At 45.0% G+C, this 56895-nt stretch overlaps 3 protein-coding genes and 1 long non-coding RNA gene across 9 annotated transcripts; 3 read left to right on the top strand and 1 right to left on the bottom strand.

The window, feature by feature from the left end:
- Positions 1-13045: 13045 nt before the first annotated feature.
- Positions 13046-24887, bottom strand: BRD2 (bromodomain containing 2). Of its 4 annotated transcripts, XM_035697938.2 has the most exons (14): positions 23206-23574; positions 23001-23073; positions 20775-22084; positions 18866-19169; positions 18123-18260; positions 17486-17624; positions 17170-17384; positions 16703-17077; positions 16078-16206; positions 15630-15881; positions 15248-15513; positions 14341-14645; positions 13904-14026; positions 13046-13792 (listed from the first exon to the last, which is right to left on the bottom strand). In XM_035697938.2, exons 3-14 carry the CDS (start codon positions 20801-20803, stop codon positions 13656-13658), a joined length of 2412 nt encoding a protein of 803 aa, XP_035553831.1. In that variant the 5' UTR covers positions 20804-22084; positions 23001-23073; positions 23206-23574; the 3' UTR covers positions 13046-13655. The 4 variants fall into 4 exon arrangements, with proteins under 4 accessions (XP_035553831.1, XP_025274173.1, XP_025274172.1 ...); XM_025418388.3 differs by lacking the exons at positions 23001-23073; positions 23206-23574 and adding an exon at positions 24630-24887; XM_025418387.3 differs by lacking the exons at positions 23001-23073; positions 23206-23574 and adding an exon at positions 22469-22718.
- Positions 24888-24969: 82 nt separating this feature from the next.
- LOC112641400 (HLA class II histocompatibility antigen, DM alpha chain) lies at positions 24970-42259 on the top strand. 3 transcript variants are annotated; one of them, XM_025418414.3, is made up of 6 exons: positions 24970-25109; positions 38240-38816; positions 40102-40386; positions 41003-41281; positions 41513-41639; positions 41994-42259. In XM_025418414.3, coding segments are annotated over exons 2-6 (798 nt in total). In that variant the 5' UTR covers positions 24970-25109; positions 38240-38710; the 3' UTR covers positions 41995-42259. The 3 variants fall into 3 exon arrangements, with proteins under 3 accessions (XP_025274199.1, XP_025274200.1, XP_035553860.1); XM_025418415.3 differs by lacking the exon at positions 38240-38816 and having other exon boundaries at positions 24975-25109; XM_035697967.2 differs by lacking the exons at positions 24970-25109; positions 38240-38816 and adding an exon at positions 39462-39564.
- Positions 25128-29887, top strand: LOC125752195 (uncharacterized). The gene is made up of 2 exons (XR_007401078.1): positions 25128-25344; positions 28593-29887. It is a non-coding gene; the product is annotated as an uncharacterized LOC125752195 (long non-coding RNA).
- An 8317-nt stretch (positions 42260-50576) lies between the features above and the next one.
- Positions 50577-56207, top strand: LOC112641401 (HLA class II histocompatibility antigen, DM beta chain). Its single transcript, XM_025418416.3, has 6 exons — positions 50577-51067; positions 51712-51993; positions 53464-53748; positions 55191-55307; positions 55463-55498; positions 55849-56207. The coding sequence occupies exons 1-6, from the start codon at positions 51013-51015 to the stop codon at positions 55863-55865; spliced, it is 792 nt and encodes a 263-aa protein (XP_025274201.3). The 5' UTR covers positions 50577-51012; the 3' UTR covers positions 55866-56207.
- The last annotated feature ends 688 nt before the right edge of the window (positions 56208-56895 follow it).

Here is a 56895-nt window from a genome sequence, read left to right as displayed (position 1 = left end):
GCAGCCTTCGGAACTCCTTATTCCAGGGCAGCATTTGGTGGTTCTACCTTTAATTTTTCTGGGACCCTCATTTGCTAACTAATATGTTCGCTGTATTCCATTTTAGACTGAATTACACCAATTTCTGCCATGTCGGCACCAGTGGGAGAAGGAAATGCTGCCCACTCACTAAACGTGGACCGGCTACTGCTTGCTATCTGACACTTATTCTGCATCTGTGCTTCACATGAAGTGCTTTAGCTTTCTTCGATGTGCCTGTGCTGGACTTAGAGCCACTTTTGTTCCTCCAGGCCTGCTGGATAGTCCCTGGGGAGGGCCACTGGCCACCTGCTCCCTGGGAGTGTGGCTGCACTGAGGTGCCTGGGCCATCATCACACATATAGCTTAAAGAGTCAAATAGTTCTACAAGATTTCCCCAAAACATCTAGTCTCCAGCCCCTGCTCCTACCATGTCCTCCCTGCCAAGAAGTGATAACTTTCAACTTTTTTTTCAAAAAAATATTTATTTATTTACTTGAGAGAGAGAGAGAGAGAGAGAGAGAGATAATGAGTGGGGTGGGGAGGAGCAAAGGGAGAAGCAGAGGGGAGCCTGACATGGGGCTCGACCCCAAGGCCCTGGGATCATGACCTGAGCCAAAAGCAGAGGCTTAACCGACTGAGCCACCCAGGCACCCCAACTTTCAACTGTTTTCGATTGATTCTGTTGGTATTACCTCCTGTCTCTAAATCATGTGTTTGTGTTGCTACATCTTGATTTTTCAGCCTTAGGCTTTCTCTCTTTGCCTCACACTGTGGAAGATGAGGATTTTCATCCTCATACCACACACATGCCCTCTTCTGGTGCTGTCATCCCTTAGTACAATTAGTTAGATGGTCGCTCTGGCTAGGTCAGTGTTCAGTGTTTATATTACTGTGACCACGTAAAAGTTATTTGCAGTCAAACCACAGAGTAAGCCAGGCTCTTCCTTCCCTAAACAGCTTTTGTCTTCCCTGGAGTGAATAATTATCCTGTTTTCTCTTTGCTTGGCTTTGTTTGTACTTATTATTAATGAATGACAAATTTCCTTACAACACAATCAGCCCATTTTATTGCCAGATAAAACTGTCCCACCACCTTCCGTCTGCTCCATTCTTAACCAGCTGCCTTCAGTGACATGGCTGTCATCCTGGGATCACCCTTCACCAACCTTGGCAGGATTTACCTGTCCTGTGTGCGGCAGCTTCTGTTTCTTAAATCCAGTAATTACCCTTTTGTGGTCTATGCTTTATTTTGCAGAAGTACATCCTCTTTTAGCTCTCTGAGAAAGAGTGCATAAAAGGCACATTTTTATGTTTTACGTTTCAGAAAATTGATTTATTCTACTCTGACACTTGAATGAGACAAGTTGGGCATACAATTCAAGATTTAAAATCATTTCTATCAGAATTTTTTTTTTAAGATTTTATTTATTTATTCATGAGAGACACAGAGAGAGGGGGGTGGGCAGAGACACAGGCAGCAGGAGAAGCAGGCTCCATGCAGGGAGCCTGAAGTGGGACTCCATCCCGGGTCTCCAGGATCACGCCCTGGGCTGAAGGTGGCGCTAAACTGCTTCCCTATAAGTCTTTTAGCTTCCAGTATTATTACTGAGAAGCCAAAAGATATTTGGAGTCCTGAAACTTGTATGTGATCTGTTGTTTTTTCTTTCTGGAAGCTTTTAGGCTATTTTCTTTTTCTCTTCTTCCAGCTTTAAATTCTTATGGGGTGAAGAAGATCCTTCTCAAATTGTCCTCAATCTACTTTTTAACATTATTCCTAGTAGCTCCCCTGAAAACAGCCACTGCTAAGTCACACCAAACTCTCAAGATATGTTTATACCTCCTGCTTTTGCGCATACTGTTCTCTGCTTGGACCTGCCTGCCTCTGCCAACCAAACATTTTACCTGTCCTCCCCGGAGTCCAAATTCAATGCCACCTCTGTGAAACCTTCCTAATCCCAGGCCACAATATTTTGCCCATTTTCTCACTAGGATCTATGACATTCTGCCATATGTCAGAGTTAGCTGCGTGTGTGCGTGTGTGTGTCTTCCTTTGCTGCTCTTCTATCACAAGGCAAGGCTGTGTTTCATCTTTCCAACACTTAACCTCTTATCTGGAACATACTGGGCATTAACACATTGGTAGAATTCTACTGAATTCCATTTTATTTTTTGCAGATTTGGCCTATTCCCACTGTTCTGCAGCTTTTTTTTTTTTTAAGATTGTTTATTTATTCATGAGAGATGCAGAGAGAGAGGCAGAGACACAGGCAGAGGGAGAAGCAGGCTCCCTGCGGGGAGCGCGATGCAGGACTGGCTGGGACCCTGGGATCATGGCCTGAGCCAAAGGGCAGGCGCTCAACCACTAAGCCAGCCAGGCGCCCCCTCTTTCATGGTTTTTCAAAGGCACTGACACAGCGCTGCGGCATTAGACCAGCTCCCTGTCTTCCTACATCTGTTCAGACTGGCGCTCTCTAGGATGCCTGGGCCTTCGCTTGCATAGATAGTCCTTTTGGAGTGGCAGCTTGCTGTTCTGCATCAGGCAGGGGGCAGGGGAGGTTTTGGTGAGGAGTGAGCCCCAGTGCTTTGGAGCATGACTGCACAAATGCACCAGATGGACACCCTTTCTTTTCCCTAGAGTCCTCCCTATCTGCTTTGGGTGCCGCAGGGTAACGGGGCTCTCGCGGGACCCACCCACCACTGTGCCTTCCACAGTTTAGGAGAATCTACCCTCTCTGCCTTGCCTCCCTGCCTCTCAAAGTCATTCCTCTCTCTATCTTCCTAGTATAATGTCTGAGACGCCTGGCGTGATGTCCAGTGTGCTCCAGGCTTTGGGAAATTCAATGCCAGAAGAGGAGAGGTCTTGGAGGTGACATCTGCCATCGCCCTATATCACAGACTTCAGTACAGAGAAAGAAAAAAGAAAAGAAAAGCAATATTCCTCCACCATGTATTATTTCTTTCTTACAATCAACTTGCAAAGTTAGAATAATTATACCCATTTTTTACAGGGAGGAAGGAAACTGGGGTTGAAAATTATACAACTTGCCCCAAGGTCAGACATCTAAAAGGTGGCCTGGAAGGTCTGTGTGATGCAGGAGCCCAAATTCCTTCTGCTGAACCATCACTACTCACGAGCTAGTGGAAGGTAGCCTGTAATTAAAATGTGGCTGCTGTTATTAACACTATTGCTTTTATTATCATGATTGTCCTTCATTTATTAGGCACTGTTAGTGTGCCAAGCACTAGTCTGAAGACCTGACATTTGTCCGATCCATTAGTCTGTATGCTCACCGTGAAATATACCTGGTGTTTCTTAAATTGTTCCATGAAATTCAAGTATTCCAAAGAATGCTAAAAACTGAACTAAAAATAAATAGACACAAGTAATATTTTTCTTCTAAATTATACTTTAGGGGCACCCGGGTGTCTGAGTCAGGCAGCTGACTCTTGGGTTTGGCTCTGGTCATGATCTCAGAGTCATGGGATCGGGCCCCAAATCAGTCTCCAAATTCAGTGGGGAGTCTGCTTGTGGATTCTCTCTCTCTCTCTCTCCCTCTCCTTCCGCCCCTCCCCTCTCTCATGTGTGCACCTTTTTCTCTCAAATAAATAAATCCTTAAAAAATAAAAATATACTTTAATATGTATAAGGAAATGTCAAACATGTAGACTTTATCTGCCTTTTAAGACTGATATGTCATTTTTTGTAAGTGAAAGATTGGTAACAATATCTAGTAAGAGTGGAATAGTTGAAAAAGCTATGGTATTTCCACACAGTGGAAGTACTTCCATACCATTACTCTAAAGATGTTGGCAGAACAAGGAAGATCTCTTTGCTCCTGTGGAGGAATCTCTAGGATGTCATGGAGAATGCAACATACAAAGGAATTATATATAGTATGTGCTACCTTTGGGGTAAGAAAGAACAGAGATATATATTTGCAAAAAGCCATACTAGAAGGATAAAACCAGAAATTGGTAAAAATGAAGTTGGGAGAATAAGAATTGAAGGAATGGGTTTGAGAAAACAGGGATAAAAATGAATATTGACTTTTGAAACATATAAAGGCTTTACAATTTTTAAAAAGATTTTATTTATTTATTCATGAGAGACAGAGAGAGTGTGTGTGAGAGAGAGAGAGACAGAGACACAGGCAGAGGGAGAAGCAGGCTCCATGCAGGGAGTCCAATGTGGGACTTGATCCCGGGACTCCAGGATCACGCCCTGGGCCAAAGGTGGCACTAAACCACTGAGCCACCCCAGCTGCCCTGCTTTACAATTTTTTTTTTTTTTAAGATTTTATTTGTTTATTCATGAGAGACACAGAGAGAGAGAGAGGCAGAGACACAGGGAGAGGGAGAAGCAGGCCCCATGCAGGGACCCCGATGTGGGACTCTATCCCAGGTCTCCAGAATCACGCCCGGGGCTGAAGGCGGCGCTAAGCCACTGAGCCATCTGGGCTTCCCTGCTTTACAATTTTTATAAATATTTTAAAAAACCCTAAAATTTAAAACTATCAGAAACAAGTAAACTACACCAAGAAGAGAGTTTAACTAATATTAGAAGACAGTACTAGGGATCCCTGGGTGGCGCAGCGGTTTGTGCGACTCTGTGTGACTATCATAAAAAAAAAAAAAAAAAAAAAAAAGAAGACAGTACTGTATATTCTTAGTGGAATATATGCTAAGGACAAAAAGAACTACCAAAAACCTTGAATGTCATTGAGTAGTTTCACTGTTAATAATAATAATAATAATAATATTGCATTGGGATGCCTGGGTGGCTCAGCGGTTCAGCATCTGCCTTTGGCTCAGGTCATGATCCTGGGATCTGGATCGAGTCCCACATCAGGTTCCCCGCAGGGAGCCTGCTTCTCCTTCTGCCTGTGTCTCTGCCTCTCTCTGTGTCTCTCTCATGAATAAATAAAAAAAATCTTTAAAAAATTAATATTGTATTATTATTTTGAAATTATATTATGTATATTAACCAATCAGTAATTACTAGTGTAATGTAATTAGGAACCAAGAATTTTTTTTTTAGGAACTGAGACTTTTTTTTTTAAGATTTTATTTATTTATTCATCAGAGAGAGAGAGAGAGGCAGAGACACAGGCAGAGGGAGAAGCAGGCTCCATGCAGGGAGCCCGACGTGGGACTCGATCCCGGGGCTCCAGGATCACGCCCTGGGCCGAATGTGGCGCTAAACTGCTGAGCCACCCAGGCTGCCCAGGAACTGAGACTTTTTTTTTTTTTGGAACTGAGACTTTTAATGTCTTTTTACTTTTAAAGGGAAAAAAGTAGCTGAATTAAAACACTAATATTAAATTTTAATTAGAAATGAATTTAGGGGTGCCTGGGTGGCTCAGTCAGTTAAGTGTCTGCCTTCGGCTCAGGTCATGATTCCAGGGTCCTGGGATGGGAGCCCCACAGTGGGCTCACTGCTCACCAGGGGAGTCTGCTTCTTCCTCTCCCTTTGCCCCTCCCCCTGCTTGTGCTCTTAAAAAAAAAAAAAGTCAGTTTTAATTAATGATGTATAAATATGTGTATCTCCTAGTTCCAGTGGCTGAGAGAACCTGAAAGTGATACAGGATACCTCAGTAGCAAGGAGCATCCAAGTGCACAGATTGTGGTTTCTAAATACCTAATAAAAGGAAATGGAGTTTTTTAGAGAAGTGACTGATTGCAGGTCTGGGTTAGGGAAAATACAAAGCAAATTTGTTTCAGCAAACAATGAAGTGTTCTAAGACTAATTAGGGGCATGTCAAAAGAGAAGAGCAGCCAGCTTGAAGAGGTTCCCCATTGGCCAAATTTGGGGGAATTTGAGCATCAAAAAATGACTATAATCAACTTAAACATGTTGAATATATGAAAGCCCACAAATCCCTAATAATAAGCAGAGAGAGATAAAACAAACAAGCAACAACAACACTTTTCTGTCACCACTGGATGTGACATTCTGTGTCCCATTAAAGAGCAGTAGGTTCCTGATAGGAATGGAGCCTTCTTTGCCCCCATCGCCGTAACTTTTCAGCTTTTGTTGCCCTGGAGTTAGAGTTAAAAAAAGCACACATGCAAACTTAGAAAACCTTAAAAACTGGTTGTTTTTGTTTTCATTTTTTTTGAGAGAAAATCGTCTCCCTTTTGCAGCAACTCTGGGTGAGACGCAGAGACGAGGCAGGAGGATAGGTAATAACCATTTCTGGAGGAACTTTCAGAGGTGTCTCTACAACCTGCCTCCACGGAGAAAGCCAGTTCCAACACACACACCGCAGGGGCAGAGGAGGAGAAAGTACTCATTGATTGGGCTCTGTTGCATTCTCATGGTCTCAGAAATCCTAACAGCAGCTGACTCTGAGGTCTGACAGCGGAACCAGTCGAAGAGTACTTTAGTAACTCTTTCACACCAACACCTGGCAAAAATTCGTATCCCTGGAGAATAAATGCCTTTTCTATTCCAACCTCAAATCAGACATTAGCTTAGCCGACAAAGTGTTAGCAATGTCCTTGTTTGGTAGATGCACATGAGGAATATTACGTATAAGTGTTTGCTAGTTCCTCTCACTTGTACAAGGAGCTATTCTTATCCTGGCTGCCTTAGGTTGATGAGAGGCCTCACTGCAAGTGACAGGCCTGCCTGGTACCCCAGGGAGGGAGGGCTCCTGCACAAAGGGCGGGGCATGAAGGGAGAAGGTGATTGATGGAACCCCAAGACCACATGGTACAGCACAAAGACACAGACTTTGGAATCAAAGATTCAGGCCCAGTTAATATACCTCTGTGAGCCTCTGCTTTCTCTTCTATGAAGAGGGCATAATAAAATTTAATGAGAAAGAATTCAATTTTGTGAGAATCAGATGAGTTATACAATAAAATAAGCATAGGGCCTGGAAAATAAAAAAATGCCTAGAGTATGTTACCTCTTACTATCTGCCTGCATGGCCAAAGTGATGATGTCTCCTATTCATGAGGTGACCACTTGTCCCAATTCGCCTGAGATTTCCCCATATTTATAACTAAAGCTAGTCAGCTCTGGACAAAACAGGGGTGGGTGGTGACCGTACATTCTCCCATGCTGCTTAGAATATCCTCTTTCCCCATCAGCAAATCCTGCATAATTAGTCACTGGAGCCAGTGACTTGATACTACGCTAGTCCATACCTCAGCACCCACGCCTGCTAGCCCCGCGGGATGTGTGCTGAGGTGCCTGGGATGGATGCAAATGCCAAGAGGTAATTTAACCATCACTTATTTTTACATGTAAATTGTTTCCCTAGGCACTGGTTAAGGTTAAGTTTATAAAGAACAAGATACAATTCCTGCCTAACAAAGGACCTATAAGAGACATATAAGTGGAAGGGGCAAAATTGAGGAGGAAGTGCTTAAGTGTGAACTGAAAAATTGAAGTTGTCTAATTGTTCATAAGGACATTCCTCCAAGGCTGCTGAGCAGAACAGCCATAACAGAGAGGCCAATTTAAATCAGTGTTAGACATTCCCCCGCTGGAGTCTGGAAAGGGTATTGGTTGGGTGGGGAGGGCTTAGGGCATAGTTAGAAGCTCAATGAGGTCCTTGAAAGTGTGTGTATGTGTCATGGGGTATGGAAGTTCAGTCAGAAAGGTCTTTATAGTGGAGATAACAAGTGGTTCTTGGAGATTATGCAGGATTTACTGATGGGGAAAGGATATTCTAAGCAGCATGGGAGAATCTGGGAAGGCTTATCTTTTGCTCTGAGTTGAGTGCAGAGTTTAAGGAAGGGCAAATGAGAAATATCACTGTGTAGAAGCAACACAGGTTAGAGACCTGGCAAAGAAGTTTAAACCTGAAGAGTAATAATAAGCAACATGATCAGATTTGTGTCCTAAGAGATCTCTCTGGCAGCTAGCGTGGGGGATGGATAGTGGAAATGAGACTGGACAGAAGACTGGTGAGCAGGGAGTTGTGATAGTCCAGTCTGAGGGGGTCATACTGATAGGAGAGAAGTGATGGAGGAAGGCTCCACACGCCTTGATGGGTGAACAGAGAAGGGGAGAGTGAGGGGTAGAAATCTGGACTGATCACCAGGCTCTGGCTCCAGTGACTAAGGGAATGGTGGTACATTAATAATCCTGGCTGTGCCACTTGTTTACTGTAGAACTGTTCCTGGATAGCTCTGTGTCCTCATCTATAAAAGTGTGCTGGGTACCTAAGTCCTAGTGTTCTTGGAAGGACTTGACGGCAAGGGCCCTTGTAAGTGTCCAGGACATTAGTGAGTTTTGTATGATTGCTTGTTCCATAAACAGGTAACTCACAGAGGCATCTATGTGGGAAAGGATGGGATCGTTGTTGGACATATGCTGAGTGCCAGGTGCTCCTGGGACATTGCTATTTGGCAGTTGAAAACAGACTTGGAACTTTGGAGCAAGGTCTGGACAGAGACAGATTGTATGGGTGGGAATTGCCTCCAGAAGAATGGGTAGAATTGATTAGAAATGTGCAAATAAGAAGAGGACCAAGGAAGGTAACATGAAGGATGACAACATCTCATGGAAGGTGGAGGTAGAGACTTTTGAGAAGCAAACTAAGAGAGGCTGCCTAAAAAGTGAGAGAGCCAGGCGAAGCCACATGGGATGCCTCAGAGGCCAAGACAAATAAAGACCTCCTGGTCATAAAAGTGAGGCTGATGTTTCAAAAGTTGAAGTACAGGGAAGTAAGAACTGAAAGATGAGAGGGTACGCACAATACTACCTGAAATATCCACGAGGTCCTGGGCACCATGCTCACCAGGTGGCGCCAAAGACCCTCTGGGATGCTCAACAAATGCCTCGGAAACCTAGCACCCCCCAACCCCAACACCCAGGGGCAACCTTGAGGGGTTTCCTTCACTCTTGCCAGTCAGCCAGCTGGCATTCCTTTAGTTAACAAACTGTCAAACTTCCAGGGCTGGAACACTCTGGACTCCAAGGAATACGGAGCTATTCACAACTGCGCTTCCTGTGGTGTGTGGAGAATAGTCCCATGTGTTCTATCTCCTACAATTTTCAAACTTACCTACTTTTCACCTCCATTGCTGCCTCTCCATTCCAAACCACCATCCTCATTTGTAGGAGCTGCTTTCTAAATAATCACTCTCCATCCCTTCTCGACACCCCACCAACTCAACATGATCCTTCTCACTGCAATTTTTTCAAAGGATGTGAGGACCCTACCAGCCTGTTGTACTGGAATTCCAGGGTAGTATTTCCTGTAGCCAGATTGCTGGATTTGAGTCCCACCCCAGCACTCACCAGCTGTGTTGCAACTTTGGGGAGTTCCTTAGCATGTCTGTGCCTCATTCATCTGTTGGAGATTAGATCTACTTCACAGGACTATAATGAAGACAAAATGAGGGCAGCCCTGGTGGCTCAGCGGTTTAGCGCTGCCTTCAGCCCAGGACATGATCCTGGAGACCTGGGATCAAGTCCCACATCAGGCTCTCTGCATGGAGACTGCTTCTCCCTCTGCCTGTGTCTCTGCGTCTCTGTCTCTCTCTGTGTCTCTCATAAATAAACTCTTAAAAAAAAAAAAGACAAAATGAGTTGTGCATACTGCTTGGCATAGTCAGTACTCAATTAAATGTGAGCTGTGATTAAAGTCTTGGATAAAAATTCAAATCCTTATCATGGCTAACTGCTCTCCTTGGTCTAGTTCTGCCTTTCTGGTCTTACCTAGAAGCACTCACCCTTTCACTCCTGCTTCAGCACTGCCTGCATTCTGCAGTTTACCTCCACTATTTTTTCTGCAGGCCTCATTTGCTCCCCTTCCTCCTGGATATAGCCTAACACTTCATCCTTCTGAAATCTGCCAGAACAGATCTGATGAGAGATCTCAGAATAAGAACTAAGCTCAAAAATAAATAAATAAATAAATAAATAAATAAATAAATAAAATCTATAAATCTCTCTAAGCTCATAAAAACCTTTACATGTGTGAGGCTAGAAGTACACTTTTTCTTAAAAACTGTGATTACCTAATGTTGTCCTCCCACACACTATGGGTGCAGCAAGCTGTCTCATTTAGTGCTAGAGACCAGCTAGTGGGGTTTTGCAGAGCTTGAATTAAACTTAGGATCCAGTAAAGGGGAAAGAAACAAAGATGGGAGATCCTGGGAGACATCAGTTCAGTTCCCTACCACCATTCCCATCCCCTACCCAACTCTACCAGTTCCTCTCACTGCTCAGGAACACCTCTCTCAAGGTGATTTGGGGCCAGACCAGGAGAATAACTCCAATCAAGATAGTTCTGAGAGCAAGGTTGGCAGGGGTGGAGACTGGGATCCACACATTGGCATACTCTAATAAGCAGGAAGTATCTGGGAAGACCAATTCATGCCTTTATCTTGGAGACCATCAGCACCATATATGGATCGTGTTAAGAGTTCAACTTTGACAGAGCAAGCTTCTTGAGGGCAGGGCTTGTGCTCTAATTTTCAACCCCATGCTCGACTTGGCAGAGCTTAGCCGTGTCTGGTCTATTGACGTGGTTGTTAAAATAAAAGGCAACCAAGGAACTCTGTAAAATGTGTTGACTGATTAAAAAAGCTCCCACAGGAGACATTAGAGCAAATGGCCTAAGAGTCAGGCAGTGGAACCCATGATTTCAAGAGCTGGGAAGAACATGGGAGGGATACCCACAGGACTCCACATTTGTGTCCTGTTAGGCTACAGATTGGTTACTTTGGAAGACAGGAATTTGAACCAAGCTACCACTCTGCCTCTTCAAAACTATTACCATGCCTAAAGCGTATGGGATAAAGCTGGGACTTGGACCAGGAAAAATTCAACTGAGGGGAGAAAGTAAATCAAAGGACAGATTTACCAAACTATGGGTCAGAGACCACAGCAAGGACTCTACCAAAAAACTTTGAGTCTCAGGAAATCCATGTACACTTGAAAATGGCCTGATATGGCAGAGTAGGAAGTCTAACACAGGTCTGGAAACTCTTTCCGTCTCAAGTGGTTCTGCAGTCAAGGGGATGAGCCAATCTGCCCATTCTGACAGCACTTGTTCCCAGTTCAGGTTATACTTCTAAGGAGCTGCCAAAGACATCAGAAACTCCCATTTTGATAGCTGAAATTCACTTTCCCAGACTAGTCTTTAAGAGTATACGAATGCAAGGCAACGCAGCCATACTACCTTAAGATTCTGCAGCTAGCCTCCACCCTCAACTAATCCAACTCACTTTGTATTCTTTTTGAAATGAGATATAATCCTGGACATATTATATACATGCCTCTAACAAACCATGTTACTCCTTTTTAGATTTTATTCCACCCCCACAACAAATTCTATTAAAAGTATGCCAAGTTTTTTTTTTTTTTTTTTTTTTTTTAATTAAAGATTTCACTTTAGAGAGTAAGAGAACTAGCAGGGGATAGAAGCAGGCTCCCCACAGAGCTGGGATCGGATGCAGGGCTTGATCCCAGGACCCCGGGATCATAACCTGGGCTGAAGTTAGATGCCGGAGCCACAAAAACATCCTCAATCTTTTCTATCATTCTTCAAGATCAGAGCTCAAAAGTTCCAAGATTCATTCTCTGAATTGTACAGTTAAGTTGGCCCAAAAGCCCAACTGAGGGTTCTTTGTCCCTTTTCAAGCTAAGGGCTTTCCAAAAACACTTCAGTGGTTCTCAACCCTGGTGAGACATTACCATCTCCTGAACTTTTGGGTAGTTATTGCCCAAGCTTCAACTTAGAATTCATAAAGACAGAAAGTTGAAATTACTGCAGTATTTTTAAAAAGCTTTACTGGAGCCCTAATACATGTGGTAAGGGTTGAGAATCCCTGCTACAGTCCAATTTATTGATTCCAAAATCTTTACTACCATCTCCAAATCAGATTCTACCCTGTACTTTCTCCTTTCTGGCAACATTATTCAGAGCAGAATATTTTCTCTACAGTTAACAATTCCTAGGGCAGCCCTGGTGGTGCAGCGGTTTAGCACCGCTGCAGCCCAGGGTGTGATCCTGGAGACCCAGGATCGAGTCCCACGTCGGGCTTCCTGCATGGAGCCTGCTTCTCCCTCTGCCTGTCTCTGCCTCTCTCTCTGAATAAATAAATCTTAAAAAAAAAAAAAAAAATTCCTAGCCCTTACACTTCCAAGTTCATTTTTTGCAGTGGCCTGTTTTACTAGGCTATAATGTCTTCTAAGTCCCCAGTTCCAGAACCCACGTGTCCCAGTTCCCTGAACTAGACTCTTTCCTCAGCAAGACAAGGGGTTAAATTTATGGAGAGGAATTGTGATCTGGATTTGGCAAAAAATTGCTGTTTTGTGTTCTATTAATGTACTGTGCCCGAGGGCCATAAATCTGGAATTTGAGGCCAAAGCTTATAAAAGTAAGCACAACTGCCTTCTCAAGTCAGATGCAGAACACAAAAACACCTGCTGTTGTGGTTAGGTTTCATTCTATTCACATTTGGTTCAAGTGTGTTCAGGAGACAATCCATACATACATAATTTTATGTAAAGGAAAAAACCTCAGAACCCATCTTAAACCTTGAATCCTAAACTTGATCAAAGTATCAAATGAGCCAGACACCTCTTAGCTTTTCCTCTATTTAAACCAGACCAGGGGCACCTGAGCAGTGCAATTGGTTAAGCACCCCTTGGTTTCAGCTCAGGTTGGGAGACTGAGCCTAAGTCAGGCTTGGCAATCAGTGTGGAGTCTGCTTAGGATTGATTTGCTCTTCCTCTGCCCCTCCCACTTGTGCTCTCTTTATTTTTATTATTTTTTTTTGTTGTGCTCTCTTTAAATAAATGAATCTTAACAACAAAACCAAACACTAAACCAGAACAAACCATGAACCTGAGTGTTATTTAGGATTCACTTTATAAAAAGTAGATGAACTGACTTATCAGCACAGCTAACAGCCTACTACTGGGGTAACAACTAAGGCAATCCAACCACAAGAGGTCTCTTCCCTTTTCCTCACTTCAAAAATACTTTCCTCAATACTCTATTACGTTCCTTTTGAAACACTACAAAGCAAACATTATTAAGGTAACTCAAAATTTGAATAATATTTTCTTTATTTACAAGTTAGAATCAACAGACAAAGAAAGACAATCCAAGGGACCAAATGGGGAGATGACTGAAACCCCCAGGGGCCCCAAATGGAGCAGAAGGAAAAGGGAAAACAGAGTAGAAAAAAAAGTCAACGTAAAAAAAGAGCTCCCCCTTCTTCCCTCCCCATGGAGGCCGAGGGGACCATGGCCCCACACCCCTCAGACTTACCTAGCTTAAAATAAATTAGAACAAACAACCTCAAAACAGGGCCTTTACAAGTGAACAGGGCAGCTATGGCCTCAGGTTAACCCTGGATCAGGGCCTTTGCCCACTCTCACCCTGTACCCGTGCCCCGCCCCAGTCATTTCGAATGGGGGCTCTATGCCCAAGAGGTCACTCTCAATGGGGCTGGGAACTCCATCTTAACTTTGTCCATTTAAGTCCCTCCTTCAGTAAATGTCCCTGCACCCCTCCCCCTTGCAGAGCCAGCTCTCCTACAGTGGGAGGGAGGGGGGAGGAGATGAGGAAGTATCACAGCAAAGGGGGGGAGGGGCGGGGCAGGGTGGTATAAGGGTCCGGTCCTGCGGAGCCTCCTGCCCCATCTGGCCTGGCCCCTTAGCCTGAGTCTGAATCACTGGTGTCTGAAGAAGAGGATGAGGAGGAGGAGGAGCTGGAATCTGAGCTGGAGCTGGAAGCGCTGAGGCGTGACACTGCTACTTGCTGTGTTGACGAGGACTCAGTTTTCTCACTTGCTGCGTAACAAAATTGAAGGGTAAATTGTACAAGTCTGATCTCCGTTTGTCAAGGAAAGAGTCAAGAAAGGGGGATGTGGTAAATCTATAGTACCTTACAGGAATACTTACCTTTCTTGGGGGGCTTTTTGGTGGAATTGAGCTGCCCACTAACATCTTGTAATCGCTTTTCTAGTTCTCGCTTCTTTTCCAAAGCCAGCTCTTCCTTGGTCTTTCCCACAGGTTTCTTAATGGCTAGAAGTAAGAAACACTCCAGGTCTAAGGATTGCCATAAAGTGCCCGTCACCTAGTCACCCTATGCCCCCCCCCCCACACCTTCTGCAATCCTTTGTTTTCCAGTCAGGAGTCTCTCGTGGTTTGTCTTCCTAATTTTCCCCCAGTTTCCCTTCGGCAAAGTTCCTTTCCTGATCAGGAAACCAACAAATCCCCACACCTTCAGAAGTGGACAATCAGGACTGCAAGCATACCCTAGTACCCTCTTCCGCACTGTCCTCAGAATTACTTGAGGATTGCCGGATTAATGTGCTAAAGGGTCATTTCATACTCACTATAGGGCTTTCGAGGTTTCTTTCGTAAGCAGGAAAGGACATATCGCTCAAGCTCTCTAAGCGTGGATGGCTTGAGGGTTTCAAAATCGATCTCAATCTCTTCTGGGTTTGAGTCACGCAAAGAGGGCTCTCTGGCCTGAATTATGTGCACAACTCGACCCAATTTCTCCCCAGGTAATTTGTTGATGTCCAAACTCAACTGTCGCTTTTCATCGTAACTCATGGGTCTGCTTTCTTCCTCCTCTTCTGAATCATAGCCTGTAGGCAGGGCAGGTGGGGCTGTCTTTGTGGCCTTTTTGGGCAGTCTATATAGGCAAAAAATTATCAATTAGGGAAGCATCACTAATCTCTCCCGACACATTCCCAGTATTTAAATCCAGAAGTCTTAATTTCCTGCCAGAGTGAAGCTTCAGTTTTCCCACAAGGGTAATGGTGAGCCAACTAGAGTTGAGATACTAGAATATTCCTCAGGAAAACAGACCTTCTCACATGCCAAGCACTTTACATTTATTTTGGGCTTTGAGAACTAGATGTTGGTATACTGACAGAAACTCATCTTGTTGCTCCCTAAACTACTACTTGTGGAAAACAAGAAAAACTACGCATTTATTGGTGCAGAGAGAAGGAACAAATTAGAAGACAAATCTAGCTAGTCACTAGTTTTCATGTAAATAAAGTTTTATTAGAATAGTTCTAAACCCACGCTTCCATAATATCTATGGCTGCTTTTGCATTATTCCACCAGGGTGGAACTTTGGAACTCTACAGTTCTCAAAATCAGTACTTGTTACCTTGCCAATTAAACATTTGTTGACCTCTGGCTTAGATAAAACTTCACACACACACCCCCCACCCTGAGATTATAATAGCCAAGCTGGTCTCTGCTTCCTACTCTCTTATAACTTACTTGGTGCCACTTCCTCCAGAAGGTCCAAAGCCAGGGGGGCCTAGTGTAGCAGCACTGCCACCCCCACTGCCACTCGCTTTCTTGGACTTCTTGGGCTGAGACGGGCGGGGTGCCCGAGATCCCTTGTCATCTTCATCAACCCCAGCTCGGCCTCGATGCTTCTCTGCCTTCCGTTTCTTCTTTTTCTCTTTTTTTTCTCTCTTCCGCTTTGGCTTGGATATTGGGCCTTGGGACAGGGCAGCCAGTTGTTCATGTACTGCCCTAAGCTGGAGACCAAAAATTCAGAGGTACAATCAGAAAAATAAAGCAGAATAAAAGGAGTAAAAAAGAAATATTAGGGCAAAATAAACAACTTCACAAAATAAACCGAGTGACAAGATACCTGCTCCTGTAGTTCAGCCAGTCTATGAGCCCTTTCTTCCTCGGAGTCCGAGCTTTCACTCTCCTCTTCTTCCTCCTCCTCCTCTTCATCTTCTTCCTCGTCTTCTTCAGAAGAGCTCTCACTGCTACTTTCCTCGCTGGAGGACTCTGAAGAGGATTTGGCTAACCCAGGTGGCAAGGCAGTAGAGACTGGTAAAGGCCCTGGTTCCAGTGGTTCATCCGGCATCTTGGCGTAACGGAACTCAAATACATCCTAGGGAAAAAGGCATCCTCAGAACCACACTAGTGAATGGTCCCACGATTACACCCAGCCACCTAGTGTTAAGGTACAGCTCCAATTTACAAACTGTATATACTGGGACAGCCTCACAATAAGGTGGTACAGCAGAGGACAAAAAGCTCCCTACCCCAGACTCATTTGTTCTTCAAATTCCAACTGTGACACTCACCTGTAGCTTTCGTGCCATGGCCACAACATCGTGGTCTGGTGGATTGTACTTATAGCAGTTGGAGAACATAAGCCGCACATCAGCAGCAAACTCCTGTGCATCCCGGTAATCACGATTCTCCATCTTCCGCTGCAGAAGGAGGCAGCATCAGAAGCTGCACAGGCAGGAAGACTCACCTTTCCCTGCCAACCCCAGACACCGCAAGAGTAGCCCTCTCTTGAGAGCACAGTAGGGATGACCTTAAAGATCTATGCTCTGGGGTTCAAGTGTGAAGTCAAAGGAATTTGGGTGGGTTGAAGAAATATCTACGTCTAGAAAAAAAAACCATTTCTAAGTGATAGGGGTGGATGGGTGGCCTATCCTTCCAACCCCTTACTCCCCTAACCCAATTCTCTAAGTAGCACTTAGACATTAATATTGCTTTGAAAACAAAACTCACCATACAGTTTTCAACTCCCAAAAAAATACTATTATCAAGTACTTAACCTCCTGTCCCGTTGTTTTATAAAAATAAAATACCAAGAATCAAGATCGCCGTGTGCCTGTAAGAAGTCACTGATTGTTTTATTGAACCCAAAGTTCCAATCACTGCCTGAGCATCCCATCTGCCCCATGCAGTGGGTACCTTGACAGTGCTGAGGTCCATGGGGTGCTTAATGATGTCATGGTAGTCATGCAGGCCAAGAGCAGAAGCGTCCACTGGTTTATAGAAAGGCCAGGCATAGGCAGCATGCTTCTTAGAGAGCAACTCTTTCAAAATGCCATTGCAATGTTTTAACTGTTCTGACAGCTTTCCTTTCTTGGAGCTCTGGTGTTGTTGCTGAGAGTCAGGCAAGTCTTTGCGTGGGGGCTTGATGGGGCGGCCACTCTCTCTACGCATAGGGGGAAGACGTGCTGCCTTAGCCTCAAGACTCCCAGGGGGGCTAGCTGGGGAACCAGGAGCCAGGATGGCTGTAGGAGTAGGTGTGGTAGTATCTGCTTTCCGCTTTACGCCTTTTTTCTGTAGAGAAAAATAAGATGTGAGCCTTTTAGGGTCCACCTCATTCAAGACCTTTCCCTTCCCATTGCCCAAAGAAATCCACACATCTGTACCTTGGCAAGGGGCTGGGCTGGGGGAGCTGCAGAGACGGCAAGGAGCTGGGGTCCAGCAGAGTGTAAGGACTTGAGAAGGGGAGAAGAGATGACTGATGGGTGGGGAATGTTGAGGACAGTGGTAGGTATCTCAGGTGGTGGAGTATATAGAGCTGTGTGAGACACAGAAGAAACAGCCGGCACCTGGTGGGCACTGGTGATGCTGCCCTGGAGTGCTGGGGGTGGGGGGGGTGGGGTGGGAGAGAGAGAAAAAAAAGATTAGTTCTGTTATCTTTCCCCATCTTATCTCCATTAGGAAAACTGCGGCTCTTCCTACCTGCTAATTTGGCCCCCTTCTTGTGGCTGTTCTTAGGGATGGTCACCACAAGCTCTTGTTCCTCTTGTGGCATTGATGCCACTTTCTGTAGGAAGATCTTTTCCAATGTTTGTGCCATCAGGACAATATCATCAGTGGGCTACAGGAAACAAAAAGATTCAAATGCCAGTTAAAGGCAGACACACCAGTTTTCTCAAAGGCATTCCTATTCCTAGGTCCAAATACTACTATCACCTCTCCAACTTTGTCATAATTACTAAGAACCACCACACTGGTTGGGCTACTTATCTCCATATCCTCCCAATTGTCCATCAATATGCAGTAAATAATGAAAGTTCAAATGTAAGGGAATGAGATTCTCAAGGAGAATACATTCCGCTCTACTCAGCAAAAATCTCTCTGGAGATTTCTTTTGAGAAACAGGGTCATCATCCCCAAGTATGAAAATGTTCTACTTAAATAACCTTCACCTTCAGATTTCTGAAGCTACATCCCATCACTGTGCTCAGGGGTATCCTTTGGAGCTCAGATTTTCTAGATCCTACCTACTTTGAAAACACCTTCAAACATTATACCAATAAAATAATAACATAAGCACTCTCTCTCCACCTATTAATAAACACATAAAAAAACTCACCTTGTTGTAGATGTAACAATTGGTGAACATGGTGTTAAAATCCTGCATACATTCTGAAGCAGCCCAGTAATAGTTGTTTTCAAGTCTCCTCTTAATGGTACCCATGTCCATAGGCTGTTTTATGATTTTGTGATAATCCTAGAGAAAGAAACGCTAGATCAGTCACTGAAAATGCCAGTTTTCCTAGACAAACTACTGACCCCAGCAAACACACACACACACATACACATCCCCTATGCAAAATATGTATTCCCCTAAACTGCGGCCCCAATTAAACTAAGGACAGAGAAAAAATGGAACGAGATTCTTAACACCCGGTTGGAGGCCCCTATCTATGCCTTTCCCTAACCACCCATCTCCCACCCACTCTGCAAGGTTTCCCATCCTGAAACATTACCTCTGGGGCTGGCTATCCATGGGCTGCATGAGGGAGAGGAAGAAGCTAAGAATTTTGGCCACCGTGGTCCTCTCCCAACCTGGGGTGGGAATCTGTAAAATGGAGCCAGGGCACAAAAGTTAAGGAAGGACACATGGAGGGGGCACAATGAGAGATGCCAAGATAGCAAGCGGTTGGATCAATAATCACAAAGGACCAAGAATCCAGATATCTGGTGGCTACCTGCCCTACAGGAGAGAGATGGGAACTCCCTAGGGGCCGCAGCACCTATACTAAGCAGCCCACCTCCACTCACACACATTCTTCTTCATTCCCAATACCTCCCGACTCCAGTATCCCTACTCACCGGCAGACCCAGTTTGACGGCATCCACAGGCTGCCTAAAGGGCCATGCAAACTGATGTTTCCACAGAGCCTTCATCACCACCTTGTGCAGGTATTGAAGCTGGTTGGTAACCCGTCCTGGCTTTTTGGGATTGGACACCTCCGGGGGTGGTGGGTTGGCAGGGGTCAGTTGTAAAGCTGGCACTGAAGCCATTGTAGGGCTCTCAAATCCCTCATACAACAGAGAGGGCTTCCGAATCCTTTTCCCTGGTGCTGCTGCCTCTGGGCCCAGCCCCAGTAACCCTGCATTCCCCTCCCCAGGGAGCCTGTGAAATGGGAAGCATAATTAGATGTTGTAATTTTATGAAAATCAGTACTGCCACTTATACTACATACTCAATAAATCCAGGTTTTGAATTTGGTGAGAAACAATCAAGCTTACGGAAGTGGATCTTAACCACAGCCAGCATATCCCAACAATCAGTGGAGATTTTGTTCTTGCCCCTCCCCCACTTTTTATTTCCCTATGTTGAGTACACTTATCCAGATTCCGACAAGCTTTACCACTCACTTATTTATTCATTTATTTATTATTTTTTAAATCACTCCTTTAAAAGTAAAGCCCCAAAACAATTTCTCATATAGAATAACAGCAAAGCATCTACGAGCTTTACAGGATGGGACTTAAGCAAAATGGGTGGAGCAAAGAAGCACAAGCCCCAAGCTTCCTCCTCACTAGGGGCTTGGTGGTTGCCATGGTGGTTGAGCCTGAGGGAAACGAGTGAAAAGCGGAACAAAATAGGAAGCAAATTTTACAAAATGCTGATGAGACACCTAAGAATCCATCTGGGCACAAGAGAACACACCATCATCCTCCCCACAAGCTCTGTTTAATTTTTAGTAGAGAATGAATCAGAAACCTAACGGAAAACCTTACCAACATATTTTGAGACAAGGGGGGCATTTGTCAGACTTCAGGGCCTGGAATAATCCAACTGCCAGACCCCAGAAATTACTCGAATTCCTCTCCCTCCTCCAAAAGACTCAAAAATAGACCCGGCCCAGTCCCCAGTCAAGGTCAGCACATTTCAGCTGGATAGTGATGGACCACCCACCACCCCGCCAAAAAAATTACATTAACAGCTCCCACTCTAGCACCAGACTCTGGGAATCGACAGCCAAAGTGGTTCAAACTTACATTCTCTCTACTAGTCACGACCAGGGGTATCCCAGGGCCCAGAACTACAAACACTACATGGGAGATCTCATTGTTTACATCCGCAGAGCTGGACTAAAATCCTTAGCTCCACCCTCCTGCCCCGAATGTAACTCTCAGAGCTATCCAAAACATCCCCTCCAAAGAAAACGCATGCAAACAAATCCTCAACACAACACAAAACTGACTCAGTCATTGAAAGAATACTCAATGACCTAAGCTGGACACACAAACCCATAGACGAAAAGTAATCCCTTTGCCCCACTCTGGCCATCTCCGTCGCCAGTCAGGCTCTATCACCATGGCAACCCTATAAGGTGCTTGATGTGGCCACTCAACACCCTGAAAGACCTATGATAAACCGTTGCTACACACCAGACCCACCACCTGCAGGACCGGCTACCCCACTCAACGTTGTCCTTTCCCATTACATTCCGCCGCCAACCCAGCTCTGTTCGACTAGGTTAGACTGGACCACGGCGAGAAAAGTAACGTATAAATGGACAACCTGTACTCCCTCCATACGCAGTACCTGGCTCTCGACCACCGTTCCAAAACCGTCACCCAACCCCCTCCGCGAGCCCCAAAGCCAACAGTCGCGCCATGGAATAGCAACGAGCCCCGAGTCGGTTCCGTCCTCCCTCCGAACCCGACGCTCCACGTCCCCGTGCCGCAGCCCCCAACATCTTCCCACACGCGGATCGCGAGAACCTACTTGCTGTGGGGAGTCACGTTTTGCAGCATCCTGACCACGGGGAACCGGCGCTGCCCTCAGCCGCGGAAAGTCCGGGTGGCCTCGGTTCCCCTTACCGCCCGCTCCAGCATAACCCGGGAAGTGGGGGGGTGGAGGGCCCCTGCCCTTGGCCCTCCAGTCGACAACTCCCGCCCCCGTCGGGCCGGCACGAAAGCAGTCTTCTCCGCTGCTTCTCGGAGAGCTCCCAGCAGCTTGGCGCGCTCCGCGGGAGGCGGACAGCGAGAAAATGGCGGCGGCCTCAGCAGAGGCGGGCAAGGGGGGACGGACTCCTCAAACACTAGGACGGCCCCCAATCCCGGACACCGTCGTCAATACTGCCCGCTGTTGATCTGCAAGGATCCCCTCTTCCTGCTGGGACTGCCCGCAGCGGACGAGGTCCCGTTTCGATCTCGGATGGAGGCGGATGAACACGAAAAGTGGTTTAGGGAGCCGCCGCCTCCATCTTTGAAATCCTCTTGAGGGCGGAGTAGAGGGGGTGGACAGACTCCGAGGATTGGGCGGGGCCCGAAAAAGGGGAGCGTCGGGGGCTTCTATGGGGTCTGTACTGTCCGCCGGGACCGGTCATAGGCCGAGACGAAGGCCATTTCCAAACGGATGGACGTGGATTGCAATGGCGGCCCCCGACGACTCGAAGGCTATCAGTAGGCAGAATCCTCCAGCTCGTTCTAGAGGATGCTCCACTCCAGCGCGAAATGGCGCCGCCGAGCCCCGCGCCAGCCCTTTATATATAGGCAGGGAGGAGGAGCTTCGCCGCTCATGCGCGCCACCGTGTTCGAGATTTCCCCCACCCCCTCCGCGCGCGCACGCTCGCTCACGCGCGTGAAGAAGCAGAGTCGAAAGGGGCGGAACACCTCTCCGCGGGAGCGTTTCCTATTGGTTCGCTGGAGCGATGACGTCATAGGCTTCATTTCCAAGGTGTCAGTCACTAGGCAGAAGAGTACCGCATAGACCCATAGGGAACCGGCAAACCGCCACATCTCTGAGCCAATTGGCTGCGCTGTGGTTCGACGACTCCAGGAAGAGAGGCTGGCATGGGTGCAGCGCCTTCTCCCCGCCTCCCCTTGCAACAAAGTCTTCCCAGGCGTCCAGGCCCGGTGCGACCGGCGACTGCCAAGCCCGGGCAGGTCGTGACATTTGCAGATCCTCCATTGGCCAGGCCGACGGGACTGAAGGGGCCGCGTGGGCGTAGCCAGCCGGGGCCCGCCAGGGTGTGGCCGCAGGACGCCTGGCGGGCGGTGATTCTCGGCGAAGAGGCCGCTGCTGTGAGCAATCTGAAAGGAGGAAGAAGACGCCATCTTAGAAGCCGCGGCCTGCTCTCTGGCGGAGAACTAAGGGCTCCCGAACGTAGCAAAAGGATCTAACGTTCCCGAGCTCCACAATAAAAAATACAGGCCTGCTGCAGTCTAAAAAATCCTTCCCTTTCCCCAGGTCAAATAATCGGAAGACAAAGGCACAAAGAATCCACGGGCTCTCAAAGGCTTAGCTTACCCACAAGACAACCAAGTCTAGGATATTCCCCAAACGCACACCCAAGCACTTCTCCAATCCCTTCACAGTTGCCCATAAAGTATCCGCCTGCTCGGCAAAATCCCAGCAGCCCTAAAGTGAAGGCAAAATCTCCAAACATACCCATTTCTCTGTAAAATGAAACCCACCTCCGCCCCAAACTTCATTCCGGTGTCCGGCTCAGAGCCGAAAAAACAAGTTCTGCGAAGTCCCCTCTGACGAGCTCAGACCTCTTCCCAAGCTCCCGGCCCTCCCCAACCCCGAGGGCAGGCCCGAATCCCCCCTCTTAGGGTCCCTCCGCCTCGGGGGCGGCAGGGCCCCCCATCCCCCCACGAGGGTCCGGAGTCCTCCCCACGGAGCGGCTGGTCCATCGGTCAGCGCCAGGGAGGAGGGCGAGCGGAGGCGGCGGCTGCAGCTCAGATTAACCCTCCCCCTCCTTTCTCTCCCCTCCTCCCCTTCCCCCCGGGCTGTCCGCCTCCGAGGAGGGGCAGGAGCCATTTTGGGAGCTCAGTCTCGCCCCCTCCCCCAACCCACTCACTAACTCTTCTCCACAATTCGGTTACCCGCACAGGGCTAGACTATGTTGGAGTCAAGACCGAGAATGCAAGACCCGGATCTCTCGAGCCGTCTCTGGGCCCCCCGCCCAACCCCCGCACCCCTTCTGGGAGAATTATCCCCAACCTGGGCTTTAGCGGGAGGTCTCCCTCTCCAGCTCCCCTTCTCTGGATACGAAGATAGAAAACTGACTGCATATCTGAGAAAGGAAATTAATGTAAATCAACGAACGTAAGCGCCTCCACCTCCACCCCGGAAAGGCTCGTGAGGGCCTAGGTCCTTGCGCTCCGACCACATCACCCTCCTTTCGCAGGAGCTCTTGAGCCCTAACCTCGGTCACTGCGTCTAAAATGGCCGCCAACCTCACGTCTTCTCGACCAGCCCGGTCGGGCAAACCCTGCGGGGAGAAGTGCACACCGGGAGGGAAGCCTCTTCCCCTAGTACCACCGCGCTCCCCCACGCAGGGACCAGGCTTCGGCCCCACAAGTACATGCGGGATGGCGCGGGTGGCTGCAGTAGGGAGGGCAATGACACAGCAACTTTGCTGAGGCCTGCTCCCCTCCCCCCACCCCTCCCCCTAGTGGCCCAGCCTCCTAAATCTGCAGTTCTCCACCCGAGGCCTCGCAAGTTTGCAGAGGCCCATTAGGGGGGCCGGCCGGGAAGAAAAACTTAGGAGGTCGCGAAAATGCTGGGTCTTTGAAAGCCAAAGGGCAGCCAGACCTTACTCTGGCTTACTTTCCCGCATTCCGGAAAATCAGTGCTCCCTGCTCCCTCCCAACCTCCCTTCCCCCCCCCCCCCCCCACCATGAGTCACAGGGGAGGCTAACAGCTAGTCAGGAATTTGGAAAAGTAACTCTCCTCCTTTTCGTTCCCTCCCCCGCAGTACACAAGGAGAGAACTGTTCAGGAATGGGGGGAGGGGATGGAGGAGGCAGAAGACGCCACCCTGGAGAAACCCGAAACCTTGTGAGCTGTGAAATCATTTCAGGTCCTAAGACTCACTCGCTCCTGTCTGAACCACGCTTTCTACAGCCCTCCCCGCACCCACCTTGGGCTTGGTTTCTGTTCCCAAGCGAACCCCAAGCTTTCAGCCTGTAAGCCCTCCCCGGCCTGGGGTAACACATGCTGAGCCTTCTAAGACCCCGCCGAGGCAACGGTTTGTGCAGAAGGCTCCACAGGCCGTGTCCACGTGAATGCACACAAACTCGATAAGCGACTCGAAGCGTAACCTCCAGCATGCCATGTGGGGACTGCGAGCTTCCTACCGCTGACACAAAAGCACAGAAACGCTCCTTCCGGAGTCTGGGGAGACAGGGAGTGGGCGCCCGGGAACAATCTCAGTTCACAACCTAGGTTGCCCATTCACATCCAAGAGTAGGCGATACGGTCACCACTCCCACTCCTCAGCCCTCTAGGTCACCTCTCTCCTCCGGCCGCCAAAAAGAAACCTCACCTGGCTCCGGACTCCTCTACCCCCAGGGGACGAATGGAATGGGGGGACACACCGCCCCCACGCCCCTTTGCCCTCCAATTGGTACGGAGGCACGAGGTTGGCCATTCCCCTCCCCCATCTGAGGGGCCCTCTCCCGCTCGCCCCCCCTTCACGCTCCCATTGGCTGTAAACTGTTTGAAGGACAAACCCTCCCACCCTCAGGTTCTTCTCTGAACCCCAAGAATTATCCCCCGGACTCCCCACCATTGGTTAAGCTTCTAAATAACTAGCAACATCCCCGCCCCCCCAAGGGCCCCTTCTCACCTGGAACCTGGAATCTTCCAGGGGGGAGCCAACGTTCCCCTCGGCTTGGTGCGGGGGGAGGGGGGAAGAGGACGTAATCCGGGGTGTCACCCCCCCGGGACACCGAAGCTGTGTTGGGGGAGGGGGCGTAACCCCCCGCCCCTCCCTTCCCGAGTGAGCTGGGGGGGTGGGGAGATCGTCGGGGCTGCGCCGCCACGTCAGCAACACTCAGATTGGCTGACCCGGGTCACGTGCCAGCCGTCCCTCCCCCCCCCCCACGAGGAACAGTTTTCCGAAGGTTTCTGGGGGTCGCGCAAGAGGCCAAAGAGGCTGCATGGCCCTGACCTATCTCCAGAGAGCCGGGGCGCTCTAATGCCGCTGCTTCTCCACATCCCCGGCTTCCTATCCCGCTGTCGTCGACCCCGTCCCCCCCACTAGCCTCTCCGTACGGGCTCAGCATGGCTGCCACAGCCCGAGAACGTGCACTGCGCAGGCGCAAGGGTGAGCTCCGATTGGGGGAGGGGAAAGGAGCATTGGAGTCGGCGGGGGAGCGCAACAGAGCGCATGCGTCCGGAGGCACGGCCGCTCCCTCGCTGGGCCTGAGAGCGCGCGCAGTGGGTGGGGCGGAAGCGGGCGCGACGCGCTTATCTCTGGTCTGAGCGGCCCCTCCTCCCTCAGTATCGGTGGCCTCACCGTTCGCCGGGGGGCAGCCTGCTTTGGTTCCTCATACCCAGGTGTAAGTCGCCGCTTGGTTCGCTCTGTACAGTCTAGAAAAAACGCGCGCCTCGAAGCTCTTGTCAGTGAGGGAGGGGATGTGAGGGCTTGCAGGGTGGGGCCTTCCCCTGGTGTAGTTCGACAAAGGGAAAGGGGGTTTATCACCTTCCTGGTGCCGCGGGCGGGAAATGAGCTGAGAACGGTAGATGGGGGCGTTTTTTCCGGCATCTTTGTCTTAAGCAGCCTTACAGCCTCTTACTTCCCCTGAACCTACCTAGACTTACTTCATCGCTTCACTGACGCCTGCCAGCCTCGACTCCTTCCTTCCACAAAATTTAGAGCCTTCTGATCACTTTCACTTCTTTACTGATCTCGTGCTCTATTTCATTTAAAACTACTTTTTCCTGAGGCTTCGCCCTCTGTTCTATAAATGTTAAATCAATCTCATAAAAATTAAGGATATTATGGTGATTCTATTGCCACCTAAAGCAAACATTTTACTTGTTTATAGCCAGTAATCTCTCCCTTGACCCTCAGTGTATGGGTTCAAATCCTCACTGTAGTTCATAACCTCTATTCCCCACCAAAAGAACAGAACAGAAGAGCCAATCTGCGGGAGGACTCGGGATTTTCCATCTCCGTCCTATAAACTGGGCCTTGCCTGTAACCCTTTAGTATTGTACTAGAAATCCTCTCTTGGATGTAAGGGAATTCCTTTTCTTTAGACCTGGTCAACTTTAGCCTATCACTCTAAAGCTATCCTCCATTTCGTTCCCATTAGTATTTTAAACTTTCCTCCTGTATTGGTTTGCCAGCCTCAAAAAAGGAAAACCCTACCAATACTGTGTTCCTTTGTAGACTATTTACTCTGAGCTATCCTGCACAGTCAAGACCTGAAAATATCATCTAAATTTTTCTAAGCCCCATTCCCACTCTTCAGTCCATTTCTTCCATTATTGAAAGTGTTCTGGCAGATGTCACCAAGGACCTGATTGGCAGTCACGATGAACTTTTCAGTTCTCAGCTTACTTGACCTCTGAAACATTAGACATTTGATCATATTTTCTTCCTGAAATTCTCTACACCCTTGATTTCTGTGGTCATTCCTTTTTTTTAAAAGATTTATTTATTTGACAGAGCACAAACCTGGAAAGCAGGAGAGGGAGAAGCAGGCTCCCTGCAGAGCAGGGACTACAGCCTGGATCCCAGGACCTGGGATCAAGACCTGAGCTGAAGGCAGAAGCTTAACCAACTGAGCCACCCAGATGCCCCTTCTGTGGCCATTCTCACCTGTTTCTTTCCTGCTTGTCCAACTGCTCATTTCTTTTGTGGACTCTAGCTTCTTCTAATGGGTTGATGATGTTTGTCAGGATTTTTGCCTTAGTTTGCTTCTAGTTCTGTTCATCTTCTCTAATCTCACTCAGTGGCTCTAAGCCTCTTAAACGTGTGTCTTTACACATGCTGAGCCTTAAGTTCAAAAGATTTGTCGGAGTTAAACTTGGAACTAAATATTACCTCTTGATTAACTCTCGGGCACTTAAACCAGTTTAAAATTGATGCAGTCTATGCATGCTAGATCTGCTTCTGTATTACCTTGGTTAATTGCAGCTATTCAGTCACAAAGCCTGGAATCTAGGAACCCATTCTTGGGTTCTTCCCCCACACACACACAACTTTATACCCACAAAACTTACTATTTTGCCTCTTAAGTATTTACTGAATCACATTCTGTCATAGTCCTATCACCTGAGCTACATCAACAGCTTCCCAACTGATTTCCCTCTCTCTAAAGCTGTATTGTCCAGTATAGTGGCCACTAGGCGCATGTTGCTATTTAAATTAATATTAAATTCTGAAGTTCCTCAGTAGCACTAGTCACATTTCAAGTTCTCATTAGCCACATGTGGTTAGTGGCTGTCATATTGGACAGCAGGAGTGATAGAACATTTCCATTATTGCAGAAAGTTCTATTCAACAGTACTGCTTTAGATTTTCTTCCCTGCCTCTGCCACAGTACTGCCAGGACTGAGCTTTCTGAAACACAGCTCTGGCCATATGCTACTGCTTAAATCCTGTATTAATTCCTTATTGCCTGTGTGATAAAGCCCAAATGCCTATGCTTACCAGAAAGTCCTGTCTAGTTTTGTGTGTGGCCACTTTCCCTTGGGCCCTATGTTCCAGCCATAATGAACTGTTCCCCAGACAGACCATTTTGGTTTATACCTCTGTATTTTACACATACTGCTCTCTTATACGGAATAAACTTCTCCAATCAATCAAAGCCCCAAATCCATCATCTAAAAAGCCTACTTTTGCCTCCCAAATTGAGTTGACTGCTCATTCCTTGGTGTCCCTTCCTTTTATGATTGCACCTTTCATAGTGAGTGGTGTTTATGTGATTACATGTTTCATTACTAGACTTTGATCTTGAGAACACGGTCATATTGTTGTTGTTGTTGTTTGTTTTTTTTTAGATTTTATTTATTCATGAGAGACACAGAGAGAGGCAAAGACACAGGCAGAGGGAGAAGCAGGTCCCATGCAGGGAGTCCAACGCGGGACGCGGATCCCAGGACCCCAGGATCACGCCCTGGGCCAAAGGCAGGCGCCAAACCTCTGAGCTACCCAGGGATCCCCATATTGTATTCTTTTTAAAAAAAATATTCACAGCTCTTGGCAGAGTAACTGGTCAATGTGAGGTGCTCACAAAGTGAGCAAATGTTGAAGGGAATGAATACTTAAGTATGTGACTTAGATGAAATTGTAATGTATGTTTATGGGGCATCATTCATAGTATTGGGGAAATAATCATTGTAAGTCATCATTTCTGTCAAGTATATAATTGAGACATTGGAATGGTGTGAGGAAAGACAGAAGCAGAACAGCACAGGCCATCTTCACGGAGAGCAGAGCACTCCAGTCTGGCCAGAATAGGATATAAGCCATAAGAGGTAAAGCAAGAGAAGAGAAGATTGGAAGATAAATTTATCTGAGGCAGTGTTGTAAAAAGATTTCTAGTGCCATTAAGCTTGGACTAGCTGGGGAGTCATTTGAGCAATTCCTTGACCCATGTTATGTCGTTAGATAAGAACCCTGTCTTCATATTCGCATTAGCTAGCATGATACCTGTTAATAAACACCGAATACAAATGTCGGGTTGAAAGGAGATGAGACCGGTGATAGCTCACATTTGTTGAATACTTGAAATGTGTTTGGGGCTGTTATAAGTGCTTTACATGTATTTTTTTTTCTTTTTAAAAATTTATTTAGGGATCCCTGGGTGGTGCAGCAGTTTGGCGCCTGCCTTTGGCCCAGGGCACGATCCTGGAGACCGGGAATCGAATCCCACGTCAGGCTCCCGGTGCGTGGAGCCTGCTTCTCCCTCTGCCTATGTCTCTGCCTCTCTCTCCCTCTCTCTCTGTATGACTATCATAAATAAATTTTAAAAAATGTTTTAAAAAATTTATTTATTTATTTAGAACACTTGTAGGGGTGGGAGATGAGAGGGAGAGAAAATCTCAAGCAGACTCTGCTGAGCACGAGCCCAATGAAGGCTAGGTCTCATGGCCCTGAGATCATAACCTGAGCCAAAGCCAAGAGTCTGAAATTTAACCAACTGAACTACTCAGGTGCCCCAGTGCTGTTATATGTATTAACTCTTTTAATTCCTTTCTTATAACCTTATGAAGTAGATGCTATTATTATCATCCCCATTTTTCAAATGAAGCAATTGAAGCAATAGATGTTAAATAATTTACTTGTGGTCACACTTTTAGTAAGTGATCTTAAGCTGGGATGTGAACCCAAGTAGTCTGCCCATGGATGATCTGTTTTTCTGGTTGCTAAACACAGCAGGTAGTTTAAGATCTAGGACTAAAGTTGAGAAAAAAGATCAGGGGAGGTAGATTTGGGAGTCATCTTTGAATTGATGTTTGATTCAGTCATGCAGGTAGATGAGATTTATAAGGAAGTATAAAATAGAATTTAGTTTTGAGTCGAAGATTGAACTTTGGGTTAGATCCTTATTCAGGGAACAGAATAGGAAGTAGAACCAATGGAAGAGTATTAAACAAGAAAGAAAAGCAAAATTACATAATATGAAGATGCCAGAACAAGACAAGGCCTCAGTAAGGGCTTCATGTTTGTTGAATAAATGACTAATCAGGAGTTGTTGTGCTTGTTTGTGCCATAGGACTTCTTTGACAGTCTGCTAGAGCCTTAGGACCTTGTTTGACAATACCATTTGTAAACGTATAAATAAAACACATAATTATCAGAATTATGTTTAAAGAAGTGTGTGATGATCCAGTAATATGTGCTTCCATGTTAATATAATACATGTGGTTCTTAAGTAACAAATAAAATGATTTATTGGCAAGTCTAACAACTTATTAAATTATAGAGATATTTTGAGATATCTGTATGTGACATGAAAATATTAATTGATTTCTATTGATGAAAACATTGCAGGTACTGCTAGTACTACAAAGATTTGCTTTCTACATTCCTAAACTTAAATTTCAGTTTGATGTTATTGGAAATAAAAGTGACTTTAAAAAATTCCATCCACGTTCATGACCCCTGAATTTTGTGGCTTGTGGAACTGCAAGTTAAGAACCTTGTTCTGATTGAATGAGAAAGTGATATTCTGCAGACAAAGAAGGAAAACTCATGGGTTGGTAATTGGGGGTCATTACTGATATTGAGAGCAGTTTCTGTAAGCTGGGGATAGAATACAGAGCATGGGGATCCCTGGGTGGCGCAGCGGTTTGGCGCCTGCCTTTGGCCCAGGGCGCGATCCTGGAGACCCGGGATCGATTCCCACATCAGGCTCCCGGTGCATGGAGCCTGCTTCTCTCTCTGCCTGTGTCTCTGCCCTCTCTTTCTCTCTCTGTGACTATCATAAAAAAAAAAAAAAAAAGGGGATCCCTGGATGGCGCAGCGGTTTGGCGCCTGCCTTTGGCCCAGGGCGCGATCCTGGAGACCCGGGATCGAATCCCACGTCGGGCTCCCGGTGCATGGAGCCTGCTTCTCCCTCTGCCTGTGTCTCTGCCTCTCTCTCTCTCTGTGACTATCATAAATAAATAAATAAATAAAAAAAAAAAAAAAAAAAAAAAAAAAAAAAAAAGAATACAGAGCATGGGCAACCTGAAAACCCAGGCCAAGTAATCCAGACTGAATATAGTAGAAAGAAGGGAACTATTTAACTTTTCTAAGAGGAGAAGTGAAAGCTACCTTTATAGGGAGATCTATTTGGCAACAGGATGCACCATGGATTGGGTTCGGAGAGACTGGAGGTAGGTCAGCTAGCATGCATTCACATGTGAGATGAGAAGGAATAAAGTAGTTGCAATCTCAGGACTATCTATGCTTAGAAGGGGGCTCAAGCCTCCCTGTAGTCCACAAGGTCCCACGTGGTCTTGCTTCTGCCCGACTCTGGCCTCATCTACCATCTTCTACTTGCTGATTATACTCCAGCCGCACTGATCTTTCACTTCCTTGAAGGAGCTAGCTAGTCTCTTGCCTGTCTTCATGGCTTACGCTACTGCTGTTCCCTCCAAGAGGAGCATTCTTCCCACTCTGCCTAACTCCTACTCACCCTTCAGATCTCATCTCCGTATCATTAGGTTCCCCATTCCAGTTAGTCTAACAGATCTCAGTTTTTTTCCCTTCCTTTTATAATTTGCATTTTTAGATTTGTTTAATATCTCTATTTTCACTAGATTATAAGTGTGATGATGGTAGGTGTCTGGTGTCCAGCATCCTGCCAGGCAGATAGAAGGTGGTCAATACATACTTGCTAAATAAATAAATAAACAAACCTCTTTGAGCCATGGTTTTCTTATTTATATATGGAATAATAAATTCCAACCTTGTAGTTGACAGAGTTGCTACATCCTAATAAAGTAGCTAAAAGAAAGAATGAACATTCATTCGTGGATGTGAAGAGATATTGAGCTGGGAATGAGGGTAAATGGGAGATGGATGACTAGGTTCACTCTCTGAAACAGGAGGTGGAAGGGAGTAGGAAGAAAATGGCAGTTGGCATGTAGCTTGGGAAGGACCTAGAATGGAATGGGAAGAGTGTGGAGAATGGTGGGTTGCACAGGGAAGGCAGTGGAGGTGAAAGTATTTGCAGGGTAGCCTATAGGCATGACTGGTAAGACCTACTGTTGACTGTTTGAAGGGATTGTCTATCATTCATCTAATGCTTGAGGGCTCTTTAGTCTCGGTTTCATCATCTTCAGTAACACCACACATTCATCCAGTGAACAGTTACTTGTTGGTGTATCTTCTTGGTGGATGCTAAGAGTGTGAAAAAAAAAGAATAGGACATGGTTCCTTAAGGATCTTGCAGTGAGGGTGAGATGACTGTGAAGCACATATATAGAGAGAGTAGTACAAGAAAAATGATGGTAATGGCAGGCACAGGGAGCTGTGGCAGCATACAGAAGAAGCCACTAATCCCTGTTCCAGGTTCCAAGGCTTCCTGAGGGAAGTGAGATTTCATCTCAAAGGACATACAGACATAGGTTAAATGGAGTTCAGGTCATTAAGGATCATACTAAGGAAGCAGATTACAATCATTGAAGGTTTTTGTACCAAAGTATGATGTGATGAAATATGCATAATAAAAAGATTCCTTTGGCAGCACTAGAAAATAAGAATGGAGACAGATCAAGAAGAAGAAAGTTAAAGTAATCCAGGGAAAAGCAAACAAATCAATGAAGGCCTGAGCCAGTGGGAATGGGAAGAAAAGAGGACAGATGCAAGAGATATTAACAAGGTAGAATTGATAGGACTTGCTAAACAATTGGATGAGAAGATTTGAGGAAGATGAAGTGGTCAAGGTTGACTCATAGATTTGTGGCTTAGATGATTGATTGGATAGTCAAGTTATTTACTGAGGTCTTGAATATAGGAGTTGGAACTTGTTGGGAAGGAGGGTAATGAGCTTAGTTTTGTAAATTTTGAGATGGAAGGGTATTCAAGATTGTAATTGCTAGACTTCATTTGCCTATTAGAATTCTTTATTGAACCATCAACAGAGGTTTTTGAGACCTAATGTAAATGACCTAGATGGCTCAGATGGTTAAACATCTGCTGTGGCTCAGGTCATGATCTCCAGATCCTGGGATCAAGTCCCCCCCACCCCCCACATTAGGCTCCTTGCTCAGCGGGGAGTCTCCTCTTCCCTCTCTTCTGCCTCTCCCCTCTGCTTGCTCATTCTCTCTCTCCCCCTCCCTCTCTTTCTCTCTCTCAAATAAATAAAATCTTAAAAAAAAAAAAGAAAGAAAAAACTTGTCAATACTTTTGAAATGAATGCAGTTTGGAAATCATAACACACTGCTTTTCATTTAGAATTTAGACATTTTTGAAGATCACTGGGGAAAAATGAGCACAGACTGGTTTAAATGAAATTAAACAATTGTTTTTAATTTGGTTGGTTGTGGTAATAGTATTGTATTCTGTTAAAAGAAAAGTTATCTGAGAAATATAATGGCAGAATTTGTTTAAAATAGCCCAGAAAAGGAAAAAAAAAAAAAAAAAAAAAAAAAAAAGGACATGGAACAGAATAGATGAAACAAGAATGGAAGAGTTTTAGAAGGTTGAAGCTCATGAGAGTAAAATGAGGATTTATTATATTCTCTTTTATGTTTGTTTGAAATTTTTAAAAAAAGTTTTCACTTATTTAGAGATAGAGGTGGGAGGACAGCAGAGGGAGGAGCAGAGAGAGAGGGACAAGCAGACTCTGCTGAGCGCAGAGCCTGACACAGGGTTCCATCCTATGACCCTGAGATCGTGACCTAAGCTGAAAAGAAGAGTCAGATGCTTAACCAACTGAGCACTTAGGCGCCCCTGTTTGAAATTTTTCACCATAAAATTAAAAATATATATATTTTAGTCATAGATCTAAAAGAAATCAATTAGTGGAATGTAAAATTTTTATTATTACTAAGTCAGCACTGAATCATATTATGAGTATGTTTCGAATTTGTGCCAAGACTTGTGACAGACCAGAGATCAAGTGGAAGACATATATCACTCAGGCAGTTAGTTGGAAAATGCTATCTGAGCATTAATACACAGATTTAACCTTGTGTTAATGTCTCAGATGATGTCATGCAATTGTCCAGCATGTCATCTGTTGAAGATAGCGTATTGAGGTGGTTTTTGGTTCATGATGATTCTCCCTTCTCTGGGAATAACTGTGATACATAGGGGTGATATTGTGCCTGGCCACAGCTAATTGATCCAGAGATACACACTAATACAAGCTGAGCCAATCAGATCATCTCTCCCAGCAATGTGAAACTTGGGAGATGGTGGCTGGAGGTCTTTAAGGGTGAGGCGTAATTAACAGCAGCTCAGCTCTTGCTGCTAAGACCCCTGAGGCTTTCCTTCCTGAGGCTAGCTTATTCCATTCTTCTTTTGATTTTATGAATTTAGCTCAGTATCCTTCCAGTAAATTGCCATTTTAAAAGTTAAGTTAGCCAGAATTGGTGTCTATTGCCTACATCTCGAAGAGTTTTATTCAATATAATAAATGATTACATAATGAGATTATTATGTGTTTGGCATCTTATTACCTCTGTGTTGAGGTAAATTTAAAAATAAAAAATTGTTACTATCGAGACGCCTGGGTGGCTGAGTGGTTGAGCATGTCTTCAGCTCAGGGCGTGATCCCAGAGTCCCGGACTGGGGGATCTGTCCCAGGGGGACAGGGGGAGGGGGAGCCTGCTTCTCCCTCTACCTATGTCTCTGCCTCTCTCTGTGTGTCTCTCATGAATAAATAAATAAAATCTTTTAAAAATTGCTACTATCAAGTTTACAGTCCAAAAAATTTCTTGAGGGACACTTTTGTGGAGAATACAGTTTGAGAACTGCTGTGGAGGTCAAGTGGAGATGTTGAAAGGCAGTTGAGTATATGGGTGGTATGAAATTCAGGGAAAGAACTGAGCTCAAGGAGTAAATTTGGAAGACATCAGCAAATAGGAGGCATCTGAAGGCATGCCATCCAGGACAAATGTGAGAAGAGAAAAGGTTGAGGACAAAACTCCAGGGAACACCAGCTGTTAAGAAAGGAGTCCACAAAGAAGACAGAGAAGAGGACGCCAAAGAAGTAGGAGCAAAAAGACTAGGAGAGATTCATGATGCCAAAAAATAGGCCATTTTAGGAAGGAGGGCATGGCCAACAGTGTCAAATGTTGCAAAGAGTTCATTTGATTTAACAACTCAAAAATATTGATGAACAGTCTCATTGTTGAGAGTTACAGCATAAATGGCAAGTATAAAAATGGAAATATGGAAACCCATGCCCTTTTCAGGAAATTTGGCCTTCTAGGAAAAATAAATGGGGCTAGAAAGGGATGAGTGAGCTGTGTTAGAAAGCCATGAGCTACTAGATTCACAGGTGCCATTATTTTCAGGGACATTCCTATTTAATGACCAAAATATACAGTGAGTTACTGGGATACAGAACCAATTGCCTTGCTCCTCTCGCATGCAATTACTTCTGCAAACTAATTAGAGACTCTTTGAGATATCTGTTACAGAACTTGTTGAAGAGTACTGACAGGATTGCATAGAGGGAAGGATAGTCCTAACTGTTTGAACTTGTTACTCTTTACTGGGAGAGAAGAGTTGACCACACCTGGCCAGAGTCTTGATGATGGGTGGTTATATATCTGCTCACCTTGATCTTGTCTACACTCTAATCTGTGAAGAACTTGTACCCTTTTATTTCTTTCCTCTCACGCAGAGTAGTTGCAGTGACTGCTTTACCTGTTCCTAGCCTTCCTACCTAGTCTTCTTCCTCATGTCCCCTCAGACCTCCTTCCAAACAGTCTGTCCTATCTGGGCCACAATCATTAATCAATAGCCACCCCCAAGGGGAAATGGAGCCCTTCTTTGGTTTATTTTGAGTCCCCATCTCAATTCTGACCACATACAGAGAATGGTGTTCAGAAAACTATAGTATGGAGCAAAATCCAGCCCACCATCTTTTAAGTGGCCCAAGAACTAAGAGAAATGGTTACATTTTTAAATGGTTGGAAGAAAAGCGAAAGAATGATGTCATGAAAATTGTATGAAATTTAAATTCCAGTGTCCATAAGTAAAAAAAAGGTTAAGAACAAAACTCCAGGGAACACCACCTAAATGGTGTTTTCAGAATGACTGAAAGAAAGTGGTCCACGAAGGAGACTGAGGAGATGCCCAGGAAGTGTGGGAGGAAGCTGGGAGGAATCCAGCATAGCCATGCTCTTTCAACATTGACATGTTGTCTGTGGCTGTTTGTGCACTTGCAGCTGAGTGCATAACACAGAGATGAATGGCTCACAAAGCCTAGAATATTTCCTATCTGATCCTTCACAGAGGTTTTCGGATTCTCCTGCCTTAGATTCTAGGTGGCTGTGTGCACTATGTCTCCCCCTATGGTCCTGATGATGTCATAAACTTCCTTTCTGCTGCCCTAAAAGGCCTGAATCTTCCCACTGCAGGAACTGTTGATGGATAAGTCTACAAAGAGTGGGACATTGGGAAAATGTTCTGTTTTTCGGAGCGTAACACAATGATTTCCAAACCCTACTCCAGCCTTGCCACTCTGCCTGCCCCCCACCACACAAACTCATATATGTGCTTGCACATATATACACATTAGTGTTTCAGAATATCCAGGAGATCATGGGGTTGTTTTGGGTTTTGGCTATTATTGCTGCTGATATTTATTTTTCAAAGGGGAGTATGGATTTTGAAAGTCTGAGATACTGAGGGATTATATTCACATAGATTGATTTCTAAGGTTACTTAATTGCCACATTAGATGTTTCTCACTGCTTCTTCCCCCATCCCTTCTGTCTTTCTCTCTTTTTCTTCTCTATTAGACTTCCCAGCATATACTGTGACAGTTTTCTCCCTCACCTCCCACTTGCTTCTTAGCCCACCACAATCTGGAGTCAACTCCCACTACAACACTGAAACTGCTCTCAATACATTTGTCAACCATTTCATAATTGCCAAATCTAAGGACACTTCTAGTCCTTCCTTGACTTCTGGGTAGCATTTTATAATGCTGACCTTGTCCTTCTTCATGGAACACCTCTGCTTCTCTGAATCTGCTCCTTCCTTGTTCTTCTCTTAGCTCTCATGGCTATCTGGATGCTCCTGGTGTCACCAAATCTCTACAAATTGGTCCATGTCCATGTACTGGTTATTTTCTGGTGTTAGTGCCAGGCTCGCCCTCCTATACTGTGTTCTGAACTGCTTGGCCAAGGCGTCTGTAAAGCATGTACTTCTTAGACTTATTAGCTGGTTGGCTTCCCATTATATTCTCCCAATAGGAGGCACTGGCAAGGGATATGAAGGCAGGGGAAACTGAGAAGCTTCCTGCTTTAGTTTCTAACAGAGTGACAGTTGCTGGTAGATATGGCAGCAGTAAGAATGGGTGATTCCGGACGTAAGCCTTCTAGGTAGAGAAAGCATCTTCTCAATTATCCAGCCTTGAAGAAGATGGAACCTTTTCAGCAGATCCAGAACTAGCTATGATGGTGTCAGTCCCAGGGCAACAGCAGGCATGGACGTGGATTCCATGTCAGGGGAAGAATAGCTTCTGATTTCTAGATATTCCTCTATTTGTGCCTCCAGACACCTTTTCCTTTTTGTACTTCTTGCCCTTTTAACACCTTTGTGACTGATTTCCTGTATTAAATTCCCTGAGTCTGGAAGACCTAGAGTGGTTCTATATTCCCAACTAGATCCTGGATGATAACTGGTAAGAGGGTTGGGGTTGGAATCCATGCAGACTTACATCATGCCACTTCCTGTTCTGTCTGCACAGTCTACTTGCATGATCTTATCCACTGCTTCTGCTTCAACATTTGTGCTCATGACTCCCAAATTGAGGTTTCTCAGCCCATGCTTCAGTTCTATACCCATATACCTCATGTCTCCTGCATGGTTCTTTCACTGGCATCTCACATTCTACATGTACAACACTAAACTCATCCTCTTCTTCATCAAATCTGCTTCTTTGGCTCCTTTTCTATTTCATTACTGACTACCCACCCAGCCAGCTAATCTAGAAATCTTAGTGTTGGCCTTGACTCCTCTGCTTGGCTAATCAGTAGCCAAGCCCTTTAGATTCTGTCTCCTAATTATCTCAATATTCTATTCCCTCCATTGCCTCTGTTCATGACTTAATTCAGGTTCTTATCAATTCTCAACTAAATTATTGCTATATTGCTAAAAAAGAGTGGTATGTGGGTGTGTGCAACTTATTTTGATGTAATGTAATATAGACTCTGACCAGCAGTTTTAGCTCAATTTTTTCTAAGCTCCAGTCCATCCTTTGAAATTTTTGAAGACCAGTTTTTCTAAAATTTAAAATAATTGGGTCACTCCTCAGTTTTAATACCTCTAAAAGCCAGACCCTCTTTGTGTTATAACATGGCCTATGTGATCTGGCTCTTGCTTAAATTTCCAGCTCATCTTGACACTCCTCCATGCACTACTACCAAACAGGGACACAATCAGTAGTCTCCACACCATTCACATCCAACCACACAGATGTCTCCAAGGGAAGGAGCTCTGAATGCCTTTGCCTTCACATATTCGCCTGGCCCTTGCCCTAGAATGCTTTTCTCTTCCTTCGGGTTCTGCTGGTCAAATTGTTTTTCTTTCAAGATTCTCAGAAGCTTGGATTATGTTCCATCCTCATAAAGTTAATACTTTTAAAACACTGAGCACATTCTTGTTGGAAACATTACATTGTTGTGTAATTATTTATTCATTGACTCCCCCACCCCGCCAACTAGACTTTAAGCTCTTTGAAAGCAGGAATACCCTTTATTCATCTTTGTATTTCTAGCACTGGACCCAATACTAGTACTTATTAAATTTTCCATGTATTTCTGCAGAATGAAATTGAGCTAATGCCCGAAGAACACCTCTCAGAGAGAAAAAGAGGAAGGAGGGCTGGAGGGAGGAGGAGGCGGGGTCTGAAGAGCCCTGGGAGTTTGCCGTGGGAAGAGGAGCTTCCCCACTGCAGCCAACTGCCAGGAGGTGGTGCTGCTCTGAAGAGCCCATTGCCTAGGTTACCAGCTTAAGCTGACGGTTTGGTACTACAGAGGGATCCCCAGCAGGAGGCAGACATCCCTCCATTGTCTTCCCAGCCCAGTTACACACCCGACTCTGGCCTGGTGAAAGAGCCAAGTCTTAGAAGAGGTTGCTGGCACTGTGTCTCTCCCCAGCAACTGATGATGTTAAACCCTACACTTCTGTGATTGGTTTAACCAAGTGATAAAGGCAACTATTGGAACTAGCTGGTGGAACATGATCTGGGGAAGGAATTTGGGGCCCTGGGTCAGCTGGTTGGTAGGTCTTAGCCCATGGTGTGGTGTGAAGATATGGATCATGAGCAGAGGCAGGGAGCTGCACTGCTAAGGCTGTTACACCTCCTGTGGCTGCTGCCCTACTCCCGGACCGCCCCTGAAGGTATGACAATACCTCGCCTTTACTTCAATCCTGACAGGTCAGAGCCTAGCAAACTGCCCAGAGCATTTGAAGTCTTCTTTGCATTTGAAGCCCTGTGCTTTGTAAGTGGCAGGAAGTATTATGGAGTAGTGGAAACAATAGCAGAATTGGGAAAGAGATCAACTATGGATGGATGGCCAAACAATGTCAGAGGTGCTTTATATATTGCACTCGAAACAATCTCTTGAAAGAGATTATTATATCCATTTTACAAATGGAAAAAAAAATGAGACTAAGAGACTTTCGGTAATGTATTCAAATTCATGCAGTTGGAAAGTGGCAGAGCTGGGATTTGAACAAAGTAAATATTATGTTACTGTCCTATTTAGGTATCTGCTCTGCACTCTGTCATCAACTCACCTTGTGGTTCTTGAAAGTCTCTTAACTTTTATTGGTCCTTAGTTTCCTTCCTTGTAAAGGACGGGTGGAATGGATGAATAATCTGAAGATCCTTCTTCCTCTAAATATCTATTATTCTAGATATTGAGTACTGGATAGAAAGTTTCCTGCTCCTGTGTGTGGGGAGATTCTTGCCAGGAATTCCAAAGGATAGATATTATTGCCTACAACTTTGGGTCCTCCCACTCCTGACATTGCAGGGGCTGGAGGGCTGAGGGAGATGAGGAGGTTTTCAGAGAGGTCTGGTGCTGATGAAGCAGCTGAAGAGAAACCTGGAGATTGGTTTTTTAGCTAACCATGTTTTCTGGGGGTAAGATGGGGCAGTGTCATGTGTGGCTTGGGGAGGCCATGACCATTCCTTAATTTACCCTCCCTTCTAAGATGGGGGAACCCATCGAAGCCCTTCACAAGTTAACATAGTGGCCTTCTGTGATTTAGACAAAAGTATCTTTTTTGGGAGGATGCAGCCCTGTGCCATGTGGCATGCTTGGTGAGCGGAGTGCAAGCTAGATTTCAACTTTCAATTACTTCCTTGGCCAGATTCCTCATGTAACACGCAAACAGGCAACCCAACCTTGTGACTCCAAATTTGTTGCTTTAGACCTTTTTTTTTTTTTTTTTTTAATTTTACAACTTTAGACAGTTGGCCTTTTTATGGGCAGGGGAAGTTTGGAGAGATCCTGTGATTTCTTCTTCACCCTTATTGGGAGGGAGAGCCTAAATAACAGACACAAGAAGGGGTCACACCCCAATCCTACCCCTCTGCCTGAAGCAGGCCTTGCTGTCTTCTAAGCTAAGGAGGAGGAGGACACTCCCACCTTCCTGACTTACCTTGTTTCCTTTGCAGCTCCTACTCTAGCATGGCGGGATGAACTGCAAAACCACACATTCTTGCACACGATGTACTGCCAGAACTGGAGTCCCAGCATCGGACTCTTGGAAGCCTATGATGGGGATCAGCTTTTCTCCTTCAACTTTTCCCAGAACACTCGAGTGCCTCGCCTGCCTGAATTTGCTGACTGGGCTCAGAAGTCTGGAGATATGCCCACCATTTCCTTTGACAAAGCATTCTGCCAAGCTATGATTGAGGAAATAGGACCAAAACTTGAAGGGCAAATCCCTGTGTCTAGAGGTCAGGGGTGTTTCGGGGGGCAGAGAGAGGGGCTACATTCTTAACCTCCTCAACCTGTACACTGAATTATTCCCTTTCACACCAGTCCCCTCCTCTAATGTCGTCTGGGTCTCCCCTTACCAGCTATGGTCTGCCCTCTGTTTTTGTTGTGGGACAAAGACTTGTGCTCAGGACATAGTAGGTGTTCAGAACTGTTTATTGAATTTAATGAATGCAATAGGGACTAGTTGATGCCTACGGAATATTAGAGCTTGTGTTGCTATGCTCAGGAGGATGGAAGGGGAGAAAGGAAGTATCTAATGATGTGCCTGTGCTTCAGTGAGAAGATAGCATGTGATTAGATGATGGTGTGAACTGTAGACAGGAAGTGCTGCAGGAAGTCACGATGGAGGGTCCCAGAGTAGCCTGGATCTAGCTCTGCCTCTAGTCAAGGTCTGGTACTTGCCTGGAAGAAGACCTCCGTCAGAGCCCAAGCTCCTCCCTCATCTCTCCTTCCAAAGCCCATTCCCACTGACACTGTCTCTACACTCCCCTCTGTATACCACATCCCTTCCAAACTCAGGGGTACCATGTAAACTAGTTACTTCTTTCCCTCACACCTCAATCCTCCCACCAGGGTTTCCTATGGTCGACGTGTTCACGTTGAAGCCCCTGGAGTTTGGCAAACCCAACATGCTGGTCTGTTTTATCAGTAATCTCTTCCCACCCACATTGACGGTGAACTGGTGGCATCACTTGGACCCTGTGGAAGGAATCGGGCCCACTTTTGTGTCCGCTGTTGATGGATTCAGCTTCCAGGCCTTTTCTTACTTAAACTTTACACCGGCACCCTCTGATCTTTTCTCCTGCGTGGTGACTCATGAGATTGACAACTACACGGCAATTGCCTATTGGGGTGAGAAATTTCTCCTTGGAAGCCTGCTTTCTTTTGGGGACAAAAAAGGATGGACCCATGGGAGGGCTTTCTTTCTCTACTTGCACTTTGCTTAAGTCCATTCTCACCCTGAGCAACTTCAATTTTTCATGCCTCTGTTTCTTCTGTTTAATCCCTGCCCCCCAAGTCATTCCCCTGGGTGGGGACTCACCGACCAAGGCTCCAGGATGACTTGCTCCTCTTTTTCTCCAGTGCCCCATGATGCGCTGCCCTCTGATCTTCTGGAGAATGTGCTGTGTGGTGTAGCCTTTGGCCTGGGTATGCTGGGCATCATTGTTGGCTTAGTCCTCATCGTGTACTTCCGAAAGCCTTGCTCATGGTACATCGGGGTGTCTGGAGTGGGTGGGCAAACCATGGGAGCCACATACAGTGGTGCATGTGGGGGCATGCCCAAGGTCATCCTGTGGTATAGGGAGGCCTGTGTCGGCACCATGGACATCCTCCTGGTTGGAATCCCAGTTACGTACATACATACATACACACAGTTATAGGATCACAGGCATGGCTTTGAGTGGGAGAGGAGTGATATGGGGAACTATAGGAGGGGTGCTTGGAGATAACTTGGGGCCAAAGAGAGATCAACTTGTATGGGATATGCACCAGGCAGGGAGAGGCCTTTGTGGAGGAGGGGGGGTCCTCCTGATGGCTTTCCTCCATCCTTCTCTCTCCTCAGATCGATAGTTCCTGACCAGAATCTGGTGCCAGCAGGGTCAACCATGCATGCAGTGGGAACTCACGTTTCTGGCATCCTGCCCAGGATCTCCCTTTCTCAGAGCAGAAGTCCCCAGGACGCCTCTGGGAGTGTATGCGTGAGGATGTGTACAAGTTTCTCAGCTGGGGCTCTACTGTCCCTGGACTTGCACCCAGGGGTACCCAGAACAGCTTACTTATCACAACCACATTCCTTCCCACTTCAGGGCAATAAATCTTATTTCTTAATATTGCATGGGTTGTCATTTCAAGTTCAACTTGCTTTAACTTGAATGCAGCTTGCCCTCATTAGGGAGGGAAATGGGAAAACCCCTAGCTTCTCAGTTGACTCCTGTTCCCTGGTCTCAGCACCATACAATGGCTTTTACTCCTCTCCGTTTGTGCAAAATACATGAAAAATGAAGGCAGAGCTATTTTCTGATAATCTGCTCACAAAACCGTGGAGGAAGCTGATTGCGGATATTTTTTTTCATTTTACTGTTTGTGAAGATGTTTATGGCTAGTATAAGCTGCCTTGGGAAATATATAACTCCTTTCAACCTTCACTGTAGCTGGGAAAATGGGAGGTCAGGAATGGGAAAAATAAGCTTTCAAATGCTGTTCTAACTGAATCATGTTGGTTCTGTGAAAACCGTATATTCAAGCTCCTGAAACAGCCTGAAGGGACAATTCATGTGTCCCTCCAAACAATTTGTTCTTTGGCCAGAGTGGATCATCCAAGGAGAACTATGGTGGTGCTGCCCTGAGCAGATAGTGGGGGCAGGGGACACGTGACTACTGGTGGTAAATTACTTTGCATGCTCTTTTTTTCTTGCTTTCTTTAGGGTCTGGGGGTTACTTTGGAGGAGGGGGTGGCATTAAAGTTAAGAGTGAAATTATTTTGGTATTGGTCAGAGAGTCTCTGTTTTTCACATTGTACCAGAATCTAAGGGAAAGATCCAATTCCTAGGAGTTGGCACCTCCTCTATCCCATCTCATTTCATTTTTTTTTTTTTTTTAGATTTTTTTTAGTTATTCATGAGAGACATAAAGAGAGAGGCAGAGACATAGGCAGAGGGAGAAGCAGGCTCCCTGCAGGGATACTGATGCGGGACTCAATCCCAGGACCTGGGAATCATGACCAGAGCCAAAGGCAGATGCTCAACCACTGAGCCACCCAGGTGCCCCTCCCCCATCTCATTTCTAATAGCAGCATGCTTACTGCTTAATAGTATGCTCAGGAACCAGGCTGCCAAGGATTCAATTTTGACTGTCAAATTTCAGCTGTGTGACCTTGGGCAAGTTACTTAACCTCTCTGTGCCTTGGCATTATTTTCTGTAAAAGGATGATAATAAAGGTGTTGTTGTGAAACCTAAATAAGGCAATATCGTAGAATGCTTTAGAACAGTGTTTGGCACATGGAAAAGCTGATCAATAATTGAGCAAGGATTTCCATAGGGAAACTTAGCAGCATGACTGACTTCTTTCTTTTTTTTCTGGAACCTACTTCGAATCTACATTCAAGTATTATATTTTCTCCCTTTGAGATATTTTTATTTTTCTTTTCTCTTTACCATTCTACATGTGTCTTACTCCTTTGTAGTTCTTCCTGATTTTTATCTATTCTCCAACTTATCTAGAAATTTCTTGCCAGTCATGTCTTCAGACTGCGTTTATTACACTGTGTGACCTTAGACAAGTTACACCCCCTTTGTGGACCTCAATCCCACATATGTAAAATGATGGGCTTCACATTAGATGCTCTCTGGTCAAACATTCTATGATACTGTCACTTGAAATACTCAAGAAGCACTAAAGACCCTCTCTAGTCTGGTGTCCCCCTTCCCAACAGGTATCCTTACTCTTGAATGAATCTGGTTTCACCACTCTTCTTTGACTGTACTGTGTCTGTGTTCTCTTTAGGGCACACAGGCTTCCTCTCACTGTAATTCCTTCTTTATTCTGCTCCCCTTGTTCCCAGCTTAACCAATGCTATAGATCCCACCTAAATTCAACTTCTTCCATGAACTTATCCCTCATCCTGCAGACTTTTTTAAAAAAAAGCTTATTTAAGTAAATTTAAGTAATTTCTGCACCTGATGTGGGGCTCAAACTCACAGCCCCAAGATCAAGCATTGCATGCTCTTATGACTGAGCCAGCCAAGTGCCCTCCCTGCAGCCTTAAATAATCTTTATTGAGCTTTACTAAGACTTAATGCACTTTGATCCAGACTGCTTTCAAGGATATACTGCCTTGTTTCATATGTTAATTTTTTTCACCTAACTAGTTTGTAATTTAAGTAATTCAGGGATTATAAACAATTTATCCTTCCATCAACAGGGAAGGTGGGTCTCATTTTCATTTATTCACTAACACTTGAAATTATTTAACTTTCAAATGTTGGCAATATGGCAGTATGGTGGGTGTATTTTAATTTGCCTTCCTCGTGTTACTACTGTGTTACTACTGTGGTCGGGGATCTTTTCATGGTTTTCTCTCTCTGTGAATTGCTGAGTCATATCTTTTGTCTATTTAAAAAATTGCATTTTCTTGTGAATTCGTGGGAATTTCTTATATAGTCTTTGTAACAATTTTATGTCAGTATAAATATCGCAAATGCCTTCTTCCAGTTTGCTGCTTATCAGTTAAATTTGTATATGTTTCTTTCCTGAATAGAATTATTTAATTTTGACGAACGGTCAGAACCTTCATGATTTGTGCTTTTATAATCTTAAGAAATCCTTCCCAACCCCAAGGCAGTAAAGTTACAATTTTTGCTGGAATATAAAGTGATAAAATGATACTCAGTTTTATTTATTTTTTTTAAAGAATTTATTTATTCATGAGAGACACACACACACAGACGCAGAGATGTAGGCAGAGGGAGAAGCAGACTCCCTGCGGGGAGCCCATTGCAGGATTCAATCCCAAGGCCTGGGGATCAGGACCTGAACAAAACGCAGATGCTCAACCCCTGAGCCACCCAGGAGCCCCAATACTTAGTTTTCTCAATGAGAATATTTTAGAAGTTTTTTGACCAATTCAATATATAAAATTTGAGGGATGTAGAAGTTAGTAAAACGTCTGCTAGCTATCTTTATTTAGTTACTAACTCATGAGATTAAAATCACATATTTTATTGCTCAATGTATTAATATAAAAATGGTGCTGTTTCCACTTGAATGTCATAAAACAAATTTATTTTCATTTTTTAAAAGATTTGAGAGAGAGAGCATGTGCATGTGTTCAAGGGGGAGGGACAGAGGGAAAGAGTGTCTTTTAAAAATTTTTAATTAATTAATTAATTAATTAATTTGCAAAGAGTGTCTTAAGTAGACCCCATGCTTGCTGAGTATGGAGCCCCATGTGGGGCTTGATCTCAACATCCTGAGATCACAACTTGAGCCAAAACTGAGTCGATCCCTCAACCTACAGCACTGTACAGGCACCCCAAATGAATTTATTTTTATTCTTCTTGTGTATTTTTTGATTATGTGAATGACTTCCAAATTCTTTATTTATTTTTAAAAATACTTTCTTTAAATAAAATAAATACCAAAAATATTTCATTATTTATCTTCCCTGCCCCCCACAACTATCAACCTGTTCATCTATGAACTCTTTTTTTCTTTTTTAAAGATTTTATTTATTTATTCACGAGAGACAGAGAGAGAGAGAGAGCGAGAGAGCAGCGGAGACACAGGAAGAGGGAGAAGCAGGCTCCATGCAAGGAGCCTGATGTGGGACTCTATCCCGGGTCTCCAGGATCACACCCCGGGTTGAAGGCAGCGCTAAACTGCTGGGCCACCCGGGCTGTCCCGAACTCTTTCTATTTTAATTTTTCATTTTTTTTAGATTCCATATATAAGAGAAATTATGTTATTGGTCTTTCTCTGCCTGGCTTATTTTACTTTGCATAATGCCCTTGGGTTCCATTCATGTTGTCACAAATGGAAAGGTTTCCTTTTTTTTTTTTTTTTTTTTTTTAGGCTGAATCACATTTCATTGTGTATTTATGTGTGTCCAGCCATATGGATATGTTGTCCATCTAGCCACTAATGGACACTTAAGTCATTTCCATGCCTTGGCTGTTGTAAATAATGCCTAATGAACATAGGGGTGCATATCTCCTTTTGAGTGAGTGTTTTCATTTTCTTTGAATAAATACCCAGAAGTGGAATTGCTGGATAATGTGGCAGTTCTATTTTTAATTTTTTGAGGAATCTCCATATTGTTGTTGACCGGTGTGTGGTCTGTAGGTAGGACTGTAAATTGGTGCAGCCACTATAGAAAACAGTGTGGAGTCCCCTTCTTATATTTATTGACATCATTTTAGGATAATGTGTCTTCTCCAAACAGCTTTGAAAGAGTGGTCCTAGTCTGAAAAGGAAAAAAACCTGAGGACTTATGTATGAGGTAATTGTCTTTTTTTCTGATGAGTAGTTTTGGGTGGAAAACCTTTGCCTTATATTTATTTGGCCATATATGATATTTCACGATGCTTTCTTCCATTCGTGTTATTGTTTTCCTTTCACATTCAGATATTTTTTGCTCTGGAGTTTTTCTATATGTTGGGAATAAGGACACAACTTTCTTTTCCTCCCAGATAGTAAATTGATCTTCTTAATATCACTTACTAAATATTCCATTTATTCCCAGGGATTTTATTTTATTTTATTTTATTTTATTTTATTTTATTTTATTTTATTTTATTTTATTTTATTTTATTTTATTTTATTTTTTATTCCCAGGGATTTTATACCAAATTTCTGTATATGTATGGATTTGTCTCTGAATTATTCAGTCCATTGTTTTGTCAGTTCCTATGTCAGTGTCATATTGTCTTAATTATTACGGCTTTTCACGTGTTTTAATATTTGGCAGGGCTAGTTTCATTTCTCTATCACTTCACCTCTCCCTAAATCCTATTTTGCTCTTCTTTTCAGAATTGTCTAAGATATTCATGGATTTGATTTCCATGTATGTTTTAGAATCACTTTGCCAAGTTCTCCCCAAATCTTGCTATGATTTGGTTAGGACAGCATTTAGGTTAGTGATATGGGAAGAAATTAACTTCCTTGTTATGTTAGGATGCCCCATCCATGAATATGTTTTCACTTTCTGAGGTGTTCATTTATGTACTTTAATAAAGTTTTCCCTTCTTTTGTTTTTTTTAAAGATTTGTTTATTTATTTATTCATGATAGACACACACACAGAGAGAGAGAGAGGCAGAGACACAGACAGAGGGAGAAACAGGCTCCATGCCAGGAGCCCAATGCGGGACTCGATCCCGGGACTCCAGGATCGCGCCCCGGGCCAAAGGCAGGCACCAAACCGCTGAGCCACCCAGGGATCCCCTAGTTTTCCCTTCTATTCATAAAGTTCTTATACTTTTTAATGTTAATTTCTAAACACATTATGGTTTTTGTTACTATTATAAATGGCTAGCAATGTTCAGTTGTTTTCTAACTGATTATTAGGAGTATAGATTTTAGAATCCTAAATCCTCAGTTCAAATCATGGTTCTATTCATGTCTGGATAAATCTGGATGGTTGCTGACCTCCCTCTGCCTCCATTTTATCATAGTTAAGATGGAGATAATGATATTATTCAAGAGTTGCGGTAGCAAAGGAGGTAGAATATTCCCTAGCCGTTCAAGTCATTCGGCTGCAGGAGGGAAGGATAATGGGCTAGTTAGAGCAACTGTAACCCCAAGGTCAGGGTCTGGAGCAGTGAATCCCATAGAGAAGAGAGAGTGGGAGGACAGAGGTGAGGTGGGGGTGGGTAGGGATGAGGTTGGACAGACTGGGAGATAATGAAATCCTGGCAGGGTGCAGGTCTTTGAGAAGACACTGTCTTCTTTGAGAAGACACTGAAGGAAGTCATAAATGTGGTCTCACACTACAGGTTGCAGATCACAAATGATTGATGAGTTGAACAATTTTTGAGTTTATGAAATTGAGGCTTGAGTTAAAACCATCTGTCCAGAAGAGGAACCTGAGAATTTACAGGGAGCAACATAAGGAAGTACCTAGAAGGGATTTATAATTAGGTCCATGCTCTCAGGAAGAGCATGAGACCACATTTGTGACTTCCTTCAGTGTGTGATGCCCATGATGTTATTGTAGTTCCTTTTTGTTTTAGTCAATCCAAGCTTCTGGTAGACCCCCAGCAGCACCTCATAACATTGCCAAGCTTGTGGAGTTATATGTCAGGACTGCGATGCCAACTGCCTTTCTCTTCTGGACGTGGCTTCAGCCCAGTATTTGGTTCTCACCTCCAGCACCCCTCAGTGGAGAGGACTTTCTGTCCACCATGCCCTCAATGGTTTCTCTTTTCTCTTTGAAGTACACTGGCCTTATTGCTTACTTGCTTTAACATCAACTCTTCTCTTTACAAATGTTTTTTCTTATTCACCAATTGACCTAAAAGCAAACGGCGTGGGGGCAGAGTCCATATCTCCTAGCTGGGTATTTCTTGTAATGCTCTGCACAGGAACACCATAGTTAGTCCACTTGTGGCACGTGGTGAACAGCCCAGGGGGAGAGGTGTGTGAAAGGAGAGGACTGGCTCTTGGAGCTTGGGTAGTGCCAGTAAAAGAGGGACAGCATGTGGGAACGCGGCTACAGCTCCCTCATTCCTATGGTCCTGGTGGTCCTGGCACTACAGAAATAGTTATTCAATCACAATGGACAGGGCACCTAAAATGTTCTTTTGGGTTGATGGGTTACCTATGTCCGTAAAATTAGGAGGAAGAGGAGAATGAAGAAATCACTGAGCACAGGTCTCTGGGTTTTCTGTCTTGCTTTATTCTAAAAAGTACTCTCAGTCTTCTTATTAATAGAGAAGTGAAATCTTCTGCATTTCCTGCTGCTGCCTCACAAATGGTTTCACATCTCCTTTGGCTGCCGGGGCAGACACTCAGACTCAAGAGGGAACTCTGCGTGGCCTCAGCTCCCTGGCAGGTGGCCAACCCTGTGCAGGCACGGGACCTCACCGCATGCATTCCTGTGCCAGTGCAATCTTTGTAGACATTGAAAAGGATCCCAAGCCCTGGTTCCTGCAAGGTTAGGCTCACCGCCTACCTAGGGGGAGGAGGAAGAATGTAAAGGGGAAGTGTGTGTATGCAGATGGTTGGGGGGAAGAGTTTGCACAGTTTTGAAACTGTTAAAAGAGAAAGCCAGGAGACACTTGTTCTAAGAACAGAAGGAATTCTGAGAACAGGGAACCTAAGACTTGAACAGATCAAGTGGCTTTCCCTTTATCTTTCTCTCAGTGGAGGTCAGCGCTGGCCACCTTTACATGGGTCACCTCAGCCTCAAGATGTAGTGAGTGTGTGGGCATGCTTGCGTGTGTGCACCTGTGTGTGAATCTTTGGACCTGTTTTCAAAACTGTAAGAATGAAGACACTTAGGTCTTTTAAGATTATATGAGATGACATGGGAAGGGCCTACCTAGTATAGTATCAGTTCCAAAGTTGAAGCTCAACACATTTTGGACCCACCACCCAATTTTCTGCCCATTCTAGCTCACCTGATGGCTTATTGAGGAAGTAGAGTATAGAAACATCTTATAATGAAGGTAGGGTTGAGAGTGGGGGTGCTGGGAAACATGGACACGACTTCAGTTAATCTTGATTAGTTACACAAGTCTTTTGTTTCTTATTTTCATCTTTCTATTCATTTTTGGTACATGCTTCTTTTTCTTCATAAATATTGACTCTCTTGAGATTAGGGACTTTGGGGAGGAGAACAGGTAAGTGTGGTATCAAGGGTCTCCTAATCCTCTTTCATTTAGCTCACTACTAAATCAAATCCAAAAGCTTGCAGAAACTAAGGTGAGGAGACACAGCTCTGAAGCCACTGGGGAATAGAGAGAAGCCAATTTAGGGTTTTAAGTTTGTGATAGAAAAAGCCACCAGCTATATACTTCGCAGTGGAATAGGAGAATGAATTGCCAGTTAAAATCTGCCTTTCCAGGTCTTATTTTTCTAGTGGCTTCATATGCAGGGACCTGCTCTGGGACAGATAGGCTCAGTGGGAGAGACACACTGTTGAATGTTGAGTTTGGGGAGGCAGTTGAGCTTCGGGAACTGATCCATTACCAGCTATTTATCAAGGGTTTAAGTGGAGTTGTCCTGTGGTCTGCCCTAAGATAGCTCAGAGTGGTGGAGGATAGGATTTCCTGGCTCCAAAAAGCAGAAAGGATGAAACGAAGTTCTGCTGGCTAGAACAAAAAAAGCAATGGAATCCCAGGGAGGGATTTTCCAGTCTGTCTCCAACCTCTAAAGTGGAGCTGCTTCCCTTATTCTGCAGTTGTGTTTTGAGGCGAGATAACTCTGTACTCTCCTAATACCTCCTTCCATCTTAGTATTCCTGGCTCTGCCACAGCTCCGGAAGGGCCTTTCACCATCCCACCTCCATCTCCAGGTAACAAGACAGACCAAGGGTTGCTCAAAATCTGAGTACTCTAAGGGACAAGAGAAGTTATCTAGTCCCAGTCTTTTGGAAGGATATTGAAAGGAAACAGTTAAACCATTGGGCTGCCCAGGCTACAAATGTTCTGGGAATATTGGGATTATTCTTTTCACTGATTAAGGAAATCCACCTACAGACTGGTCTTTCTCACAGGGAAAGAGTTAAGAGAAGGATTTGTTTAAAGCCTAAGGCAGGATAAGATTTACCTGGTAACTGATGATGCTAGGCTAAAGCACTCAGCGATTTGTCTCTGTATTTGTCCTCGCCTCTCTAACCAATCTGACAACTCTTAGTTTGGGACTGACTTAGAAGAGGTGGTTGGAACGGGTTTAGTATCTAGGGGATGGGTGGCTCCAAATCATTCATTTAGTGGGGATCAAGGAGCCGGGGAAATACGGTATTCCACTCAGGGTCTGGAGAACATCTACCCAGGCTGGGCTACTGGAGCAGGCGAGGACCCAAAGACCCTGGAAGAACTGGTCCAGGGGACTGAATTCCTGGAGTGTTCCTAGAGCAAAGCATGACCACACTCCTACCATTGCTGCTGGGCCTCAGTCTGGGCTCTACCGGAGAAGGTAAGGGTTTCCTGCCTGGGACCTTCCCTTCCTCTGCTCCTTTGGGACAGGGGGGTCAGTTGGATTCAGACATCCCAGACTAGTTTGTCTCTCTAGTATGTACTCTGATAGCACTTTGTACCTTTCTATCTTTGTAGTGATCTTAATATAATTGAGCTTGTATAATTATTTGTGTAATACATATCATTTCCTGGAGTGGGGGCAAGGGCAATATCTGTCTTGTTTACTGATGCATCCTCAGCTCCTAGCACATAATATGTGTGTGTGCTTCATAAATATATATTGGAGTGAATATTTAATATATACAGCATACAACAAAGCTGACTCTTTCTCTTGACCCCTTTCTCATTCAATAATTTGCTCTACTGATGGCCTTGTCCTGGGTAAGCTGTGCTTGAACTAGCTAATAATTTTGGTCTATTCTTGTTCCCATACTTAGTCTCATAAAGAGGAAATAGCATCTGAAAACTTCTCTGCTACTACCACCTATTCCCTTAATTTGTGCTCTCAGAGACTCCAGTACATGAGTGTGGTCTCTAGATGCTACCTGAGGCAGGAAAACTACACCCCACTCATTAGGTGTAACTGAGGCTTGGGCTTCCTGCAGAGGTCTTTGAGCTGCCATCCTTCTGTGGTTTCTGTAGGTGGCTTTATAGCTCACGTGGAAAGCTCCTGTCTGTTGGATGATGATGGGACTCCAAAGGATTTCACATATTGTGTCTCCTTCAATAAGGATTTGCTGACCTGCTGGGATCCAGATGAGGCCAAAATGGTCCCTTATGAATTTGGGACACTGAATGTCTTGGCCAATTACCTCTCAGATTACCTCAACCAACAGGAATACCTGCACCAGCGCTTGTCTAATGGGCTCCAGGACTGTGCCACACATACCCAGTCCTTCTGGGGATCACTGACCCACAGAACACGTAAGGAGAGAGGGGTGCAAAGGGGCTATTGGGAAGCACAGTTGGAAAGGGGAGGGAGGCCAGGGAGGATCGCTCCATCCCTCCATAGGTAAGAGATTTGAGATTTGGGGAGGAAACAAGCAGAAAATGTATGGACCTGGAATATAGAAAGAGTGAGTGTTGACCCTCAAAAGGTTGTTGATGGGGATGGGTGAATAAAGAGGCCACTAGGGAGCTATTGAGAGAGTAAGCATGCTTTCCTTCTATTCAGGGTATCTCAGGATGCAGAATTAAGTTCAACCAGGAATGTGTAAGAATAGCCAGAATGCCTTTTCTCCAAATGCTCATGCCTCTTTATCATAGGTTCTGATATTCTAGGTCTGGGATGGGCCCAGGCATAGGAATATTTAGAAAGCTTTCCAGGGGATTTCAACATGCTTTCTTGCCCCAAAGCCCTTCCACTGAGAATGACTTGAGATTGGTAAAAGAAAAATGAAGACCTCCACAAGACAGAGTAATGTGTCTTAAGGTGTGATTTCTGGGCCACTTTTCTCAGAATTGCCTAGGGAAGATGTTTGTTAAAAATACAAGACCTTGGGGTGCCTTGGTGGCCCAGTTGGTTAGTGTCTGCCTTAGGTCATGATACGGGTCCTGGGATCGAGCCCCATGTTGGGTTCCCTTCTCAGTGGGAAGCCTGCTTCTCCCTCTCCTCCCTGCTTGTGCTCTCTCTTGCTATTTCGGTCCCTCACTCTCAAATAAATAAATAAAATCTTCTAAAAATTTCATTCTTAAAAGAAAATAATGCAAGCCCTTGAATGTCACTACAGATCCACTTGGTGAAAATATTTTGGGAAGCAACCTAGGGAATCTGCATTTTAACACAATTTCTTGGATTTTTATATAAGATTCTGTTTTGAACAGCACCAAGATAGAGGCAAGCAAGAGGGTCATCTAGGCGAATAAAGTAGTAGAGAATGGCAATATTAACAATTCCATAAATTTGCATTACACAATTCCAAATTTAAGAGTATTAGATCTGAGTTAGGCTCGTTTCCTTAAACTATCTGAAGTAAAAAATGCTGCTTCATTTGAAGCCACTTAGTTTGTTAAATTAGATTTGAGAGCAGATGTCTTTCCCTACCTTTACAAACCTCAACCTACAACTCTTGACAACTGTTAGCTTATATACTTGAGATAAATACAGCGACTTCTGGAACAGCCTGCAATTCAGAACTGGCTTCTACTTAATGTGATCAACTGTAATTTTGGAGCAGGAAAGAAAGGAAAGGGCAGTGAAAGAATGGGAGGAAAGAAAGAGCAAAGCAGGAGTAAATCCTAACTCCTCTTTTCCAAAGGGATGTGGAGGCATGGAGTGGGGGTGGGGAGGGTAGGTTGGCAGAAGCCAGGAAAAATTGAAGTAGGAAAGAAACCAGGTTGGAGAAAAAGCCAGAATGTTGTCCTCTTTCCTGACTATGTTTTCCCCCTATGCAGGACCACCAACTGTACAAGTAGCCAAATCCACTCCTTTTAACACGAAGGAGAGTGTGATGCTGGCCTGCTACGTGTGGGGCTTCTATCCAGCTGATGTGACCATCTCATGGAGGAAGAATGGGCAGCCTGTCCCTTCTCACAGTAGTGCCCTTAATATGGCCCAGCCCAATGGAGACTGGACATATCAGACTGTCTCCCATCTAGCTACAACCCCTTCTTATGAGGATACCTACACCTGTGTTGTGGAGCACATCGGGGCCCCTGAGCCTGTTTGTGAGGACTGGAGTAAGTGTATGGTGGGTGGGAGGAATTAGGGTTGAAGCAGAGAGCTGCGAGACGGTGGCTAAAAAAGGAACACCAACATTTTGGCACAGGGAGTGACATGGACAGGTCCATGGTATATAGCAGGGAGGGAGAGGCTGAGAATGGGAAGCAAGTCTGGAGGAACTGGTAGAGGGTTGATAACCAGAAATGCAGCGATGGGATACAGGAATAGAAAGAGTTACTGTCATTGATGGCATAGTGGTGTGGTTGATGCTGTTTTATGTGTGCCCGAGGGTGGCAGGGAGCAGCATGGCTGTCCTGAAAAGGGGATATGATTTGGTGACCTTGTTTTCAAAACCAAAAATTGTGATACAACATTTTAGGATCCTCAGATTCCAACTATTGTATTGTCTGATCAGTAATGGGAATTGGCTACATCCCATTACTGGAATAAAAAAGGTTTCAGAAGAAACAGGACTTTCTCTTGGTGTGGGGGTGGTACTGAATTTGGGCTACTCTATTAGAGAAGTAAAAACCATGGCTGCAAACACTTTGGTTTACATGCTTGGAGGCTAATGAACAAGGAATCAATGAGCACTGTTTGAACCCCAGGACTGGAAGTAATTAAACGTACCAAGAGATTTGGTACACATATATGGGGAAAGAGAAGGGGAAGAAATGAAGAGGGATATCTATGGAGGGCTAGAGAACAGAATCCCAGCCTGGCTATTGAGACTGGGCTCCCCCTTTGGGGAGTGTTGTCTTGCTGGGCAGCTGAGAAGGGCATGAAGAGCAGAGAGAGGAACCTACAAGCACACCTGAACTCTCCTGGGAGTCTTCTCATCATGCACCAGAGTTTCCCTTGGTGATGGAATATTTATTTTAGCATGGGAAAGGAATCCAGGTGGGGTGGGATTCAGAATACAATGGGTTTCAGGAGGTGGGAGCTATGGAGTGGGATGGAGCCAGGTTCCGGAAATCTCGATGTGGACAGGAAAAGATTCATCAGTATTCAGGTAACTCATGAATGGGATCATTGAGAGTTAAGAAAGGTGGAAAGACATTTTAATAGACAAATACTCAGGTAGAGCACATAAGGGAGCAGAAATTGTCACTATGGGGTAAATAGAAAGGGGAATGAGGAGTCCTTTATTCTTTGGTGAGGGAACTTCAGGGTGAAGAAAGGAAAAAAGATGCCTTGAGAGGTCCCACTGTATTAGAGAGGACCTGGAAGGTAGGGTGCCAACTCTGGTGAGAGGGGTCCCCCAGTGCTACTCTAGGAGTAGAGAGCTACAGGATGGGGATGTTGAGGAAAGTCTGTTTCCTTGGGAGTAGGTTGGTGTGAGCTAGACCCTTGGTATTAGGCTAGAACACCTTTGCACCTACTAGGTGGAGGTTGTACTAAATTAAGTTTCTCTGGCAATGAGCAACAGATTGGTTATAGTAAGTTTCTATTTTTGCAGCACCTGGGCTGTCCCCAATGCAGACAGTGAAGGTTTCTGTGTCTGGAGTGACTCTGGGCCTGGGCTTCATCATCTTCTCTCTTGGTTTGCTCAGCTGGCGGAGAGCTGGCTCCTCTGGTGAGTGCCACCCCTAATCTCCTGTTGCCAATCTTGCTCCTAGTTTCTGCTCACTTTCTGTTGGTGAGTGGTTCTCCCATTGCTACCTCATTTGCTGTGAGTGATGCCAGGCACTTTTATCCACTGTCCTCTAATCAAACATTTTCTTCTCCTAGGCTATGTTTTTCTCCCTGGAACCAGTTATCCAGAAGGTAACATCTCTATTGGTCCATTTGCCTATAGGTCCTTTGGAGGAGTGAGAGATCTCAGGAGTCTGTGTTGGGCTCAGCTAATGGTGCTTATAGTAGGAGTGAGGTTCCACCAGGATGTAGCCAAGAGCATAATTTAAATTGCCATTGTTGGTATTAGGGGCAGGGAATAGTAGCACCTACACCCCTTTCTTCTATCTGATTGAGCATCTATGGGGAGACGATTGAAAGTGGCTCCTTGGTGATCTAGAATTTTTGATACCACTGTATGGCTTGCATGGATGGTTATAGAGACAGATGATGGGGTCAAGTTGGTTTGAAGCCTCATTATCTCCTTTCTATTTCTTTTGCAGGTCAACATGTCTCCTAGAGGCAGAATCCTACAACTTCTACCCCAGTGAGGAGATTCAAACTCTTAATGATGTTGCCATGTCCCCCCAACATCCTCAGACCCTACAAATTTTCTTGGATCCTATGGTTTCTCCATCCAGATCTTTGAACTTCCCAGCCCATCCCATGTAGACCTTAGCAAGTTGGGGGGAACTCACTGCTGGGAATATTCTGTAATCAAGTTATTGTCCAAGGCTGTATCTCTGGGTCAAATATCATCTGGGGAGGGAGGTTAAAGGCCCTTCCGGGGGCCACACTGTGCCACAGGAGCCAGTGAGTCACTGGTGATCATCTCTGAGGAATAAACTCCAGTGAAAATGTTGTTTTTCTATGCTTTTTCCTGAGGCCCTGGGGAAGGCCCATGAGCAGAGTTATGGGTTGGGGTTAATTCTCTCCTACTTGACTGGAGGAGTCAGTACCTCCTCCTAGTTATTCCCTCTAGACATGACAGAATTAGGGGTAGTCTTCTGATCTGTAACTCATAAGAAGAAATTAAACTGTGGTTGGATGGAGTCACAGGATAAGGGAGAGGCAGGGAGCTAACAGTTTACTTGCCCCATAAGGGGTCTTAGGAGGATTGAATGTGTTCATACTCACAGATGGCTAAGAGTGTTGCTGGCACACACTGAGCCCACAGTAGTGATGGTAGTTATTACCTCTTACTCAACTTTCTGGGCCACGCATTGGACCAAGTGCCTTATGTGTATTATTTTGTTGATCCTCATCACAGCCTTGACACACATCCTCAGATAGGACTCAAAGGGCAGAGCTTAACTTGGGATGGGAGTTCTGGGCAGTTATTTCTTCCATACCCTAAATGGGGAAGAGCCCATAGCTCAAGTGCTTATCATGACCTAGGTGCTGGGCTAAGGCTTTGTATTTGTATCTCATTTACTTCTTCCAATAATGCCAAGAGGAAAAGATTGTCTCCTTCCATGTCACAGATGAAGAAAGCAAGGTTCAGAGGTAAATAACTTGTCCAAGATCAAAGAACAAATTCTCTATATAGG

The sequence above is a fragment of the Canis lupus genome, chromosome 12 (genome assembly GCF_003254725.2).
Source record: "Canis lupus dingo isolate Sandy chromosome 12, ASM325472v2, whole genome shotgun sequence".
In the NCBI taxonomy this organism is placed as follows: domain Eukaryota; kingdom Metazoa; phylum Chordata; class Mammalia; order Carnivora; family Canidae; genus Canis; species Canis lupus.
Note: the sequence above shows the minus strand (reverse complement) of the source record. Positions and strands in the feature narration are given on the sequence as shown.

What these genes read in the sequence shown, in the direction of transcription:
- LOC112641401 (XM_025418416.3), top strand. Translation starts at nt 51,013, where the DNA reads ATGACCACACTCCTACCATTGCTGCTGGGCCTCAGTCTGGGCTCTACC. An exon ending in ATCACTGACCCACAGAACAC is followed by an intron (nt 51,994 to 53,463) that starts GTAAGGAGAGAG and finishes CCCCCTATGCAG; the next exon opens with GACCACCAACTGTACAAGTA. An exon ending in GCCTGTTTGTGAGGACTGGA is followed by an intron (nt 53,749 to 55,190) that starts GTAAGTGTATGG and finishes CTATTTTTGCAG; the next exon opens with CACCTGGGCTGTCCCCAATG.
- BRD2 (XM_025418388.3), bottom strand. Translation starts at nt 20,803, where the DNA reads ATGCTGCAAAACGTGACTCCCCACAGCAA. An exon ending in CCATGGCACGAAAGCTACAG is followed by an intron (nt 15,882 to 16,077) that starts GTGAGTGTCACA and finishes CTTTTTCCCTAG; the next exon opens with GATGTATTTGAGTTCCGTTA. An exon ending in TGGCTGAACTACAGGAGCAG is followed by an intron (nt 15,514 to 15,629) that starts GTATCTTGTCAC and finishes TTTGGTCTCCAG; the next exon opens with CTTAGGGCAGTACATGAACA.
- LOC112641400 (XM_025418414.3), top strand. Translation starts at nt 38,711, where the DNA reads ATGGTGTGGTGTGAAGATATGGATCATGAGCAGAGGCAGGGAGCTGCA. An exon ending in CTCCCGGACCGCCCCTGAAG is followed by an intron (nt 38,817 to 40,101) that starts GTATGACAATAC and finishes TTTCCTTTGCAG; the next exon opens with CTCCTACTCTAGCATGGCGG. An exon ending in CACGGCAATTGCCTATTGGG is followed by an intron (nt 41,282 to 41,512) that starts GTGAGAAATTTC and finishes CTTTTTCTCCAG; the next exon opens with TGCCCCATGATGCGCTGCCC.